The sequence below is a fragment of the Papaver somniferum genome, unplaced genomic scaffold, assembly GCF_003573695.1.
Source record: "Papaver somniferum cultivar HN1 unplaced genomic scaffold, ASM357369v1 unplaced-scaffold_125, whole genome shotgun sequence".
Lineage (NCBI taxonomy): Eukaryota > Viridiplantae > Streptophyta > Magnoliopsida > Ranunculales > Papaveraceae > Papaver > Papaver somniferum.
In genome coordinates this window covers 10548288-10620376 of record NW_020621603.1, presented here as the reverse complement: position 1 = coordinate 10620376, position 72089 = coordinate 10548288, and the positions used below count along the sequence as shown (strand labels likewise).

The 72089-nt window shown below is 39.7% G+C and overlaps 1 protein-coding gene across 1 annotated transcript; it reads left to right on the top strand.

The window, feature by feature from the left end:
- The first annotated feature begins 66266 nt into the window (after nucleotides 1–66266).
- Nucleotides 66267–71693, top strand: LOC113331162 (E3 SUMO-protein ligase SIZ1-like). The gene is made up of 14 exons (XM_026577913.1): nucleotides 66267–66521; nucleotides 66765–66888; nucleotides 67507–67573; nucleotides 67793–67955; nucleotides 68107–68241; nucleotides 68471–68523; nucleotides 68950–69037; nucleotides 69160–69235; nucleotides 69444–69517; nucleotides 69676–69783; nucleotides 70152–70313; nucleotides 70447–70551; nucleotides 70635–70715; nucleotides 70826–71693. Exons 1-14 carry the CDS (start codon nucleotides 66498–66500, stop codon nucleotides 71672–71674), a joined length of 2109 nt encoding a protein of 702 aa, XP_026433698.1. The 5' UTR covers nucleotides 66267–66497; the 3' UTR covers nucleotides 71675–71693.
- Nucleotides 71694–72089: the final 396 nt, after the last annotated feature.

Genomic DNA, 72089 nt, shown 5'->3' with positions numbered 1-72089 from the left:
GCCGTGCAACCCTTGCACTTTGGCATGTCGCGCCTACATCAAAGGCCACGATTCCTCTTATACAAAATCTCGACCGTCGAAGGTCGCCACTGAGCCGGAAAGTCTCTCAAGCTCAACTTATCAAACACCAGCGACATGCTACATGTTTTCCACGAAAACACTCGAGACATAAAAACGTATGTCACAAACTGGGGGATACTCATTAGGGTTTTGGTTTGGCGGTCTACAGCGTGCGGCATACACAAAAGCCCGTTTCAATAAAAGGTGTAATAAGAATAAAACGGTTAGTAAATGCAGGAAGTAATGGTGAAACGCTCTTTCATTATGGAACATCAATTCCATCAAATTCCATCAATACCAGGCGTTACCACCTCTTCCCATTTAACTCATATGTTTGTTTTCTTACGAGGCCAGAGTACGTTTCACTTAAACTTGTATAAATAGGTTTTACCTATTTCCACCAAAACACAAGTTTTTGGTCAGGGTGAAATATAACACTCAGAAAAGCAACTCTTGCTAGCTTTCTCAAAGCTTTCATTTTCTGATACAAGTCAATAACTACTCTTCCAGAACTGCTCTGGTCTCAACACTCTCTTCGCTTCCCTCCCTAAACCAGCACTTCTCCTCCTCTTTGTGACCGAAGCAAATCCGGAACGACCATTTCTTGGTTTAGGCCAGATTTGTATAGATTGATATCTCGAATCTAAAGTACTCCCGTGCAGTACATTTGTTTAGGGTTTAGATTTGTTTCTCACCCACTCACCGAAATTACCAAAATCAGCAGAAACGATTTTCACCTATAAACAACTACGCACTTGATTCTCTTAGCTGATCTCACCCACAACCAAGAGTTGCTGCAACCCAAAATCGCAGACTTGATAATAAACAAATATGTCACACAGAAAATTCTATCAAAGGATAAATCTGTCTCCCACAGATAAACCCTAGGTTTTGTTCCGTCTCAAGATATAAAATCAAGGTGAACATGAACCAATTGATAATCCGGTCTTATATTCCCGAAGAACAGCCTAGATTAATCAATCACCTCTCTACAATCCTTCCTGACTGCACAGGCGGTTTGTCGAGGAATCACAAACAGTGAGACGAAGATGTTTTTGACTTCTTTATCTTGCCTATCAGAGAACTCTCACGATCTCAAGCCAACCAATCGGTTGTACTCATACGATAGAAGATGCAAGATCAGATCACACAACTACGATAAAGCAGTATCGGTCTGGCTTCACAATCCCAATGAAGTCTTTAAGTCGTTAACCTGATTTTTAGAGAAGAAAATCAAAGGTTAATGGAGATCGACTCTAGCGGGCGCACTAGTAGCACACAGACGTGAGGGGATTAGTTTTGCACAATGCTAGATGTCTCCTTTATATAGCCTTCAAATCAGGGTTTTGCCTTAGGTACAAAGCAATCCTTATTCACCATTAGATGAAAACCTGATTTAGATTCAAGCTAATATTTATCAACCGTTAGATCGAAAACTTAGCTTGTCACACACACTTGGGTAAACGTTTACTGGGTTTATGAAAACCATGCCCAAACGTGTACGTGTATGTTGGTTCAACATAGTAACCAAAAAGGTTAACCATATGAGCTTTTCATATCAACCTTGTTCTTCTTCACCATAACTAGTTCAATTGACTCAAATGAACTAGTTAAAGAGTTGTTCAATTGCTATGAGATCTTATGTAACTACACAAGACACAATTGAGACAAAGATGATTCGATTCGATTGAATCGGCTCATGAACATTATAGCCACGGTTTTCATAAAGCATTCCTTAGTAATTTAATGTTTCATGTTCAGAGCACATCTTTAGATCATAACCTCTTAAGTTCACAAACAAGTTCGCGGACTTAAGTTAATCGGTTGAGTTTTCCAAACTCAACAGAAATTCTCGGAAAGAGAACTTCCGCCAGTTCGCGGACTGAGTTCGGGGACTTAGCACACAAACGAGTTTTGGAAAATCCAGCAGAAATTATCGGTCGAGAACTTCCGACAGTTCGCGGACTGAGTCTGCGGACTGGGTTCGCGAACTTGGAAATCCAATTCCACAATCCTCCCAATTTCTCTTGATCAACAAAGTTCGAAAACTTCGGTTCAAGGAATACATGGTTATGTAATCTAAACTCTTATTTCAATCATTGAGACATTCTTAGAGGACGCTATGTACCCGTTATTCACAGACTGATTCACGTCAGAGCAATTCTCAAAGTGATTAAAACTTTTCATGACTTTCGTCACTAGGTGAAGATAAACTTGATCAAAGCGAAACTCTTTATCAACACACGATTTCGAGATAAAAGATAAGCAATGAATGCTCATCTCGAAATGTCAAATGTGTATGATCTAGTCTATATAGCATACGACTTTTTTCTCATAAGAAGTATGAGATAAAATAGATATACTTTTGAGTGATAGATAAGTTCAAGTCTCCACATACCTTTTTGTTGATGAAGTTCCACGGTTCCTTGTATAGATCTTCGTCGTTGTATGATGAATCGCCATGAAGTCCTTGATCTCAACTACACTTTTCTATCCTAGTCCGAGACTTAGCTATGTAAGCTAAAAATCAAGACTTATAATTTTGATCACTAATATTGACAAACATGCTTGAGATAGCAACGCATGCGAGGTCGAACGAGCTATGCTCTAACAGTTCTTAATTGAACTTGTGCTTAATTTCCAAATCTTTGTGGGGAGTGCAGCTGTGGAATATTATAGGGGTTATCTTGTATCTTTATAAACTCCTTGATGAATGCATTTAGCTTCGGGTATATGATGGCATATAAAAAGTTGATATGTGTTTTCTTTTGGTCATGAAATGTCTCTATGGAAATTCCATTTGGATCCCACTAGTTTTCGTACCTTTGCCAATTTTATTGACAAAAAGGGGGAGAATTAATTTGTAGTTCACACTACAAGTACATATGGTTTTAGGATCATTATGTAAGGGGGAGTGGTTTTCATGTGAGATGGAGTATTGACTAAGGGGTAGTGATACATATCACCATAGTATTGTTGTCGAAGTTGTGATACAATTAAACTTGATGTTGTGTAATAATACTATGACACTGTGTAACAATGATTGAGAATTCTTGTTTTCTCATTGTTACAGCTACCGATTTTCAACAACGATGATGCTAAACTTACAACCTTTGGAATCATTGGAGTACTTGGAAGTGAAGAAGATTTCGAGTAATGTTGAAGAACCAAGGAGATCAGACATGTGGAAGAGAAGCTACAAAACTTTATTTATTTATTTTGTATTCTATATGTATTGATAGTTTTGTCACTGAAATTGACAAAGGGGGGGATTGTTAGAGCACTGCTCGGTCGAACTCGCATGCATTTTTATCTCATGCATGTTTGTCAATGTTAGTGATCAATACTATAAGTCTTGATTTCTAGTCTAATATTAGATAAGTCTCAGACTAGGATAGAAAGTGTAGTTGAGCTCAAGACTCCATGGCGATCATCCTATGTTTCATCTTTGTATGATGATTGCCATGGAGTCTTGAGCTCAACTACACTTTTTATCCTAGTCCAAGACTTAGCTAATAGTAAACTAGAAATCAAGACTTATAGTTTTGATCACTAACATTGACAAACATGCTTGAGATAGCAAAGCATGTGAGTTCAACCGAGCAGTGCTCTAATAGTTTGCTCCATAGAAAAAAAGGATCAACGAGTAATATCCATGCAAGCTTAGCCACTAGGGTCATATTTAGTTATTCCAAAGACCTCAAAACAAGACCACCTTGCTCTTTACCGACAGAAAACCAGTCCCACTTTATATAATGTGACTTCCTTCCTTTATTAAATGTCCCCACCAGAAATCCCCATTACTCTTTTCAAGTTTACGAATAATAACTTTGGGAATAAGATTTTTCGTCATATAATAGAGGGGGTCAATGCCAACATGGATTGAGTTAAGGTCGTTCTACCACCATGTGATAAAAAAATACCTTTTCCATCATATTAATTTCGTGTCAAATTTTTCCTGGAGGAAACCATAAGTATACTAATTTTTTTTCAGAATCTTGATATCGAAGTATTTTTCATTAAGCTTCATTCTTTTAATTCCAAGACGATTGACAATGTCGACTATTTGTCTCTCTTCCTGTACCATTTTGTTCAAATAAATTGAAGACTTATTGATAATAACTTGTTGACCAGACCATGAAGAGTAGTCATGAAGAATCCTGGAGATGTCAGTAATAGTCATTTTATTCATAACTCCAAACATCAATACATCATCGATAAACATAAGACGTATCACAGATGGATCCCATCTGAAAATGCGGGGGTACCAAAATACACCACCAACTTTTTCTTAGGCAAACTGTATGGACCAACTCAAATATAATTTCGAGAGTTCAACTTAATGAATCTCAATCAAGAAAGAATATTCAGAGTTATATCTCTTTCTCTCAGAATCAGAAAGTTTACAGAGGCAAGCACGTGAACATGATTTGCGGGTGGAAGTACTTGGTGATTCCAAATATAAATTTCCAAGTATCAATCAAGTCGTATCCAACAAACAAGGATGGATGTATCTACTTTGATTGATTAATGCAGAACCTGAGATATTTCAATTATAAAGATAAACATGATTAATTCATGATTATTCCGATTTTTCACCTTTTCCAATTTTGTTGACAAAAAGGGGGAGAATTATTTATTAGTATCTTACTACATACACATGGATTTTTCTAAGAATCATGTAGGGGGGGGGGGGGTTGACTAAGAGGGAGAACTTGTGGAAATTCATCGACTAAAAGGTATGTGGAGACTTGAACTTATCTATCACTCAAAAGTCTATCTACTCTATATCCTATCTTGAGACAGAAGTCGTATTGCTATATAGACTTTGATTATACACATTTGCTATTTCGAGCCGAGTTTATCTCGCTTATCTATTTCTCGAAATATGTGTTGATAAGCTTTCGCTTTGGCCAAGTTCATCTTTACTAGTGACGAAAGTCATATTAAGTTTAAATTACTTGAAAATGGCTTTGACGAAAAATGGTTGGTGAACAACAACTATATAACGTCCTCCAAGAATGTTTCAATGATTGAAAAGAGAGTTTAGAATATATAACATTGGAAGGATATAAACATTGTGCGGTAACACTTACGTGTGTAAGTCCTTATTCCTTGAACCAAAGTATACATACTTTGCTGCTCAGGTAAACTGGAACTAAAGTCCGTGTACCAGTACGCACACTGTCGGAAGTTCATATCCCAAGAATTTCTTTTGGAGTTTGTGAACTGAAAACAAACTTATTTCGGGTACTTAAGTCCGCGTACCAGTATGCGTACTTGTTTATGGGTGAAAACTATTTCTGCCGGTTTTGGTAATTTGGGGTGTGTGGATGATAAATGAATCTAAACCCTAAAAAAATGCACTGCACGGGAGTGATTTTGATTCGAGAAATCAATCTGTACACTTCTGGCCTAAACCAAGAAATGGTCGTTCCAGACTTGCTTCGGTCACAAAGTGAAGGAGATGGGGTTGATCTTAGGGAGGGAAGCGAATAAGGTGTTGAGATTCTGAAGGTGTTGGATATGTATGACTTGTATTAGAAAGCTGAAATGGCTTGCAGAATGTAAGTTATCAGTTCTGGTATTGGAATACGTTGTACCAACACTAGGTTTCTGTCTTGTATGTCCTTTGGAAATAGGGAGGAGAACCTATTTATACAAGTCATTGAGCCTAACCTACGTCTCTCATGGGAAGTGGAGGAAGTGGAGTGATGGAGTTGTGGAGTTGTGTGTTAGTGTCACACGACCAGTCTTGCCCACTTCTCCCATCATCACTAACCTTCCTTGTCTTCTTGACACGTTCTTGTGATGACGCGTTGCACGCTGCACGCTATAAACCGCCAGACCAATACCCCAGTATGTATCCCCCAGTTTGTGACATGCTTGATGTATCGAATGTGTGGATGTGGGACCCACAGAAAGTAGCATGTGATGCTAGATTAAATAACTAAGTTATTTAGGAAGTCGATATTTATGAAATATCGTGTGTATTCTATGCAGGTAATGCATCGAATATATTCATCATGTATGAAGCATCGTTGTTTTAAGGCTTAACGGAGTAAGTCACGAATTTAAGCGTCTTAAAATAGCATCACGTCCATCCATCTTCGAGTGATCGTTTGGAGGCTATACATGCAAGCCCTGATTTGGCCGATCACCCCATGTGGAAGAGTAGTGGACGGTGATCGTGGTGATGCCTCACTGGTAACCTAACTCCTGTCTTAGGCTGTCCGTTCAAGCTGGCGAAGTTGGACGGACGAGATGACTTGCGACCCACATCTGCGACCGTCAGATTAGGGTTTAGGAGGTGCGCAAGTACCTTCTTTCAGCTTGGTCGAATCCATGCATGGGAGATGTTTTTGGAAAGACCGACCGGGCATGCGTGTAGACGGCTTTACGGTGTACACGTCTGTACCTCATTGTCCCATGGATATGTGATCTAAGCCACTCGAATTGTCCGGCAAAGTTGAGTGGTCGAGATCGGTTTGCAATTGGAACCGCGCGACCATGCCTAGTTTGGGCGCACGAATCGAGGCATCTAGCCATGGTCGGCCTTGGCCGATTGGTCACGCATGTAGACGGGCCGACGATGATTGTGTTGACATGCTTGGTACCCTTTGAGTCTACATCTACACCCTCTATCTATGCCTGCGAAGATGGATGGTCGCGACTGATTTGCGACATATGTGATATGCCGCAAACCCTAATTAGGGTTTCATGTCCACACTACTTTGGCTGGATGAATTGGCAAGCTACGCTCTTCTTTTGGGGAGGCCGACCATGTGGGGACCACATTGGGCCGATGGTGAACATGACAATACCTGCCTGACGGCTATGGGTATGATCTAAGCGATCCAAACATGCTGGTGAGGTTGGATGGTCGTGATCAATTTAAGACCTTTAGTGGAATTTCCTGCGACCCTTAAAGCATCACGACGGCCGAACTTTGGGCGAGCGTTTGCTTCTCCCTGGCTAGGTCGTGAGGTGGTCGATTATGCAGGCGTGAAGGGGGTCCGCCGGTGTGTAGGACAACGCTTGTCCAACCGGCCATGGGACGATCTATGCCGTCCAACCATGCCGGCGAAGTTGGACGACCGCGCTCTGTTTGAGACCGACATTGGCAGTCTTGTGCGTACATGTTTTCCAAGATGCTCCATACCATCCCAACCATCCTACTCTAGGTTGGTGTTCGGTGGTTGTTTGGGAGGCGTGGTATGTATTCGACCGACAAGGCATAAACGGTCCCGCTGGTGGTCATTAAGATGGTAGACTGCTCCTGATGAGGAAATACAATGCTAGTCATGCATTAATTAATAATGCTGTAAATTCATAAGGTATATGGGATTGTTGCTACATGCTCCAACCTGGATGAATTTTGTGTATTTAATTCACAGAATACTGGGATTGTTGCCACATGCTCCATTCTAGGTGAATTATTAAAGTGAAGAAGTATTCATCACTTATCAATGGTTTTATCCTTTGCAGGATGTCAGCGTATAAATTTGGTTTTATAATTTTAGCCCTGAACTAAAATCCACCATCAACATTAAGTCTCATACCCAGCATATAATGGTTGCATCATTGTGGGGTAGGCATGAGATGGTGACGAATATAATCGTATAAAGACAAGATAAAGGAAGTTTACCTGGAGGGACTCTGGCCGGACATGTTGGCAATCATCCGCGTGAGTACGCCAGGCGTGACCACGGACCTTGGTGGGACCAGCTTCCTCCTTCGGGTATTTGAGCCAAGAAGGGAATCCTTCTTCTACCAGAGTTCTCCAATTACTTGTGTATAAAAGAGGACCGACCCTTTTTCTCTTTTTTTTTGTTCGAACAGCTTCTCCCGTTCGTGACTTTGGATCGCCGAGCATTGTTGCCGCTGCCACCGCTGCGGACGCCGCCGAAGCTTGCTGCCGTTGGTATTGTTCGTCCGTAGAAAACTGCATCATGTCGCATGCATGAGCGAATGTGGGCCCCACCTGTGCATGCTCCGACCAAATGTGGGATTTGTTGTGCCTGCCTTGCTCGAACATGGGACCCACCGCGTGCCTGCTTTGATTGGGGCTGGTTGTGCCTGCTTCGACCAATCTGCCCTAGCTGTGCCTGATCAACGTGGGACCCGCCGCGTGCCTGCTTTTCCTGGACCGGCTGTGCCTGCTTCGACCAATCTGGGGATGGATGTGCCTCATCAAGTGAGACCCGCCGCGTGCCTGCTTTGCTTGGGGCCGACTGTGCCTGTTTTTCCTGGGGCCGGCTGTGCCTGCTTCGACCAATCTGGGGCTGGTTGTGCCTGATCAAGTGGGACCGCCGTGTGCCTGCTTTTCCTAGGTCGGTATGCCTGATTCGACCAATCTGGGGCTTGATGTGCCTCATCAAGTGGGACCCGTCGCGAGCCTGCTTTGCTTGGGGCCGACTGTGCCTGTTTTTCCTGGGGCCGACTGTGCCTGCTTCGACCAATCTGGGGATGGTTGTGCCTAATCAAGTGGGACCCGCCACGTGCCTTCTTTGTTTGGGGCTGACTGTGCCTGCTTCGACCAGACACCAAACCCGTTTCCTCACCCAACACCAGACTTGCTCCTTGACCAACACCGGCCTTGCCTTGACGAACACCGGCCTTGCTGATTTGAAGAACCCCGACCTTGCTGACGGACATTGCTGCCTCGACCGACACCGGCCTTGTTGTCTTGTTTCGTTCGAACACCGGCCTTGTCCCGTATACCATCTTTGTTACTTCTACAAACACCGGCCTTGCTGTTGTGACCAACACCGGTCTTGCTGACTAACACCGGTCTTGCTAACTAACATCGGTCTTCCCTTTGCTCGAACGTGGGACCCATGCGTGCTTGCTTTGCCCAAACGTGAACCTTGTATGTTCGAACGTGGTGTTGGTCACGCTGTATTCATGTCCTCCTACGTCCAAGGGAGCATGATTCACTGATAATAATGTCGATGCCAAGTCAGGAGGTGTTGACAGCTTCAAAGACATGCCAAACATAAATGATGAGTTGTTCACCGTGCCCTTTCAACTATCTGAAAACATCTGTCCCACAAGATAACCATTCTCCTATCGACTTCAAGGTTTTTCATGCTCCCCTGGGCCCTTATAAAGGATGGATGAGACGCATGTTGAGAAATGAGTACATCAAAGATAACTTGACCAAAATGCAGATTAGCTTGCGTGATGGAACGGCTCGAGAGGATGTTAAAGTGGCTACTGGTGCGAACGTTGAGGTGGATCCTGGAGAGAGCGTTGAGAGCGCTGAAGCGAATTCTTCTGGAGCGAACATCGAACCGGATCCTGGAGAGAGTGTTGAAGCGACTTCTCCTGGACATGCGTTGGAGCGTCTTCCTCTGAAGAGAGCATTGAAGAGGATTCTTATTTAGTTTGATTCTCCCTCGCGAATTGCATGCTTCTTGATTGACCATCTCTCCTGTATTGAAGAAATCCCTTACTTTGTCCGTAGTGGTTGTTGTTATGATGAAGCTCGGGCACTGGTATCGACAAACGAACAACGGTTCTTAGTAGAAGTTGTGATCAGAGGAGACTGGCAGGAAGAGGCGTGATAGATTCCTTGATGTTGCCTCACGGAATGAAAAATAGGGAGACAGTCCCCTGCCCACGAGCATCCACTGAGCCTTCGACTTGATAGACGTTGTCACGCTGGGTTCATGAGGCCATCTTTTCGTCTGCGTTGCGTTTCATAGACATCCATGAATATCGCTGGTATTTGAAAATATGTTTGATCTCTTGAGTAATCCTCGTCTTTGGACATATTGGAATATAGCGTGCTTGCGTCTCTCAGCATATTTGAGATGGGTAGTGCTAAGCAGTCCCCAGTCACACTCCTTGGGAGACGAAATTCTGAACGCGTCTCTCATCGATGTGGTTGTTGTCGAGACAGATATAGAATATCTGATATTGTTTCATCATTGTGGGAGTCGTGCATGTGGTACTGGAGTTGGAGTTGGCAAACGCGCAGGATGTTGTATCTCAGTGGTTTTCCTCTTGCTGCTTCAGGAAAACTGCTTACAGAAGGCTGAAGGTTGTATCGCCTGTTGGTGAGATATATGCTCTCACGAACATTATGAGGCTCTTCATTACCGGCAGGCCTGGTTCTTTCTATCAGGGCAGATGTTGTTGTAGATGAGTGTTCAACAACTTCACGAAGTCTTCCAACATGGAACGATAGACAAGAGTGATTCGCGCAGATTCTTCCTCATGCGCGGACATCGTTATCTTCCTGAGGATGCTCCCTTAAGGTGTCGGCTCCAGTAGAAGATTTCCGTCATAGCTCATTGATACGTTACACCGGCATTCTTTAAACCAAATGGCATTACAGCATAATAAAATTTCCGAGAGGAGTTCGAAAGGCAGTCTTACTTGCATCATGCTCGTACATCCTTATCTGATTGTAGCCGTTGTATCCATCCATAAAATAGAACATGTCGTGTCTGCTGGTGGCATCCACTAATATGTCGATGTTAGGTAAAGTAAAACCATCATTGGGGCAGCATCTATTCAAATCTCTTAAATCCACGCAGCACCTGATCTGTCCATTCTTCTTCTTTACCAGCACCACATTAGCCAGCCAGGTCGGATGATGGATGGGTTTGATGAAGCCAGCAGCCGTCAACTTCTGAATCTCAGTCTTGATTTGTTCTTCTACCTCATGCCTGAATTGCCTCGGGTATTGCTTGATCGGCTCGGATCCGGGAATGACATGTAGATGGTGGGTGACCAGTTTTTCATCTAAACCATGCGTTTCTTCATATGTCCGGGAAAATATGCCCCAGTATTCCTTGAGATGTTGCACAAGTATCGTGTGTTCCTCCGCAGACAAGGTCGAACTGATGGAGATAGGCCTGGGATATTCCTCATCCCCGATGTTGACCACTTCGAGCTCATCAGTTGTGGAATTGGTATCGTCCTGCATCTGTCGTGGAGCATCTGGTACTTCCTCTCGTGGATCTTCGTTGTTGTAGCATTCCATTGGGCGGAGAGACTGGGGGAAAGTCTCCCCTGCTAATTGCTAACAGCGGTGTTGGTACACCGTTTTTCCTTTATGATCACGGCTCGCCACAAAAGTTCGCTCCCTCTTCGTGTGAACGTGGGTCGCGGCTTCACAGGATGGAGAAGAATGCTTCGTCAGCAAAGATGCATCGTGGGTTTTAGACCTCAATGATGCAAGTCGGTCTTACTCCTGAATTGACGCCCACGTGGGGAGTGGGATGCAACGAACTTTGTCTGATCCTTTCCGCGGAGCTTCCGTACGTGTTGGTTTGGTTTCCCTCAAAGTCTGTCATTGTAGTAGGCTTCTGTACGACCATGCCTGGGCAAACCTTGGATGTCCTGAGAGTCTTGAGAGTAATCACATTTGAAGACACTCCTGTGTCGATAAGGCCCTCTTGAACTCTGAATCCTTGATGCATGCGGTGACATGTAGGGCACGGTCGTGACCTTCCTCTGGTTGATTTCAGCAAAACGTCTCCGCCCGCTGATTCTTCGAGAGGTGTAAAAGTTCGCATAAACTTTCCACTAGAGAAACCGCTTCCTGATCCGCCGGCCTCTGGTTCATAGTGAAACTATTGACTTGAGGAGGATCGTTGTGAGGATCAGTCCCCATTGTGGGAGTCTCCATGACAGGACCGCTCATATCTGATGTCGCTTATTTGATCAGGTCCATGTAGGTTCGCGCCCCTGAAGTACTTTGTCCGAGTGCGTTGAATGTGTTCCTTGTTGGCTCCAGGGGATGTCGCGGCTCTTATGGCAATCGATCAGTTAATGTCTTAAGAAAAGTGAGTACCTCTTTCTGAGTTGTATCCATGTACGTTTGTTCCCTTGCGAGAACTTATTGTCTCTCCATCAAATCCACCATGGTAATAGGGGGTTGTCCTCTTCTGGATCCTCCAGATCCTCGTCCCGATGGAGGAGTGGCAATTGCTCTGGTGACGGCTGGAGGCGTTACACTTGAAGAGATGCTAGGGTTTGCGGCTGCTCTGGCTCTAGTGATATGAGGTGTCACGCCCAATGGAATATATCCTCTTGCTCCGCTGGTGCTGTTAGTATAGGAAGCAATTCCACGAGAAACATTGATGGTATTGACTGGCTGCACGGTGACACCTGGGATATCAACACCGAGAGTGTTGTCAGCGCTAGTCTCGTCAGGATTGGTTGCTGATCCAGACCTAAGATCCACCATTTTCTAAATCAATAAAATTGAATTGGTATTGAAGAAATTGACTTCACAACCGAGAGATTAATCTCCCACTGTGGTCGCCAATTGTTTATGGGTGAAACTATTTCTGCCGGTTTTGGTAATTTGGGGTGTGTGGATGAGAAATGAATCTAAACCCTAAACAAATGCACTGCACGGGAGTGCTTTTGATTCGAGAAATCAATCTGTACAATTCTGGCCTAAACCAAGAAATGGTCGTTCCAGACTTGCTTCGGTCACAAAGTGAAGGAGATGGGGTTGATCTTAGGGAGGGAAGCGAAGAAGGTGTTGAGATTGTGAAGGTGTTGTCTATGTATGACTTGTATCAGAAAGCTGAACTGGCTTGCAGAATGTAAGCTATCAGTTCTGGTGTTGGAATACGTTGTATCAACACTAGGTTTCTGTCCTTTGGAAATAGGAAGGAGAACCTATTTATACAAGTCATTGAGCCTAACCCACGTCTCTCATAGGAAGTGTAGGAAGTGGAGTGATGGAGTTGTGTGTTAGTGTCACACGACCAGTCTTGCCCACTTTTCCCATCATCACTAACCGTCCATGTCTTCCTGACACGTTCTTGTGATGGCGTGTTGCACGCTGCACGCTGTAAACCGCCAGGACAATACCCCAGTATGTATCCCCCAGTTTGTGACATGCTTGATGTCTCAAATGTGTGGATGTGGGACCCACAGAAAGTAGCATGTGATGCTAGATTAAATAACTAAGTTATTTAGGAAGTCGATATTTATGAAGTATCGTGTGTATTCTATGTAGGTAATGCATCGAATATATTCAGCATGTATGAAGCATCGCTATTTTAAGGCTTAACGGAGTAAGTCACGAATTTAAGCGTCTTAAAATAGCATCATGTCAATCCATCTTCGAGTGATCGTTTGGAGGCTATACAGGCAAGCCCTGATTTAGCCGATCACCCTATGTGGAAGAGTGGTGTACGGTGATCATGGTGATGCCTCACTGGTTGCCTAACTCCTGTCTTAGGCTGTCCGTCTAAGCTGGAGAAGTTGGACGGACGAGATGACTTGCGACCCACATCTGTGACCGTCAGATTAGGGTTCAAGAGGTGCGCAAGTACCTTCTTTCAGCTTGGTCGAATCCATGCATGGGAGATGTTTTTGGCAAGACCGGCCGAGCATGCGTGTAGACGGCTTGCCGGTGTACACGTCCGTACCTCACTGTCCCATGGAGATGTGATCTAAGCCACTCGATTTGTCCGGCAAAGTTGAGTGGTCGAGATCGGTTTGCAATTGGAACCGCGCGACCATGCTTAGTTTGGGCGCACTAATCGAGGCATATATCCATGGCCGACCTTGGCCGATTGGTCACGCATGTAGACGGGCCCACGGCGATTGTGTTGACATGCTTGGGACCCTTTGAGTCTACACCCTCCATCTATGCCTGCGAAGATGGATGGTCGCGACTAATTTGCGACACATGTGATATGTCGCAAACCCTAATTAGGGTTTCATGTCCACGCTACTTTGGCTGGACGAATTGGCAAGCTATGCTCCTCTTTGGGGAGGCCGACCATGTGGGGCCCACATTGGGCCGATGGTGAACATGCCAATACCTGCCTGACGGCTATGGGTATGATCTAAGCGATCCAAACATGCTGGTGAGGTTGGATGGTCGTGATCAATTTAAGACCTTTAGTGGAATTTCCTGCGACCCTTAAAGCATCACGACGGCCGAACTTTGGGCGAGCGTTTGCTTCTCCCTGGCTAGGTCGTGAGGTGGTCGATTATGCAGGCGTGAAGGGGGTCCGCCGGTGTGTAGGACAACGCTTGTCCAACCGGCCATGGGACGATCTATGCCGTCCAACCATGCCGGCGAAGTTGGACGACCGCGATCTGTTTGAGACCGACATTGGCAGTCTTGTGCGTACATGTTTTCCAAGATGCTCCATACCATCCCAACCATCCTATTCTAGGTTGGTGTTCGGTGGTTGTTTGGGAGGCGTGGTATGTATTCGACCGACAAGGCATAAACGGTCCCACTTGTGGTCATTAAGATGGTAGCCTGCTCTTGATGAGGATCGTCTAGGCTGGTTAAATCATGCAGCCAACTTGCGTGGTCGTGATTGTTTCTGAGACTGTCAGTCCAGATTCAAATATGCTCAATCGGGCTAGTATAACACACCGAAAGATGTATGCTCAATCAGGCTAGTATAACACACCGAGAGGGTGGGCTCAATCGGGCTAGTATAACACACCGAGATATGTGGCATGTACGGGTATTTCATGCATGCCTCACTATTAACACTTGGAGATTCGTGTTACTCTGCTGAGAGCAACACTCAGTCGTCATGTCGCACTAATAATGAGAGTTCTGCGGGAACAGCACAGGAAATACAAGGCTAGTCATGTATTAATTAATAATGTTGTAAATTCACAGGGTATATGGGATTGTTGCTACATGCTCCAACCTGGATGAATTTTGTGTATTTAATTCAAAGAATACTGGGATTGTTTCCACATGCTCCATTATAGGTGAATTATTAAAGTGAAGAAGTATTCATCACTTATCAGTGGCTTTATCCTTTGCAGGATGTCAGCGTATAAATTTGGTTTTACAATTTTAGCCCTGAACTAAAATCCACCATCAACAGTACTTAAGTTGGTTATTTTCTAAAAACGGTTATTCGTGAAATTAAACTTATATAAGCGAAGGAATGCATATTTGCAAACCGTGGCTATAAAGTACATGAATTGATTCGAGTGAATCAAATCGTTTTTGTTTCGATTGTGTCTTGTATACTTCTATAAGATCTAAGCAATTGAACAACTCTCTAACTAGTTCATTTGAGTCATTTGAGCTAGTTGTGGTAAAGAAGAATATGGTTGATATGAAAGTGCTCATATGGCTAACCATTTGGTTAACTACTGTTGAACCAACTAAGTGTACATGTTTGGGCACGGTTACACAAACCTAAATAAACGTGCATTTCATTTGTATGTAACAAACTAAGTTCGATCTAACGGTTGAACGATATTAGCTTGAATCTAATAAGGTTTTCATCTAATGGTGAATATTGAATGCTCTGTTACTAAGCTAACATTGATTGCAAACCCTGATTTGAAAGTCTATATAAAGAAGAACTCTGGCAACTGGGAAACCTAATATCCGCACCTTCTGTGTGATACTAGTTGTATTAGCTAGAGTCGATTCTTCTTTAACCTTGGGTTTCTTCTCGAGACCCTGTAGGTTAACGAATTGAAGACTTCATTGGGATTGTGAAGCCAGACCCAACTATTTTCTTTGTATTTGTGTGATTTGATCTTGTCGTTTCTATCGTGTTTGAGTACAATCTTAAGATTGGCTTGAGATTGATTTCTCCGATAGGAAAGATATAAAAGAAGTCACAAACACCTTCGTCTCATCGTTTGTGATTCCGCAATATCTTCTTTCGCTAGTCGATTAAGATTATTGTGAGGTGATTGATAATTCTAGGCTGTTCTTCGGGAATATAAGTCTGGGTTATCAATTGGTTCCTGTTCACCTTGATTTATCAAAAGACGGAATAAAACTCGTAGGTATTTCTGTGGGAGACAGATTTATCTATTACCGTAGACTTTTCTGTGTGATACATATTTGTTTATTAAAGTCTCCGACTTTGGGTCGTATCAACTCTTAGTTGTGGGTGAGATCAGCTAAGGGAATCAAGTGCGTAGTATCCTGCTGGGATCAGAGACGTAAGGAGCGCAACTGTACCTTGGATCTGTGTGAGATTGATTGGGGTTCAACTACAGTCCAGACAGAAGTTAGTTTGTAGTAGGCTAGTGTCTGTAGCGGCTTAATACAGTGTGTTTTCAATCTGGACTAGGTCCCGGGGTTTTTCTGCATTTGCGGTTTCCTCGTTAACAAAACTTTTGGTATTTGTGTTATTTCTTTTCCACATTATATTTTGTTATATAATTGAAATATCACAGGTTGTGCGTTGAATCAATCAATTGGGAAATCCAACCTTTGGTTGTTGATTGAAATTGATTGATCCTTGAACATTGGTCTTTGGCACCGTTCAAGTGATTTCTCTTGTATTCAATTAGACTCGCAGATTTCTATTTGCTTGAGTAAGTATTGAATCGAGAAAGTGAGATATAACTCTTTGATATACTTTTATTAAGATTGAGTTTGACTGACTAGTTGATTCTCTTAAAAGTATATTGGAGTTAATCCATACAGATTGCTAAGCGAAATATTGGGTGTAGTTGTTAGACCCCCGCCTTTTCACAAACTTCTTCATGCGAAGTATTTGAGAGGAGCATCTTTCTGGTCTGTAAACAAGCCTCATAATTGTTCTAGTACTTGGTCAACTTTATTGGAGAGTAGAATATTTTTTAAAAAAGGTTGTTTATGGCTTGTAGGTAATGGTTCCAATATCAAGGTTTGGATTGATCCTTGCATATCCTATATCCCAAGATTTGTCCATCCCTTGCCCCAAGATGGGAGTCTGATTGTTCACACTGTTGACGAAATCATCATCTATAAGGAGGTAAGGTGGAATACGAACCTTATTCAGCGGTTATTTGATCCCTTCGTTGTTGCACATATCACCTCTGTTCCTCTTACTACTGTTTGGGCTAAGGGTATGTTATTCTGGACTCCGACTACTCACGGTAATTTTACCTCTCAATCTTTTCAGAAACTCATATCAAAGTGTGATGGTGAGCGTCATTTTACAATGATAATACCTTTCCTTGGCGTATATTTTGGGGTGTTAAAGAACTCCCTCCAAAAGTTCACATGTTTAAACGCCTCATAATATTTTGGGCACTCTTCATGAACTTGGGAGAATTATTGATGGAGTCCCTGTTAAATGTTAGCACTGTGGTCACTACAAAGAAACCATTCATCTTCTGTTAACTTACTGCCAGTTCACTAAGGCGATATTGTTTGGCTCAATGCTTAACTTCAGAGTCCCACTGATCTTACTTTTTCTACTAAAAAAATGCCTGTTGTTCTGGTTAGATGCTCATGATGGTGGTTATTCTTTTTGCCATGGTGCTTGTCTTCTTTGGGCAATTTGGAAGGCAATGAATGAGCTTCACTTTGAAAAAAAATCATACCACATATCCCTAAAAGTTATTCATAATGCACTTCATTGTTTTATCCCATACTATTTTGCTAAGGATAACCTTGTCGCTTCTTCTCAGTCCTCTCGTGAGATTGTTGCTGTCAATTCAACAGAATAAGGCTCGTATGTGCCTCCAGATGGTACTGTGAAGATTGATGTTGAAGCTGTTGTGGGATTGAATAAATCTGCTGTTACTTCTATCGTTAGAAATCATGTAGGAGTTTCATGTACAGTTTCTACAAATAATTCTGGCCATACTCATACCCTGGTGGTGGAAGCTATGGGTTTTCTCCTTGGTTTACCGCTTTCTCAAAAACTCTAGTTGTAATGCATCATCGAAGACGATAGTCTCAGTGTCACTGATGTCATAAATGACATTTGTCCTTTCATTCCCTGGAGAATTTAGCGTCTTGTGGAAATGATTTTTCATTTAGCAAGACATTTCACCTCGATCAACTTTATGTTTGTGAAGAAATGATCTAATGAAACAGCTTACAATCTAGCCTCACATGCTTTAGAGCATAATGTTTAAGATGATTGGGTATCTTCTCAAATCCCTATTTGCAGCGGAATCAAGCATACCACTTTGAACTCTCTCACGAAAAAAGTGATAATCAATTTATATATGTTTTGTGTGACCATGGAAAATTGGGTTCACTGTAAGATAGGAAAAACCTAAGCTATTACACTGTCGAGTAGGAAGAAACTGAACAAGAACCTGAAGCTCGCGAAGTAATGATTCAACCCACATCAATTCTGCAATAGCCAAACCAAGTCCCTCGAAACCAACCCCATTACTCTTGTTTGGTTCTTTTTGTTGGTAATATTATTAGAATCGTCAATGAAACTACTCGGTCACAATTGACGTCGGTCCAATCACAAACTTTATTTAAGCCCATGTTCAATGAAGATAAATTATTTGAGGGGTATATTATTGAATATTTGAATGAAAGTAGAGCTTATTATTCTACTATAACAACAGGGTTTTTTTTTTTTGCTGTATTTAAAGGCAAAACACTATTAGTTGTTTGTTTTTTCCACTACCTCTACCAAGATAGAGGCTAAACCTCTGTCAAATAGAGGAAATTAAATAGCACCAATCAAGTGGTATCCTTGAGTCAAACCTTTATTAAATCCGGAAATATCTATTATGCCCTCAAGCAAATTTAAAATTTCTAACTTTTTGTCCCCCATTCAAAAACTTTTCTTTTCCTCTCACCTCATCTCGTTCTCTTCCGTAGCTACTAGAATTTGTTTTCTCAATTTCTCCATTAGAAAAGCAGGATGATTTGATCGATCTATCTCATGGAGGTGAGATTTTGGTTTCACCTCTTTATGTGTTGTTCTCAATTTAGATATGATACTTGTTTTATAGTTTAAGTTGTGTATTTACTTAAATAGTAGAAAGATACCGGTTATGTAATTGAGTAATATCTTGTTCGGTTGGTTTACAAGAAATTTTTGAATGTTCAGTTTTGTGTGATGATTGTTAATTAGTTGTGTTCTTTTTGTGTATTTGAATCATGTTTGTAATTCTGAATGAAATTAAGTATGGGATTTCGCTAGAGAAAGGAAGTGATTAATTTAGTTCTCCTTTTAACCCAGGATGCATATTTCTCTTTCTATTACCGGTTATTTTCTTAACCCTTGGTTACTTATTTTATTTTTAAATTTTGAATAGTATATATGCAATACTTAGATAGAATTGAGACTTAGAATTGACGTGTTCTTAATAGGTGAGGAACACAAAAAAAACTTGTTGTATTCATATAATACAAGTTACAAAACTTTCCTTGAGACACAAGGGATATAAGATATACAAGAACGTTACAAAGATATTACTTGCACAATACAAGTTTATCACAAAGGAAACTCTAAACGTCTGTATATTAGTTACGTAACTACCATAATAGTTCCAACACTCCATATCGACTGAAGACGATGATCAACAACATTAAGCTTGAATAGAAGGGAAAAAAAAGATCATAGGCCTGATCATTGGAAGAGACAAAACGAACATCAAGCTTACCATTTTAACCCTCTCAAAAACAAAATGATAGTTAATTTTAAGTGTTTTGTGCAACCATGGAAAATTGGGTTCATCGAAAGATAGGTAGCACTTAAGTTACCACACCATAGAGTAGTTCAGAAAACCCTATGCCAATTTTGCTAACAAAAAGGGAGAGAATTATTAAGTGGTAAATTATATAAGGGGGAGTGAATCATGAACTATAGGTTTTACCTATTTTATATAAGAAGTAAGTATTGACTAAGGGGAGAACATATCACCGTAGTATTGCTTCAAAGTTGTGGTGTAATTGAACTTTGAGGAAGGTAACAATAATATGTATATGTATAACAATCATTGAGTAGATTTATTTTTCATTCCAATAAAACTCTTTTGGAGTATTTCATAAGTTGTTATCGTTACGGATCTTCAACAACAAAGGTGCTGAACAAACACATGCATAACCATAAAAGAGCTTGAAGTACGAAGAATTCAAGACGATGTTGAAGAACCAAGGATATCAAGCATATGATGGATTTTGAGCTGAAAAATTATTTTATTTTGTATCCATATGTATTGAATAGGTTTTTGTCACTATAATTGACAAATGGGGCGATTGTTAGAGCACTGATAGTTCAAACTCGCAAGTTTTGCTATCTCAAGTTAGTTTTCAATGTTAGTTTCACGTGCGTTGGACAAATTGGTTGTAGGCACAGGGATACTAATGAAACTAGGTAACTAGGGTTAGTTTACTTGGTCTCAACTATACAAAGTTGGTAGTACTCTTTGTATAGTGGCTTAATTATGAGAGTATTCAAAACTATACTAGGTCCCAGAGTTTTTCTGCATTTGCGGTTACTTTGTTAACAAAATCTTGTGTTGTGTTATTTAATTTATTACTTCCCCGTTTTTAGCTTGTCTTTATAATTAAAGTAAATACACGTGTATGTTAATCAAAACACTTGAGTTGATCCCTATAGTTAGGTTCGATTTTAATAAGTATTTTATATACCAAGTGTATATCTTTTGGTTGCTATCTTATTGACAGTATCTATCTATATTAGATCACGCAAGGTATCTTTCATATAAGTTGATATCGAAGAGATTGTGGTGTACTATTCGCCACCGCATCCCTTGGGATTTTTTTTCGACGCATTGTTTATAAACTATCGACGATGAAAATTTTATGAATTGACGATTAATCAACGACGAGGAATAGTTATGAGAATAGGAGAAGAAAAAATTAGAAACTAAAAATTTCGGTCGCTACCTAGTTTGGTTTTTTTTTTCTTTTTTTTTTTTTTTTTTTTTTTTTTTTTGCTAATGATCTTCATTATGTTAGATTTATATTTGATTAGAACTAGATAGATATTAATATGATTGTGAAAACGTGAATCGCGACACGAATCATTTCCATTTTTAAGAATCGAATCGCATATTGAGAATTGTCATTTTTATTTTACACTGGAAACTAAAATAAAAATATATATGTTGGTATAGATGCAATATTTTAATGACGTAAAATGAAAATTTTAGATTTATATGAAATTTATAATCTTATAAGATAAGATAATTGAATAAATATAGTGCATTCATAATATTATTAAAGAAAGTGTCAGCGCACAACAGTTCAAAGGTCCCTTTTTTATGTAAACACGAATTATATTAATCAAGAAATATAGTACAACATGTTTAAGATCTCATTTTTATCAAAAACATTGGAAATAACACTAGATTTTAAAACCATGTGTTGAATATGGAGAACCTGTGCCGAAGATGCTTTACTCGAGCTTCTTTTGCTACGTGGTCCGCCGTAGAGTTATATTTCCAGTTTATATACTTTACCTGGTCTTGCGGAAGTTTCTTCAGTATTGAGTTCACTTCTTGTATGGTGTTATCCGCACTCCAAGGAGAGTCTTTGCAGGACTTGTTGATCATCTCCGCCAAAGTTTTGCAGTCTGTTACTATTGAGACAGTGTATAATATATTTTTACTTAACCATGAAGATGTTTTTAGCAAAGCTTTTGATTCTGAATGAAAGGCTGAGGAGGCTCACTCCGAACCATCTTCAATATACATAAATGTTTCGTTGTCCACAGAATAAAGTAAGAAGGCATATCCCATGGTCGAATCCTCTTTTTTGAAAGACGCATCAATAAATATTTTCTAATCCGAAGGTATGTCAGACCATTTCTCTTTGGGGTTATTTCTTTTTTCTATCTTCATTAAGTTTTGGATCCTTGCCTGAGTATTTTGGTTCAGAAATTTCTTGATTTGCTCCATAAGGTGAATCTGGTTCAGGTTTATTTTCTCAAAAACTACCGAACATCTGTGCTTCCAAATGAACCAGGATATAATAGCTATTTTATCCGATAGTTGAGTGAGATCTTGGTCCGTGATCCACTCTTTTATCCAATTTTCTATGGAATTCGAGGTAATTCTAGTATTCACCGTTTCTAGAGAAATACCAAACCAAATTGCTCTTGCAAAGGGGCAAGAGCGAAAAAGATGTTTTTTTGATTCTTTCTCTTGAAAATCACGCATGGACACTTTGTTTTTATGTCTGAATTATGCTCCCCGAGTATAGAGTTAGTCGGAAGAGCTTTTTGAGCTAATTTCCAGACGAATAATTTTATTCTTGGGATTATTTGGATTTTCCATATTTTTTTCAGGGAAAGGAGATTAATGAATTACTCTCATGTATTGGTTTATAAGAAAGTTATAAACATTTTTTGCCGAAAAAGTTCCTGAAGGGTGTTGTTTCCATCTGATTTTGTCTTGTTCTTGTCTCTCTGGAGTAATAGCTAGGATTTTCGCTTTTATTTCTGGATCAAAATAAGCATCAAGTTTTTCTTGGTCTCATGAGTCCTCTGGAGTGATCATCTCATTTACCCTCTGTGGAACCGGGTTTTGAATGTTAATGGGCTTCTGAATGATTTATGTGCTAGGAATCCTTTTGTCTTCCCAAATTTTTGTGGAAGATCCATTTTTTACTTGCCATATAAAATTTCCTTTAATGAGATACAAACCTTTTTTTATACTAGTCCAAATCCAAGATAATTTGGAAGATCTAGAGAATTCCAGAGGATGAGAGTTTGGGAAATATTTTGCTTTAAGAAGTTGAGCCCAAAGTTGATCTTGCTCTGAGATGAGACATCTAGATAGTTTAGTAAGGAGAGCTATGTTAAACTGGTGCGGGTTATTGATTCCAAGACCTCCTTGTGAAATAGGCTTGCAGATGATGGACCAAGCCCTAATATATCCTCCTATGCTTTTGGGCTTGTCTTTTTTACACCAGAAATCTCTTTAGATTTTGTCTATCTGACCTCGCGTTTCTTTAGGAAACGCTAGCACTTGCATTTGGTAATTTGGATAACCTTGAAGAATGGATTTTATTAGAACTGTTTTGCCATCTTGAGAGAGTAATTTAGATTTCCAACCTTGAAGAGTGGCATAATATTTTTGTAACAAAGGTTCGAAACTTTTTTTTCTATTTTTATCGAAGAAGAGAGGAGTTCCCAGATATCTATCATTTTTTGTCATTAACGGAACTTTTAGAATTCTCGCAATGATTTTCCATGTGTCGGATGAATTCTAGGACTGAAGTAGATACCGGATTTCTGTAGGTTGACCATCTGTCCCGTAATATCTCCAAATCTTGATAAGATGTCTAATAATTTTTTGCCTCACCTAGATTAGCTTTTGTGAATAAAAAGCAATCATCTGCGAAGAAAATATGGGATATGTTCGGGGTGTCTTTATTTATTTTAAGGCCCGAAATTTTCTTTTCAGAAACTTCTATTTCTAGGAGTCTAGAAAGAATCTCCATGCAAATTAAAAACAAGTATGGTGAAAGTGGGTCACCTTGTCTTAGACCTCTGGAAGTGGTAAATTTCGGACCCGGTGAACCATTTAGGAGGATAGAAAATGAGGTGGTTGAAATGCATTTCTTATTAGCTTCACCCACTTGTCGCCAAAACCTAGTGCTGATAGAGCCGATTTGATGAAGTTGCACTCCACTCTGTCAAAAGCTTTAGTGAGATCTAACTTTATGGCGAAATAATCTTTTGTGGCTTTTGAGTTTTTCATTGAATGAATAAGCTCGTGAGCGATGATAATGTTATCCGTGATTTGTATCCTTGGTAGAAAGGTTGATTGATTTGGGAAAATTATCTTGTTTAGGATTGGCTTTAGCCGGTTTGCTAGAATCTTATATATGAGCTTGTAAATTGTATTACTCAGGATGATGGGTCTGAAATCTGATGGGGTTTGTGGAGTGGATATTTTAGGTATTCGAGTTATGAAGGAATAATTCAAATCCGAATTTAGGTTTCCGGTTCAAAGGTCCTTTAAATGGACAAAAAGGAGAGGAGTTCATATCTTAAACGATATTAATGAATAGTTCAAGATATTCATAATATTATTATACACGAAGGAGAATAATTAAATTAAGTGAAATAGTAGACAACATAGGGCCCATGGAAGAAAAAAAATATTTTACTAATAGATGTTTCTTATGATTATTCCACAGGGAGATACGGATATGCAACAATCCTCATGGATGAATATGGAGATTGTCAAGATGCTAGGGCATCAACTTGCCTAACTACATGTCCCGAAGAAGCTGAATGCATTTCGCTCAGAGTATTTTTCTTTGATCGGACTATATGTGTGTTACTTGTCCCACTTTCTCCCTTCTTTGGTCGACCCCTTTTCCTCTTAGCCGGTACCTCTTCATGCTCAATTTGAGAAGGAACAATTGAATCATTTATTTTGACTTGTGCTCTACTTGACCCATTTTCTCCCGTTTTCGCTCGACCTCTTTTCTTTGGAACCAGTACCTCTTCATATTTAGCATCTTTATACTCATGTTGAGAAAGGTTTTTTTTGGTACTCATCGCCGGGTTTATTTAGGTACTCACTGCCATCTTAAACTCTTTTGTTTCTTCCTTTCTATCCATATTGGTAGGTCTACCAGTCGGTGATAGCACCGTTGGTTCTCCAATCGGTACCATATATGGGGTTAGCGGCGAGTTTCAAGTCGCACATTAAAAAATTTCATGCCAAACCATCATTCTTTGCGTATTTCTCGATTATTTCTCTTCCGATATTCGTGTGCACAAAGGATTAGGTTGGGGATTCGGTTGGGGGTGGTTTGAAAATTATTTTCTTCCAAAACGGATCAATTGTATCAAACATAATCCTTTGTTCACACCTCGGGATCATATGTCGACTCGGAAATCCCAAGGATGTCATCGTCATACATGAATATACAATACTCATTCTCCCCATCTCGTTATCCACATGATATTTGTAATCCTTCATCATATAAATGATTTTCCGGTGAGACACCCTATAATTTATACCCTAAGCAACCAATGGTAATCCTTGTAGTTGATCACGATTTTCATCCTACTCTCTTCCATACGCGCTGTTATCTTGACGATATCAGCCTTAGTGTATTCATGGATGGCTTCTTGTACCGTAACCACATTGCTTTGACTCCCTCTGAGCAAGATCTTCAAACGTCCATAAGATCCTTCCACGATATTTTTCTCCTCATTCTGGTACTTCCTATGTTGGTAGGTGTAAGCATACACAAATTTTTCCTTGTACGGATCTAACAATTCCTTAAAGTAATAAACCACACATTTCTCGTGATTCCTTTTCCAAAGCTCAATGAAACTCTCCAAATAACATTCGAACTCGGCCACTTGAGTGTACCATTAAATCCCAATGATGTTGAAAGCCTCCCATAATATCCCATTATCGTCATACTCTTTTTTGCTTTTCTTTTTATCCACCTCTCGTTGTTCCGGAATTAGTTTCTGAAGATGCTCATATTTGGCCTTCTCACGAGCAGTGCCTTTTTTTTGATTTGGCTTTTGGATGACCCCTACAATTACTTCTAATATTGCATTATATGTGCCATGTGCAAAGAAAATGCTTAGCGTCCAGGAAAACTACCCTTATGGAATTTGTTAGTGCTTGTTCCTTATCCGCTACTATGATCCTCAGAGTTTGATCACCACAGTATATCTCCTTCAAGGTCTCTTACATCCAAGTAAAACTCACATCATTCTCCCGCTACATAAATCCCCGTGCCACCGTGAAAGTTTTCTTATCGAAAGTGTGGTAAGAAATGTTTAACAACAACATGTTGTCTTATACATACAATCTGTTACTTATTTATCTTGTATGTACAACCTGTTACCAAAACTTGATAGAAGAATTAGGCCAACTTGATCATATTTGAATGCGCCAAGAAAATACAGTCACTTTGCCTTCCACTACTTGCTTCATCATTGTGTATCCGTGTTGATCGTCTAACCACTGAGACTGTTCCGTGACCGCTCTACCATCTCATGCCCTCATCCTTAAGGCTGCTCTTGTCGCGTAAATTTTCCTCATAATGGACATGTTATTCTTATCATCCTTCTTAACATCCTAATGTCACTTTGTTTACACGCTTTCATCGACTTTACCGTCTCCAATTGATCCACAAACGACAGAATGTTCAATAAGCGATTCCGGATCATCGTGATTATGACAACCATTCACCACTTTATAGAGATTGTATACATTGTTGGTCTATTAAATATAATCTTAAATGGGAATCCATACTTATTTGATTTAGTCATGTATTCCATAGTCGTCGTCTTCACATACGGTCTGTCGTTTACCACGTGACTTTCTTTCTTTCCACCTCTCTCGCAAACAAGTTCTATACGATCACGGCTTGGATGACGACATATAACTAATATACATCTGATCTCTATGCCCCTGTCCACAAACCATTGCTTTGCATCGTTTCTATTTTCCTTGGAGAATCAATGTAATAGTAGAAAGAGGTATCAGGACCCAGCAGAGATACGAGTTCGGGTTGATATTCGTCGAACACTGCAATAATCTACAACATATATATATATATATATATCAACAAGTTACGTATTCAGAATCAGTTTATGTGTAACATTCGAGAAAACCGATTGTGAGGTATCAGTTTATATATATTAGTATATCAATCGACTAAAGAATTGATGATTTCGGAGAAAATTCCCAAAACAACAATCGAACACATTGCTTAACATGTAATCCGATTTATGTACTCATTTTCCTGTAACATTTCGTCGCTACAATCGGATTACATATTGTTGATGGTGGTTTTTAGTTCAGGGTCAAAACTGTAAAATCCTGTACTTAATGCGCTATCACCCTGCAAGGGATAAATCCATTTGAAAAATGACGAGTGCAAAAACCCTCCTCGTTCATTGAGAAATTCAATATATATGAAATTCACTCAGAATGGTGCTTGTAGCAGCAATCCCAAAATATTCTGTGAATTCTTTCTTCTACTAGCATTGCCCATTAATGCATGACTCGCCTAGTATTTTCCCGTGCTATGTTCCCAGCTGAACTCTCATTATTGACATGCAATGACGATCAAATGTTCACTCTCAGCAGAATAGCATGAATCTCCCGAAATGTCAACAATGAGATCTGCATGAAAGTACCCACATAGGCCGCATCACCCTCTGACAAAGAAGATTTCGTATCGACACACTTTTGAGTTAGCTCGATCGAACACGCTTAAATTTCTTAAGGGAAATCTAGACTGTTACTATCAGTCTCAGAAACGATCACGGCCACACAATTTGGCCGCACGATTCAACAAGCATAGCCTACTCCTAGCAGAACTAGGCAATCGCCGTAGTGACCACCGGCCGGCCCACTAGTGCCCTAGTCGATCGAGTCTCATTCCCTTCAGCCACAAGTGCTTCGAACGTCGACCCCAAACATGGGTGATCCCGCTGTATAAAATAGCTCGAACGAGCTGAGACCGTTAAAAAGAGTCTAAAAATGCATCATGACCGTCCAACTTTGTCAGCCTAGTTGGACGCCTTAGATCTTCCTACAAACGATGAAGGAAGTGCCGGCATGTTCGTTGGCGGCCCAATTTTCCCCTTTGTCAATCGACTTTCCTGCGGAAAGCCTATAGGACGTTTAACCATTTGCCCAAACTCAAGCAAACACGCCGTATTCAAAACCCTAAATTGGGTCGCGGCTGTATACAACTGTCGCAAATCGATCGTGTCCGTCCAACTTGGCTATCCTAATTGGACGGCGTAAATCGCATCTCGAACGATCGAAGAAGCACCAAAGTATTCATTGGCGTCCCAACTCCTTCCTTGGTCGATCGACCTACTCACGACAATCCCTTAACGCATCAAGTCGTTCGATCGAACTAGGGAAGACGCGGCCGTTTTTAAAACCTAATTGGTGTTTGTGGCAATATGTTACCGCCGCAAATCGATCACGACCATCCATCTTCGCCAGCCAAATTGAGTGGCTTAGATCTAATTTTAAGTGGCCTAGGAGATACCAGCACGCTCACCGGTAACCCACCTTTGCACAAGGTCGATCGACCTGCTCGAACCGGCATGCAGCGCCTCGAATCGCTCGCCCAAAAAGGGGTATCCACGCGGCCCCTAAACCCTAAAAATTGGCGTCAATGTCAGTAGATAACTGCCGCAAATTGATCGAAACCATCCAACTTCGCCGGCCCAGCTGGACGGTGTAGATTTATTTTTAGCAAATTAACAAAATGACATTATGATCGCCGTTTTTCCCTCCTCCACGTGGAGTGGTCGACCAGGTGATAGTTCACCCATTAGTTCCTCAAACGATCACCCAAAGAGGGTCGGTCGTGCTGCTTTTAAGACGCTCAATATGTGACTGATTCGATCAAGCTCAAAAACAGCGATGCTTCTAACACATCGATTATTTTCAGCTGCTTATTCGAAAGTGATGTTTTACATACATAGATTATAAGAAACGGCTTACAAATATCGGTTTTGCAAATAATTCATTATTTGGCCTAAAAGCATTACGTGTTGATTTTAGCGGCAAGTCACATGACTTGACCCATTCACTCGAGACATCAAACATGTCACAACCTGAGGGGATACATACTGGGGTATTGGTCTGGCGGTTTACGGTGTGCGGCGTGCAACGCGCCCATTACAAGAAAGTGTCAGGAAAGGCGGACAATTAACGGTAACGAGAGCAGTGGGCGAACGTGTGGTCGGTCTTCCCTCATAATGAAAACACGATGATCACTACCTTCGGCACAAACCCACTTCTCCACTTCTTTACTTTCTCCGCTTCCTAAGAGACCAGGGTGCACTCAATGACTTGTATAAATAGGTATTCAATCTATTTCGAAAGAGAGAACACAAGTAGTCAGAAACCATTTTCTGATACACAAGTCATAAACAACCATACCTTCATAATTCAACATTCTGATCTAATATACCTTCATAATTAGACAATTGATTAGTTGTATTGTCCTTGTGCTACTATAATATCCTTGAAAATACGAGGGTACCCAAATATACCTCAATCTAAAACTTTTCCACCTATAAGTCATTTCTCCGAAAGTGATTGTCTATAGACTGAGTCGAGAAAATACATGGTGTCTCTCTAAAAGAGTCACAGAAATTATAACCGCAAGTGCACGGTGTCGAAAGTGGCAAATGTGCAAGTACGGGTCGATCCACAGAGACTTGGGGGAACAATTGTTGTTTTCTTTCTTTCCTAACTATCTCTAACTGCTAACAGAGCATGAATGGACTGAAATGAGAGCTGTGAGAAGTGAACAAAATCAGAACTAACAGTTATAGCAAAAGTGAAAACATGAAAATTAAAATTTGAAAACAGGACATGAAAGAAAATTAACAAGAACAGGACATGGAAGATGTGAATTGTGAATGTGGATGGGAATGAAGTGTATGGAGATGGATGAGAATTCTCTTTCACCTAGCTAGTTAGCCTATGATAAATCCTTGTCATGTGGCTAGTTAACTACCTAAAATCCTTAGATTAACCCCTAGCATTGCCTATCTGATTAAAGCATAAACAATCACAGGTCATTTAGGTTTCTAGGTTTCTAACTAATATGGTTTGTTCATCCCTTAGATTATTACTAACTCCTAGCATTAATGGTCTGTTTAAAGCACCACTAATCACAAGCCAGTGAACCCTTGGAATGTCACTAACCTAAGTGTTTTGAGCTCAACAGGGTCTAACCCAAATGGCTAACCAACATGGTTCAATGGTCTTCTCTAAGATTTAAACAGGAAATTAAACTAACTAACATGTGAGAAACAAAAATTGAAAGATGGAATTAAACACCAAAGAACAAATATGAACCGAAATTGAAGAACCCTAAATTGCTTTGAAATGGAAATTGAAATGAAATTAACCCAATTAGGGGGTATCTCGGATGACCCAAGAACACCTATTACAACACCCCAAAGCATCTATTTATACTCAATTACACTTCACAAGCAAAACCCCCAAAACAGTAAATTAGGGTTTCTGAAAATTGAAATTCAGTTTACCTAATCTTTGATAATGGCTTCTGTACGTCGACCCATTCTTCTTCTGACTCTCCTGCTCCTCTCCATGCCTTCCAATTGCTTTTCTAACTCGACCTATTCTATTGATTTCTTACCTAGGGTTTCAGAGAGAAATCAAGGAAGAAATTGAGAGAATAGATGGCTAGAAGTTTAGGGGAATGATGGGTTTCGGTGAGGGATAGCCATGATGGCTTTTGGTGGTTGATTGTGGTGGTTGAGGCAGTGGAGTTGGCGGAGTTGGTGGTGAAGGTGAGGCTGTTGCAGACGGAGGTGAGGAAGAAGGTGGAGTCGGTGGTTTTGGGAGAAGGGTGTGTTTGGTTCGATTAGGTGAAGGTGGGTTTGGTGTTGTAGTGTTAGGCGGGTGTAGCAAATGTTGATGAACAGCGAGGATAAGCGTTGGATTGTCACTTCTGAAATGGATCTAACGGCAATATTGAAGCAGGCTTGGAGCGACCGTTGGATGTATGATACATCAAAACTTACGGCTTAGATTGGAGTTAGGTACTATGATGTTTGACATGAACTTCAGAGTTTGATGCACGATGATGAGGCGACCGTAGGATGATGTGATGGATCCTATCTGACGGTTCTCATGGAAATGGGTATGGATATTGGAAATGGATTTGGGTAAGGGTTTTGGGCCTTGGGTATGCCAAGCCCATATCTTCTTTAAGAATAATTCTTCCTCTTCAATCCCACTTCTAGTTTATCCGGCTCTTGCAAACATCATTCTTTGCTGCCTTCCTGCGGGAGTCTTGACCGTTTCTTTGCTCTTTTCGCTCAACAATTCATCCAAGCTTTATTTAGTACCTAAAAATACAAAATTAATTAATAAAAATATTTATTCTTGAAAACAATGAAAATACAGAATATGGGATAAAATGTAGAATTAATGCACAAAAGATGAGTTAAATGCCAAGAAAAATATATAGAAATATGCACTTTTTAGCACTCATCAAATACCCCCAAACCTGAATTTTACTTGTCCTCAAGTAAAACAAAATTAAGAAAATCCTACCTATACCACTGTCGCTGGTCTCACGAATGCATTTAGCGTATGCACTAAGCCTTTTAAACCACTAAGTGTCCCTAGTGGACGAGTGAAGTCTCGTGAAGGTTTGCTTAGAACGTACCTACAAAGTTCTAGGTCAAAATATAAGCTCAGATTCCATCAAATGTGACATGTGCAAGTCAGTTTAAGCTCACAGCAAAATGGAGATGTCAATCTAGCTATCGAAGGCACAATCCTAGCACTGATAACAAATAAAGACATGTGATAAGAGTGTAAAGTGTATCTACACATGTGTAAAGAAAGATCGGATGTTATGACTACTAATCACCAAGAGATAGTTTCTCAGGCTAAGAACCAAGGTCGAAATCTAGCTATCTGTCCGGACTTTACGAGAATTGTGAATGAGTTGGAGGTATTTCACAATTACTCGCGTTGTACATCAATGGCATACACCCTCCATGCTTATTACAATGAAACAACAAAATGACTCTTTACATGACTCTTATTTACATTGACTACTCTCTTTTATTTTTGGAACAAGAGAGGATGGAATTGATAAATACTTGATTTTGTTTATTTTCATTTTTTTGATTTTTTTCTGAATATATACATCGTTTTTTTTTTTTTTTTTTTTTTTTTTTTTTTTTAACACTTTCTAACACTTTTGATACATAACAAAAACAAGCAAAAAAATTACATGACACTTTGCAAGAGGTAGCCCTTTTTGATGCACCCAGTTAAATTCGATGGTTGTCTTTCTTAATGTAACCTCCACCTTCTATCCCAACCAACCAAAGAACAAGCTAGTCAAGTTTCGTTCAGTATTCTAAAGTGATTGGCAACTAAAACTTCCAATAGAACACCTCAAGGATGAGGCTATACATGTATTGGTAGATCGTGCGCGTGCAAGTTTCTTATCACTATGTGAATTGTGCTAGAATCAGGGTGCCTAAATATCTAGACTAAGACTCCTAATAAAAATACATATTTGCACAAGAGTCAACATTTCAAGGTAAATGAGCTCCATTTTTATGATTTTTTAATTTTTAATTTTTTTTGGAATTTTTAAATTTTTTCAAAAAGAAGGAGTTCTGCTTTTTTTTTTTTTCAATTATGGCATATTATCAAAGTATCTACTTTTCACCCCCAAACCTAAACTAAACATTGTCCTCAATGTTTCAAAATATGAACAATATTATAATACAACATATGAAGAGGATCATGCTGAGTAGAGAAAAAGGAAAGAGAATACCCGATTTCGGCGAAAGCAAGATTAGAACTCCGTTATTCAAGGCAAGAATCCAACATATGTCAGCCGAGATCATATTGGATTAGCAAAATATATACAAAAGGAACAAAAGGGTTTTTTTTTTTTTTTTTTTAAAAAATTTATCTACTGGATTATGTACAAAAAATTCACCATACACCAATAATCTAAAGAGTTGAGGATCAACCCAAAAGACGAAGTGTAGAGGTTTCAACAGCTTCACACAAATATAACAGGAAAGAAACGCAAGTGAAACTGTGAAACAAAATGAGCTACCCCCAAACCTGGATTTTTCAACGGACAAAATTTTGGAAACAAAATCTCGCAGTTTTGGGGGTTCATCATGCACAAGGTCTAGCTCGAAATGAACTGTGCTAGGGACGGGCAAACATGCTAATTCCAACTGTGGCTCCTCAAAGATATTATACTTAGATGCAAAATAGTCCAAAAGGACTTGGGAAGCACACAGTTCCAAACCTAGATTAGGGACTCTCAGAAAAGTCGGTTTGACAATATGGGTACAAACCAAATCTAGGTTGGGTGGAAGGCCATCAGATTGTGACTTATGTAGGACGATAGGCACATCATTACTAATCACATCAACATCTCCTAAGTCTTCTACACGTGTCACAACATGCTCACAATCATCAAACAAATTGGCAAGATCACAATCAGAGTCATCAACATCATCAACAGATTTATTCTCATGCATCGGCAAATCAGGAGAAATATCACAATGTGACCTAGGTAGAGAATCAGACACATCAAATATATTTTCATGCATATTAACATTAGTGTCTACAGAAGATTCAACTATTCCTATGTCATGCTCATCTTCACAGAATAATTGTACGAATCCCATGTCAATATCAAAATCATATGAATTACAATGAGTATTAGAAAGAACAACATTCATGAAGGTCGAGGGCGAGAAGCCATATGTTTTGAACCAACAGGTTCCACAATATTTTCATGTTCTTCTAACATATCATCATATCATCATAATCATCATCATGGTAGCATGCATATTGGTCCTCATTAACAGTGGTGGTGTCATTAGTCGATTCATGTTCCTCTAAATTAGGTTCATATTCAACATCATTTACAAGAATGGGACTAGACACTTCATTAGGGACAACATACATTTCCTCATGAATTTCCTCCTTTTGTAGGTGAAGCAAAATCTGATCTAAACATGCCTGAATTCGTGATGTAGATCTATCAAAGTTTTGCTCACTGAGTCTGAAAGCTTCTGTGGTGGAGTCTAAATTCATGGGAGTACAAAATTCTTCATGTTCAAATTGTGGTGAATGGTACATGTGTGCATGGTCATTAGGGTTTACAAAATATTGATCGCAACCCTCAAAGGATTGATTATGGTCCCAATGACTACCATTCTCACAATTTATGGGCATTTCATACCTTGGATTTTCTCTAGATTGCCTAAAATTATGCAAAATATGACAATTCTCAACAGGGTGGTCTAAACTACCACATGCGGGACATGCATAGATTTCAGGTTGCCTAAGAAAATTAGATGTGACAGATTCCTCATGTGATTGCATTTCTAAAGCTGCGATTCGAGCTTCTAATTGATCGATCAGTGATGATTGTGTGAGTGAGGCACTAGCAAAATGTTCATTTTCACGTTGTGATGAATGATGCATGTGTGAATAGTTATTAGGGTTCATGGATTGAGGCTCGGGACTTTGAAAATGTCCATAATAATTCCTATAACTATTGACATCATGGTCTATGGGAGGTTCATAACGTGGAGTATGTCCATACGCAAGTTCTCTAAGGGATTTGTTGTATTCCCCAACTGTAGACCAAGATCTAGACATGATTTGGCTCAAAAGCTAAGTAACTATGTTACAAAGCCCAAAATTTGGTTTTTAATGGGTTTGGATTTTTGGGAAAATTTGGTTTTTTTAATTGGGAGCAAAAATTTTGGTTTTAGTATTGGGAGCAAGCCCACATTGGTGGGAGAAATTGCTTTGCCAAGGGAAGGTGAACAAGCCCACAATGTGTATGCAAACTGAAGCCCAATGTAGCTTTTGAGATAGCCCAATTGTTGCTTGTTTGGTCTGCGGCCCAGTTGGGCTTTTAAAAGTTCAGTTTTTCTAATTTAAAACTACAGGCCCAAATCAATCTAACACCACAAGCCCACAAGCAATTAAACAAACAAGCCCACAAGAAATTAATTACAAACCCAACAGAAAAATGGAAAAAATTATTACAAGCCCACAAATTAAAAATGGAAGCCCACAGGTTGGGTTCTCTTAATGGGTTTAGGCTTACTTGCTTAAGCACAGCCCAGCTGCTCAGTTTGGTTGCAAAAGCCCAGTTGGGCTTTGGATCATCCTAAGCTTTTGTCTTTGTTGAGGCCCAGTTGGGCTTGGCTCAACTTGTTAAGCTTGGCAGCAACTTCAGCAGGCCCAGTTGGGCTTGTGATTTTCTCCTCAGCAGCACAGTCCTGTTGGGCTTGGTCTTCAGCAGGCTCACCAGCTCAGGGCTTTGCAGCAGGAGCAGATCAACAGCAACAGGTGCAGAAGGCAGCAGCAGGCAGCAACAGGGAGAGTAACAGCCTCAGTTCCACCAGTTCACCAGCAACATCAGAGGCAGTGCAAATGGGCTAAGCAGTTCACAGCAGTGCACTAAAGCAACAGGCAAGAAGATGCTCTGATGTTGTGCAAGAACAGCAAGCCAACAACTAGATGAAGATGTAAACAGCAAGAATGCCCTGTAAACAGCAAATGATGCAAGTGCAGCTGCAAGTTAAGAGCAGCAGCAAGCAAATGAGCAAGGAAAGAAACAACATATGCGCCGCAACCGAGTCCCCGGCAGCGGCGCCAAAAACTTGGTGTCTCTCTAAAAGAGTCACATAAATTATAACCGCAAGTGCACGGTGTCGAAAGTGGCAAATGTGCAAGTACGGGTCGATCCACAGAGACTTGGGGGGAACAATTGTTGTTTTCTTTCTTTCCTAACTATCTCTAACTGCTAACAGAGCATGAATGGACTAAAATGAGAGCTGTGAGAAGTGAACAAAATCAGAACTAACAGTTATAGCAAAAGTGAAAACATGAAAATTAAAATTTGAAAACAGGACATGAAAGAAAATTAACAAGAACATGACATGGAAGATGTGAATTGTGAATGTGGATGGGAATGAAGTGTATGGAGATGGATGAGAATTCTCTTTCACCTAGCTAGTTAGCCTAGGATAAATCCTTGTCATGTGGCTAGTTAACTACCTAAAATCCTTAAATTAACCCCTAGCATTGCCTATCTGATTAAAGCATAAACAATCACAGGTCATTTAGGTTCCTAGGTTTCTAACTAATATGGTTTGTTCATCCCTTAGATTATTACTAACTCCTAGCATTAATGGTCTGTTTAAAGCACCACTAATCACAAGCCAGTGAACCCTTGGAATGTCACTAACCTAAGTGTTTTCAGCTCAACAGGGTCTAACCCAAATGGCTAACCAACATGGTTCAATGGTCTTCTCTAAGATTTAAACAGGAAATTAAACTAACTAACATGTGAGAAACAAAAATTGAAAGATGGAATTAAACAGCGAAGAACAAATATGAACCGAAATTGAAGAACCCTAAATTGCTTTGAAATGGAAATTGAAATGAAATTAACCCAATTAGGGGGTATCTCGGATGACCCAAAAACACCTATTACAACACCCCAAAGCATCTATTTATACTCAATTACACTTCACAATCAAAACCCCCAAAACAGTAAATTAGGGTTTCTGAAAATTGAAATTCAGTTTACCTAATCTTTGATAATGGCTTCTGTACGTCGACCCATTCTTCTTCTGACTCTCCTGCTCCTCTCCATGCCTTCCAATTTCTTTTCTAACTCGACCTATTCTATTGATTTCTTAACTAGGGTTTCAGAGAGAAATCAGGGAAGAAATCGAGAGAATAGATGGCTAGAAGTTTAGGGGAATGATGGGTTTCGGTGAGGGGTAGCCATGATGGCTTTTGGTGGTTGATTGTGGTGGTTGAGGCAGTGGAGTTGGCGGAGTTGGTGGTGAAGGTGAGGCTGTTGCAGACGGAGGTGAGGAAGAAGGTGGAGTCGATGGTTTTGGGAGAAGGGTGTGTTTGGTTCGATTAGGTGAAGGTGTGTTTGGTGTTGTAGTGTTAGGCGGGTGTAGCAAATGTTGATGAACAGCGAGGATAAGCGTTGGATTGTCACTTCTGAAATGGATCTAACGGCAAGATGGAAGCAGGCTTGGAGCGACCGTTGGATGTATGATACATCAAAACTGACGGCTTAGATTGGAGTTAGGTACTATGATGTTTGACAGGAACTTCAGAGTTTGATGCACGATGATGAGGCGACCATAGGATGATGTGATGGATCCTATCTGACGGTTCTCATGGAAATGGGTATGGATATTGGAAATGGATTTGGGTAAGGGTTTTGGGCCTTGGGTATGCCAAGCCCATATCTTCTTTAAGAATAATTCTTCCTCTTCAAGCCCACTTCTAGTTTATCCAGCTCTTGCAAACATCATTCTTTGCTGCCTTCCTGCGGGAGTCTTGACCGTTTCTTTGCTTTTTCGCTCAAAAATTCATCCAAGCTTTATTTAGTACCTAAAAATACAAAATTAATTAATAAAAATATTTATTCTTGAAAACAATGAAAATACATAATATGGGATAAAATGTAGAATTAATGCACAAAAGATGAGTTAAATGCCAAGAAAAATATATAGAAATATGCACTTTTTAGCACTCATCAATACAACTAATCGGTTCACACTTCGTGTGATCGTCTATGGATACGAGATCGAGACACTACGACAACAAGATAACTTATGTGATTGACTATGGATACAAGATCGAGACAATACAACAACGAAGTATGTTTACTTGTTAGTATGTTCGGACTTAACCAAACTCTAGGGATTGTCTATCAAGTAAAATATGAATTAACATTTGTGTAATTTACTTTAAATTATAATAACAACAATTATAATTGCGGAAAATAAAAGTAAATGACAGAGCAAGATTTTGTTAACGAGGAAACCGCAAATACAGAAAAACCTCGGGATCTAGTCCAGAATTGAATACTCTCAGAATTAAGCCGCTATACAAAATCAAACCAACTCCATATAGTTGAGACCAAGCAACTAAACCTATAGTTCACCTAGTTTCCTCAGTATCCCTAGGCCTCCAACTTTTTAATAAGTCACACACTTGGAACAATTCCTTTGGTTCGTATTCCAAACAGTAAAGGAACAACAAATATATTCGGTAACAACTTGTTTATGGGTGAAAACTGTTTCTGGGGTTTTTGGTAAATGTGGGTGTGTGGATGAGAAACGAATCTAAACCCTAAACAAATGCACTGCACGGGAGTGCTTTTGACTCGAGAAATCAATTTGTACAACTCTGGCCTAAACCAAGAAATGGCCGTTCCAGACTTGCTTCGGTCACAAAGTGAAGGAGATAGGGTTGATCTTAGGGAGGGAAGAGAAGAAGGTGTTGAGATTGTGAAGGTGTTGGTTGTGTATGACTTGTATCAGAAAGCTGAACTGGCTTGCAGAATGTAATCTATCAGTTCTGGTGTTTGGATACGGTTGTATCAACACTTGGTTTCTGTCTTGTCTTGGAAATAGGGAGGAGAACCTATTTATACAAGTCATTGAGCCTTACCCACGTATCTCGTGGTAAGTGGGGGAAGTGGAGTGATGGAGTAGTGGAGTCGCGTGTGTTAGTATCACACGATCAGTCTTTCCCACTTCTCCCATCATCACTAACCGTCCATGTCTTCCTGACACGTTCTTGTGATGGCGCGTTGTGCGCTGCACACTTTAAACCGCCAGACCAATACCCCAGTATGTATCCCCCAGTTTGTGACATGTTTGATGTCTCGAATGTGTGGATCGTAGGACCGACAGAAAGTAGCATGTGATGCTAGATTAAATAACTAAGTTATTTAGGAAGTCGATATTTATGAAATATCGTGTGTATTCTATGCATGTAATGCATCGAATATATTCAGCATGTATGAAGCATCGTTGTTTTTAGGCTTAACGGAGTAAGTCATGAATTAAGCGTTTTAAAATAGCATCACGTCCAGCCATCTTCGAGTGATCGTTTGGAGGATGTACAGGTAAGCCCTGATTTGGCCGATCACTCTGTATGGAAGAGTGGTGGACGGTGATCGTGGTGATGCCTGACTGGTCGCCTAACTCCTGTCTTAGGCTGTCCGTCCAAGCTGGCGAAGTTGGACGGATGAGATGACTTGCGACCCACATCTGCGACCATCGGATTAGGGTTCACGAGGTGCGCAAGTACCCCTTTTCAGCTTGGTCGAATCCAAGCATGGGAGAGGCTTTTGGAAAAACCGATCAGGCATGCGTGTAGACGGCTTGCCAGCGTTCGTGTCTGTACCTCACTGTTCCATGGAGATGTGATCTAAGCCACTCAATTTTTCCGGAGAAGTTGAGTGGTCGAGATCGTTTTGCGATTGGGACCGCACGATCATGCCTAGTTTGGGCGCACGAATCGAGGCACCTAATCATGGTCGGCCTTGGCCGATTGGTCACACATGTAGACGGGACCACGGTGATTGTGTTGGCATGCTCTGGGCCCTTTGAATCTACATCTACACCATCCATCTATGCCTGCGAAGCCACGCTCCTATTTTGGGGAGGCCGACCATGTGGGGCCCACATTGGGTCGGTGATGAACACGTCAATACCTGCCTGAAGGCTATGGGTCCGATCTAAGCTATCCAATCATGCCGGTGAAGTTGGATGGTCGTGATCAATTTGAGACCTTTAGTGGAATTTCCTGCGACCCTTTAAGCTTTCACGCCGGCCCAACTTCGGGCAACCGTACATGGTTCTGTGGCTAGGTCAGGGGAGGATCGATTATGCAGGCGTGAAGGGGTCCCTCCGGTGTGCAAGAAAAGCTTTGTCCAACCGGTCATGGGATAATCCACGTCGTCCAATCATGCTGGTGAAGTTGGACGGTCGTGATGAATTTGAGACTGCCACAGGCGGTCTTGTGCGCACAAGCTTTTCCAACCTGCTCCACACTAGCCCAACCATCCCATTCTAGGCTGGTGTTCGGTGGCCGTTTGGGAGGCGTGGTATGTATTCGACCGACCAGGGCATAAATGGGCCCGCTGGTGGTCATTAAGGTGGTAGCATGCTCCTGCTGAGGATCGTCTAGGCTGGTTAAATCATGCGGCCAACTTATGTGGTCGTGATTGTTTCTGAGACTGATATGGACAGTCCAGATTGAAATATGCTCATTCGGGCTAGTATAACACACCGAGAGATGTAGCCTGTACGGTTATTTCGTGTATGCTTCATTATTAACACTTGGAGATTCGTGTTACTCGGTTGAGAGCAACACTCAGTCGTCATGCCGCACTAATAATGAGAGTTCTGCAGGAAATACAAGGCTAAGCATGCATTAATAATGCTATAAATTCACAAGGTACATGGGATTGTTGCCACATGCTCCATTCTAGGTAAATTAGTGAAGTGAAGAAGTATTCATCATTTTATCAGTGGCTTTATCCTTTGAAGGATGTCAACGCATAAATTTGGTTTCACAATTTTAGCCCTGAACTAAAACCCACCATCAACACAACTCTTTTCAAACAACGTGATTTCAGTTTTACAAAGGCTCTTCTGTTTAACCAATAAACTCCTTTGTCGAGTCCTTAGATCAATCACTCAACAATCATCGAAGTAATTTTTAGAGTATGCAATCAATACTATTAATCACAAAAAAATGTATTGATGTCGATCTACTCAACTAATCTATCCAGTCTATCACAAAGATAAACCGATTATCGTTGGATCCCTTTCCAGCCGAAACAAGTATTGTGTACACCAAAGATTATGAACCAAAAATTCTTCTTGTCTTTAAATCTTCAATCAGCACCTGCACATAATCAACTTGAATCTCTTGTGATCAATCACACATAGAACAGAGCCTGTTAACGTTGGATTATCACAAGACATCTTTAGAACTACAAACAGTCTAAAGAGCCCCGTCGAAACTTCGATCTAGTTTGAGTGAATCTTATAACAAAAGAGAAGATTCTCAAGCATAAACAAACTAGGTGCAATCAAATTTCAACAACCGTTAGTCAATCAAATCAATCCTAAACTAATAATAAACTGCAATTATCTAGTTTCCCACCAACGGTACTAATAGAGCTTCTCAATCCCAAAGAAGTATTTAAACTGAGCGGTCGTAAGATATTTCTCCTAATTAGGTTACTTTCCTCTCTGAATAGGCGGCTCCACCAGTAACAACACAACTAGGTAGTTTTGCTGGCTCTGAGGATTATTTTGCTAGAAATGCAAACTCCAATATTTATAGACAAGGAAGTTTGGACACCAAGGAATTTCCAAAACCGAATATTCTCAAAGATATGCAATAAACACAAAATCGTTTTTCATAATCCTGGAAATGCACTGTCCAAATATTGACCGAAATCCCAATAGAAAAATCTATATTCAGTAAATGCTCATTACTAATTATTATTTTCTAAAGATATGCATTAAATTGCTGGAGATTAAATAGCATATAAAAACTAAGAAACCTTAATTAAAAGATTCTCAATTTATTTCGATCCAGGGATTCTCCTTTAGCTATTAAGGAATATCTTTGAAAAATTAATGATAAGAGTTACTGAACATGTTCAAAGTATGTTGACATCTTTTATTTGCAAGTCCTTTTTCATACTTACAATCTTGGAAACGATTTTCACACTTCCAAACAAGTTTAGAATTGGTTCGTCTGAATTCCAAGAACTATGTGATTGATTATCCTATAAATCACCAATTATGGGTTTCTGGGTTCTACCAAAACAAATTCGGTTCTACCTCCATGTGATTACTGTGCATAGTCACGCTAGTTATCAAAATTCGGTTGACTAGGTACTAGGATCGGTTCCCCAAAACTTTTGGTAACTATTTGTATTCGGTTGCACATGTCCATAGGATCGGTTCCCCCAAAATTACAAACTTGTTGCACATGTTCATAGGATCGGTTCCCCCATCTACTAAAAACGTGTTGCACCTCTTACAAGGATCGATTCCCTCTTGAAAATTTGTTGCACCTCTTACTAGGATTGGTTTCCCAATGACTAGATAAAAGTTGCTATTTACAAGGCATCGATCATACCATCTTGAGTGATTACTTAAGATCGGTTTCACTAATAAAAGTCATACCAATACATAAATCAGGCCTTGTGAATAGTTTTACCAAGATACATAAACAAGTTTATGAGCGGTTATACTAAACACACATATTGGTAATTCAAAATAGACTTGCAATGAATAACAATACCAATAAGCCTAGTGATTTCCCTTTCGATTCACAAAACAAGTTTATGAACTTACAATCTTTAAACGAATGTAAAACATTGTTTCCTAGAATGAAATCTTCACTCATACCCATACATAATCACAATAACATTCATATGATCATGTCGATGTCTTATATACAAAGTTTAATTGTTAAGCAATAAACCTCTTGTATTCCTTAATACTATGTCTAACTAGAGTTTCACACACAGCTTTGCAGTTATATTTTCAATATGCACGACTTGAAAGATATGTTAGGGAAAGAAACAGTTCAAGTCAAATATTACTAACCTCAAGAGGAAGGATGATGTTGTCGTTGTAGATCCATACTTCTTCACATTCTTCAAGTCTTCATGTAATACTTGTAAGTCTCACATCCTAACACTTTCAAGCTAACCTATATGAAGTTGACTCTAGTATATAATCAGACGACTCTTTAAATAAGTTTTGATTCACTAAAATATGACAACCAAACTTGACATACCAACGCTTGGTGGGTTCAACCGAGCTATGCTCTAACAATCTCCCCCTTTGTCAATTTTTTAGTGACAAAACTCTTACATCATATGGATAAACAAATTACAAAAATTCATTATACACATACGCTTAATTCCAAGTTCAACAACACAAAACCTGCATTAAATTCAATCCTTAAATGTTGCTGCTGAAATTATAATAACAAAGCTAATACTCCCCCTAAAGGTGAGATAGTTAGATTTTCAATCCGCTCGTCGTTGGTGTTTGCATGTAGTTCCTCATAACTACATATCATATGGTATGTGACTCCCCGGCCCTTAGTCTATACTTTCACTCTCTTCGTTAGAATAAACGTTTTAGCACAAATGTCATTTCCCTTAGTGATACCAACTCACAACAAGTCAATATCACTTGTTTACTCCATATATTTCTCCCCCTTTTTGTCACAAAATGACAAAGAAACGAAAAATAAAGGACAAACCGAAAGGATCTTACAAATCTCACAGAGAGAATTTGCAAATCTATAAGAGTTGAGCACGAGGGTTTTACACACCATTTTAGATAACCAATATCAAAATCGAAACTACAAGTGATTTGGTTTTAACATGTTATCTAGGAAACAATTTCCCGAAGCAATTTTCCCTAATAGTTTAGCATATAAAAAATCAACTAAGCACCTTAGTTTTTTCGCTAAACCGATTGTACAAGTACAATCGCTTGTTCGATAAGACCAAAATAAAGATCATAATTAACTTTATTTTTCTCATCAGGCTCTAATTATTCTCAAAAATAACTTAGACCTCTTTTGACAAGACAAGACAAGTGAAACGTCTAACTGAGTATTTCTTGTCAAGGCATTCGATTAGACTTGAATAACCGAATCCTACTACTTTGATAAGTCTAACTAAGATCCGAAAAACTTAGTTTCTATTATCCGGAAATTACTTAGACTGAACAAATGATCCCGAAACACTTTTGTTAAGCCATAAACAATTCATAAAAACCAAATAAATCAACGTGCATAATCATTTATCTTAACCGGAAGCAATTGAAACAAACATAGACATTATAGCACTGCAATTGCACCGAAATTTTGTAAGCCTAAGCAATTGATACCAAACAATAACGAAGGATAACAATAGTTTTTCTTAACCGGAAACAATTGAATCACACACACATCCATACACAAATAATGGAATCAACATCAATTGTACCGAAATTTTGTTAAGCAAAAGCAATAAGGATATGAAATAAAATAATGCTTTTCTTAAATAGGAAAACAAATAACTAACAATATTGTTACCTCAAATTCTGCATCCTCTTCTCCAATATGTTTGCATCTTCTTTCCAGGGAGAATTGATACCGAAATATCATTATATTCTCATCCTTATGCAAAACAAAAGAACGACAACAACCAACCTTTACCAGAGAAAGGTTGAAAACCGGTTTTAACTATGCAATGCAAAAGTTGAAACCTCAAAACACATATGCTTTTATGCTAAACCAAAAGACTCAACATATTGTGACTTTTTCACATATTGTTTCTACAGGAACCCCTCATGATCCTTTGATAAAGCCTACCAACATGGGCTAGAACTTAATCCCGCTAAATCAAAAAGTCACCCAAACCATAAGGGTTCACACATTATGAGATCGAATATCAAGGTAATAAAACCAAAATCAAACATCCCATAAACATACATAGCAATAAAATAAAACATTCAAGCACATGCTATGTAATCGAAAACTATCACAAGAAATATTATAAAATAATAATTTTATTCATAATAATAAGATAGTTTTATTCATAATAGACTTTACAATTATTGAAAGAAATCAAAAACTGAAGTCTATTTTTCTGGATTAAGTATTACACCATACAACTTAATCTTTAGTGATGCTCTTGTTGTTCACTGAAGTTTCTTCAGTGTTCAAACTTTTGAAGCATGTCTCAAGAGACTTGTCTGCAACCACTTCTTGTTTTCAAGCTTTTCAACTTGAACCTTCATATCATCAAGATCAGCTTTTGTCTCCTCAATTTTATCTTTGAGCCAATCTTGATTTCGAACCGTCATTATGAGATTGGTTCTCAGTTCTTCAAAATATTGAATATAGTGAATAACACTATCAGAACGAATCCACTTGGTTTCGGTTGGATTTTGAAGGTTGTATGCCAACATACAAGACTCATCTTGAGATCCGATTGAACTATCAGAATCATAATCAGACATGATTTTTGATAAGTTCTTCTTCCTCCTTTCTGCATTGATTCCTTGACAATCCTTAACCTTTTGACCTTCCTCCTTATTAGCCTTTGTAATACTGCGAGTTATTGGAGGCATGCTCGGTTATTTAAAAGGGATTACTCAGGGTTTCAAAACACAGGAAAGAGATTGTTTTCCAGTGAGACGCAAAGTTTTGGACCTGAAAAACTTGTGGAATACCAAAAATATATGCAGAATATATTTTGTTTCCATTTTCCGAATCTTCCCAAGTTGGAAGGTTTATTTAGAATTCAAAAATATCAAATAAAGCCTAATTTTTGGAAGATCATGATAAACATGAACACTTTTCAGGCAAACATGGATCCGCAACTATCCATAAATTGCACCCGATTTTTCTGATAAAATTACAGATTGATATTGTGCTATTGTTTTATGTGTTTTTCCCATCATGAGCACAAAAGAATGGGTTCACACAATCTCCATACAACTAGGTTGTATTGGAGTAAGCCTTTTCTGGCTTACATCGAGTATCAGAAACATAATTCATGTTTCTCTTTGGGAATTTCTGCCCAAAATATTTTCTCCCAGAATAATGATCTTTTCCAACTCTAGAGATATGATCATGTGGAGAAGGTATACTGATGTGAGAATTTTCAGAGATAGATAAATCTCTCTTAATTCTATCAATGAGATTTTCATAAGATTTTATCATTCTAAGAATTTCCTTATGGTGCACATCAGCATGATTATCAGAAATAATTATGGGAAATTTCTGATTGTTTCCTTGGGTAGAGATTCTCTCTTTCCCTTTCTTCTGGAATCGTTCTTCATCAATACAAGAATTGTTTCGATATGGGTGAGGAGGGACTTTCTTCCAGAAGCGATTATCAACTCTTTCCTATGATTCTTTTGAGTTGATCTTATCGGGCAGTGGCACAATCTGTCTTTCTACTAAGGAATGGTCTTTCAGTTTTTTAAGACAAGAAACTTCTTTCAATATTTTTACCACTGTATGTTGAAGAAGTATAAGTTTCCTGTCAAGTGACTTAAAGTTATATTCCTTAAGATCACTTTCACGGAATCGGTTCAAAGTTTCCTTTGCACAAGATTTCGTTTGATCATCAGTATATATAGAAGATGGTTTCTTATCCTCTTCTGACTTGATGTAGTTAGGTGTTGTTACATGAAAAATAATTTCCCTTAACTAGGCTGGGGTGCCCCAAAGAAGGGAAAGGTCAAACAAAACATGGGGACTGAGGCCCAAGTCCACCAAGGAAGTGTCCATAAGATGCAAGGGACAATGAAGGGATTAAAAAGAAAGAAGAATCCATATTAAAGAAGGGATGGCATTAATAGTAATTAAGGAGGTCTAGGACACATGGAAAGATGTCATAAAAAGAAGGGGCTTTTGGAAAGTCTATATAAGAAAGGACAAGGTACAATGGAAAGACAACTCTCCCTCATACTATTCTAAGAAAAGTGATGTCATCTTTGTGCACTAGGACGGGTAGGACCTAACGAGAATTCCGGTATTAACATTTGGCGACCACACCCGGAGGCTCGTGCCTAGTTTCTCATGATGCATCCGAGTGGTACCATCCCAAACGCGGCAGGAAACCAACCAACCAGCCGTCCCATCAACTTGGATGAAGTAAAAATAGAGGATGGGGATAGTGAAGAAGATGTGCCACTCGATGGACAGCTAGGAAGTGTCCCCCAAAATAGGGAAATAGGCATCACACGCGAGGAGAGCACACAAACATCTCGGCAATCGAAATCCGCGGCCCCGGACATGCAAGATATGTGGAGAGAATTAGAAGAGCGATCCCAAAAGAGACGAGCATTAGAAAAATGGATAGCACAGGCTGTAATAGCAGGACAAAACACCTCTGGAAAAGCAGTGGAGACAGAAAGATATCAGAACACCAAGAAGACATCAACTACATGGGAGGAGATGGTATGATACTTGGAGCAAAATTACCACATCACGAAACAAGATGATCACCGTCAAACAAACATCCCGTACCCAACAAACATCCGAGAGTATCAATATACTGAAGATTATGTCCCTCCTAAATTCAAAACGTACGATGGAAAAGGAAACGCCCGGGAGCACCTTAGCCTATTCCTTTCAATTATGAACGACAGGGCCTCTGACGAAAAGCTATGTCTGAGGGAGTACCCCAAGTCTTTGATAGGAACGACATTTACTTGGTATGATAACTTGAAGGCGGAAAGCATAGACTCTTGGATGACCATGATCGCGTTGTTCTTAAGAAAGTTCTACTATGCTAAGCGGAAGATTACGCTAATAGACTTAAGTAAAACTGGTCAGAGGATGGGCGAGGAAGTAGAAAAATATATCATGAGGTTCCGAAGGTTGGCATTAGATTGCCATGAGGATGTCAGCGAGGAAGATCTCGTAGAAATATGCGTACGAAGAATGGTGCAATCCTTCAAAGGAAGTTTGATCAATTTCAGATTTCATACTTTTGTTGAACTGGAAGAAGCAGCCGAAAGAATTGCCGACTGCATAGAAGAGTTGCCCGCACATCTCAACTGGCGCTACACGGTAAGTACCACGTCTGCAATCCCCTATAACCCGAGGCCTAACATTAATGAAAGTGGAAACCGACAACAAATGAGTGACCCTCCCCAAAAAAGAAGCAGATGGACCAGAAAATATTCAAGACCCCCTACTCCTCTGTTGCCATATGGGAGGGAACAAACAATTGGGCTCCTGAATCAATCGCCAGGGGCGAGGTCCAACTATCCCCAACAGTGGTAGATATCAACAAAATGAATAAAGATGCTGCAAGACACTGTCATTATCACAGGAGGATGGGGCTCCCAACCGTAGAGTGTCTCGCAATAAGGAGTATATTCGAACGAAAACGCGAATCCGGGGAGTTTGAAGCGACGAGGCAGATGATCGAAAGCGACCTCTTCCCGCGTCATTAAAAGAAAGGAGCAAGTAAAGCAGGTGTAACGATACAATTTTAAGCTCCGATTCAAACTTGTAAATTCTGTTTTTCGATGAGGAAGGTTCTTTTTCTTTAAAAAAAACTCTCAAAAGGTTGCGGGAACCCCAATGGCGCCCGATCGACTGACCAAAGGTTGCGGGAACGCCAATGGCACCCGATCGACTGACAAAAGGTTGCAGGAACGCCAATGGCGCCCGATCGACTGACAAAAGGTTGCGGGAACGCCAATGGCTCCCGATCGACTGACAAAAGTATGCGGGAACGCCAATGGCGCCCGGTCGACTGACCAAAGGTTGCGGAACGCCAATGGCTCCCGATCGACTGACGAAAGGTTACGGGAAAGCCAATGGCCCCCGATCGACTGACAAAAGGCTGCGGGGACGCCAATGGCACCTGATCGGCTGATAAATTTATTAAAGGTTGCGGGAACGCCAATGGCGCCCGATCGACTGACAAAAGGTTGCGGGAATGCCAATGGCGCCCGATCAGCTAACAATTCACAACAACTGCGGGAACGCTAATAGCGCCCGATTGGTTAACGTATACATCTCGCCCTCCCGATCCCCATCAAGAAAAACCAAGGGAGAGATAGGCGCGTTTAAAAAATACCCCGCTCTCCCAATTCCCATTGAGAAAAACTAAAGGGGGATAGGCGCGTTTAACATATACCCCGCCCTCCTGATTCCCATCCAGAAAAACAAGGGGGAGTAGGCACGTTTAACATATACATCTCGCCCTCCCGATTCCCATTGAGAAAAACTAAAGGGGGAAGTAGGCACGTTTAACATATACTGAGCATAATCCTAAGCACCAAGCGCAAGCATAGTACTTCGAAGAAAGTCCTTACAGCAACAAACCACAAAACGAGAATAGAAAACATGCATAAATTTAAATAACGATAAAACTTTAAAGATTAATCCAACTCCACAAGAGAGGGGGGGTATAAAGGAAGAATGAAAATTGTTCATGAAGAAAATAAAGCAAGCACAAGGTGAAAACACATCAAATGGATTGAAGAACAGACAGTTCTTGCCGCTTCTGCTCAAGGGCATCCCGAACATTCTTCTATGCGGTCTCCGTCTGGGTCATCTCATCACTCGCCACTCCTAACTTGGCAAGAAATTGGTTCACTACATCTTTCTTTTGCGCAGTTGTTGCAGAACATTTCTTTAGTTCCTCCTCGAGTTCAGTTATCCGAGTTGTGAGTTGGACGCGGGGGTCTTTACGATTCTTCACTTTCAGCAACAAGCCCTCCAACCAGCTTATAGGAAACTTCAAATTAGTGGTCGCTCGTACGGAAGCTTCCCAGCTACTGATGGTGGCTGCGTCAATAGGACCATCCCCCACCTTGGTAAGTTCGTCGGTAACCTCCAGCAGGTTCTTAGTCATATAACACAACGTCCTCATATCAAATAGACCTGCATTAACCATGTGGCCACCGGTCCGCTTGATTATAGTTTTTTGATGAAGTTGTAGTAATGAGGTTCAAACTCTCGGACTTGTGAAGATTAAATTTAAAGGTTTAATAAAATTATATACAAAATTATTAACAATGGGTGCGAGAGGTAACCAAGACACTAGATTCCACTATTATGCAAAATTGAATGATAAATATTTCAAAACTCTATTCAATTCTTAAGTCCTCTTTTATCTTTAATTCACTATCAATCATACAGATTCTCAAACATTATTTGTAAACCTTAAGCATAGATTATCAAGAGATTAAACCAAGCATAACCTATCAAACTGAATAACAAATAATTAAGACAATCATTCAAACAATTTAAAACTCTGCAAAAGCAGCGATTAGGTGAATTATATAATTAAATGAAATAGTTACCCATTTATGTTGCGTGAATAGCTTCCTCCATTGCCTTGGTTACGAGGGAGTTAGCTCATCATAGTATAAATGCTCTCAAAATAATTTATTATGGCTCAAAAATGGTTTACAAATGATGAGAAGAAGAAAAAAGGGTGTAAACAGCTAATGTGCGACCTACAGGAAGCGTCACACAAGAACGATACATATGAAATGCTGTAGTCTTTGGGAAACTACGACCCACACTCCACTGTCGATGTCACTGTTGAAGAACGACAGTCTCTTACAGTCTATTGTTCTTCGTGTTCATCTTCATGCAGCAGCAGAAACAAAGTTTTGTTAAACTCTGATTTCGTCTTCTCTAGCTCTCCCTAGCTCCCAAAACTCTCGACCCCATCTCTAGTAGACCCAAAGAGCCTATTTATACCCAACAACAGCTTCAAATCTCGCCAATAACTCCAATATAATTCTTCATTATGCGGGCAGTGAATAACAATATTTTCCGAATATTTTCTTACCAAACTTGGAATTTCTTGCGTAAACTTCCTCCCTCCACGCTCCAAATCGATTCTTCACGACCCAAAGTGATGCTCGAGCCATTCCACATCATCAGAACACGTCCATAACTCTCCATGACGCGTGATTATCATCCTCCAGTGCATGCTTGCCCTGTTTTGAACTCGAGAATAAAAACACGTATTCCAACCAAATTTGATCGAAACCACCACCCAAACTTTGTTCCTTATGCCAAATCACATCTTTCTACCAATTTTCAGCGATTGAATCGCACTCTAACCCATTCATTTTGATAATCAAAATTCTGCCAGTTGAAAACTTCATTTCCCTCCAAAAACACAAATTCAAATTGTTGAAGAAGGTGCCCCTTATCCAGAGTGCTGGGGTGCGAATATCAATTGGGGTGGAAATAGTAATTTTTCTGGGTTCCTCCGGGACATTTCTGGGACGCTTCCGGTGCATTTCTAGGGTGCCTACGGTACATTTCTCCGGGGTGTAAAACACTGCTTTTTGAGCCCATTTCGTCGCAAGGGCTTATTTCTCTAAAATTTCCTACAAGAACACAAAATAACACAATAAGTACTTAATCGAGTCTAACAATACAGAACATTGAGAACAAAATAGACACATAAATGCGTCTATCAAATACCCCCAAACTTATTATTTTCTAGTCCCGAGCAAATCAAAACTACAAAATAAAATAGTGACTGAGTTAATCTCGGGAAGGTTTACCGGAGGTTTACCGGAGGTTTACCGGAGGTTTACCGGAGGTTTACCCACAGAACCTTTACTCCAGACCCTAGCTATCTACGCAGAACCTTGGAAGGCACTAAAGAACCTCATTGGTTGGCATACTTATTGCTTATGGGAGGAAGAACCCTGATGCGAAATTCCAATTGTTGCACACGAGTTTGCACTCAAGCATACTAAAATTCATATAAGTGACAAAGCTCTACTCAGATAGTTTCACTATGGACATCATACTCGGAGTCAAATTAATCACATGAAAAGATCAAAAAGATGGAAAAAGAAAAATGTAGATGGTTGAAAAGTGAAAGGTGTTTCCCATATCTGTCTGAAGGCCTCTGCCAAGATGAGCCTAACCTAAATGACTGAGATACCGGTCTGATTAATATCAACGCACTGGCATATACAAGGGAACCAGTGGTCAATAATCCTAACTCTAGGTCAACACAACTGGCATATACAAGGGTACCAGTGGTCGACTTTATTGAATTTATTCCGTTTGGTCTAATGGTCAGGTCTCAATTTTTCTTTTTCTTTTTCTTTTTCTTTTTTTTTTTTTTTTTTGAGGTATCTCTTATCACTCTATTTCATCCTAGCAATGGTAACAACTTGAATCGTGTGCCCCACCAAATCACTTAAAAAAAGTAAAAGAAAAATAGAAAGAGAAAAGGACTCAACGAGATATGGTGAAACTATCATGTTATTTCTAACACCTGAGCTCTGTGCTTTTATGAATAGACTCTTCTAGATGTTTCCATCTAATCAGATTGGTTCCTCAACTCCTATAACCAAGATGTTCCCATCCACTTAGATTGGTTAGTGCAAACCTTAATAGGCATAAATTTCTAGGCTCTGGAGTTTAATAATTGCAACTAAAAAGTTTCTCCCATACCCCCAAACTTAAATCTAACATTGTCCTCAATGTTCTAAAGATGAAATTAAAAGCATGAACAAGGAGAAACGGTTACTATTTGAAGCAAAAGAGTTAAGGAAGGATATTACTGTGTTGCATGATATTGGGTTACCTCCCAAGAAGTGCTAAGTTTAAAGTCTTCAGCCAGACTTAGAAAAGGATTGGTCAACTCGAACCATAAAGTAACAGTCGAAATAACTGTGGGTCTTCAAAACCAAAAAAAGCTGACCATAGGAAACTGCAGTGAACCAAGAAAATGGACAAGAAAAGCATGCCCTTACCTAGTTTCCTGAAAACTATCGCTAATTGCGGTTCAGGTTCAGGTTCTATGAAAGGGTCTAAATAGAATATTTTCATTGGCTGCGTTTCTTCATAGATGGGATCCGAATCACTAGGTATTAGAGTCTGTAAAAACTCAAATACGAACTTAGAATCACGAAGTAATAACCTAAATAATTGCGGATCCTCTAAGTCAATCAGATATGACTTACATAGTTGACCACAGTGAAAGAGGTGGTCTTCCTTAAGAAAATGTGTCGACCCTAATATCCTAAAGTGATTAGGTTTAGTCTCAAAACTTAATAACCGACACATCTTAAAATCAAAAGTTCCCACAATTGGTGGGAAAACAAAGTCAATCTTGGTATCATAGCCTGGGTTAACCACATCAACCAGAGGATGGGTTTCTAACAACTGAGCTTCTTTCTGGACATCATTAGGTTCGGGAAAACGTGTATGAAGATAATCTTGTAAGATGGTTGAGGCACAAATGTCAAGTCCTACAGGAGGGTACTTTCTAAGAGTTAAAGCACACGGAGAATGATAATCACCCCCAAACTTAGAGTTTTCTATGTCTCTAGAAAGACTAGTCACAACTTCCCTAATTTCTAGGTCATCAGATTCCTGGAAATGGTCAATAGATTCTTCTAAGTTGGGTTCATCCTCACTCATTTCTACGAGTTTATCATCTTCTAAGACTAGTGTTTCTAAATCACTAGATTCTAAAACAGTATTCTCAGGGTAAACTCTTTCCTCTAAACCATCATCACAATCATATAAAGGATTATCAGAGAAAGGCTCATAAACTAAGGTTTTAATCATAGTTACCTCCTCCGATTCACTGATAGGCACATCAAATAATGGATTATCCAACATACTGCAGGCTAAAGGATCATGAACTACATCGTCTAAAACGGTGGTATCTCTAGTCAAATCCACATCCTTTTGAATAGGTGAATAATTATTAAAATTATTTGGATTTGTATTAGAAACAACACTATCATTATAAATCTCAATCGGAGTAACAAATTCCTGATCACTATGCCTACATATTTCATGTTCTTCATCAATACTATCCTCATCATAATCATCACTATAATAACATGAAAATGATCGAACCTTATCAAAACAAGTAGTGTTACCAATTCTAACCTCGTCCTCTAAATTAGGAAAATATTCACTATTGATATCAAGGGTAGAATTAGAAACCCTATTTTGGAAATTTAGATTATTTCGAGCAGCATTAGCCAACTGTTCATTTTCTGCCTCTAGACGTGCCTGAATTTCACTGAGCATAACACTTATACGTTCACCTCTCTCGTTTATCATCTCAGAATATCGTGTACACTCTTCTTTTGAACTATTCATTGCTACTAAATATTTATACGTCCTTTCAATCCGTTGTTGGGTCTCTTCTAGAAATTGAACAGGTTCAGAAATATCATAATCAGGACTAGTTTCCAAAAACGAGTAACCAGTACTACAGTGTTCCTGATTTTCTTGCTCGTAAGACCAATTCGCGTGTGGATAGTAATTGGGCTCACCATGGTATGAACCATAACCTTGAAAAGGTTGGCGTTCCAAACTACTATTCCCACCATGGTCATAAAACTGATGATGTCCATATTCAAATTCAAGTCGATACTCATTGTATTGGCTTCTATCATACCAGTTCGACATTCTTAATTGCAAGGGAATTCTACACAACCACAAACAAGGCCGACTCGACTCTACCAAAATAAACCTAAAGATTTCTATCAAACAAAAAGCATGATGGCTTCACTTAGATTGTTTTCTAGACCAGCTTTTATTCCTTCGAAAAGGAATTTGTTACAATTTGAGCACACCCCTCTGGAATCAATCTGAGCTAATTTAAGTTGAATCGAGGCGAGGGAAGCTTAGTAGAGCTTTGATACCCAAGGCCTCACCGCATTAGAAGGCGGCGCAGTCACGCATTCAACTCACAGAAACCATCATGAACTTTGAAGTGTGCTTAAAGAGCAACCAATATTTTTCGAACGAGTTTCCTATTAAGCTCGTTACCCTATCGGTATCGTTCTATTCCAAATTTTAAAGCTTGGGTTCGCGTTAGGTTTCGTTTACCTAAGGCGGGCAAGAAGGGAGCGGTGATGAAATCCGAACCCTTATCTTGTATTGGCCAGGCCTTTCCCTTTACTAGGAATTTAAAAACAGTCCAAATTCGTCCTCAATTAAGGAACACAGTAAACCCGCTGGCAGGAGATTCGCGAGTGTTTCGATGGACTTACCTCCCGTACCAGACGGGGGATGAACCGTTGAAGTCGACTCGGGCCACGACTCCTATGTCATGTACGAACCCGAGGGGCCGAGACGATATAGTAATCTTCGTCCTTCCCTGCACACAGTTTATATAAAAAAAATTTTTTAATAATAATACCCTTCCGTAGGGTTAAAAAAAAAGTCCAATTGTCCAGAATAAAGTCCAAATAAAAAGTCCAAAAATTATAAAAATTATAAAAAACAAAGCCTATTTACAAATCCTAAAAAAAAATTATATCTTTTTTTTCTTCTCTTTTAGCTTTTAGATTTAAGCTTTTTGTTCCAAAGTCCTTAGTATTCCACTTCGAACCTTTAAATCAAAGACACAAAAACAAACGTAAAAAGGAACAAATAATAGTAAAAAAAATAATAAAAACCTAAAAATTCTACCTAAGCACAAATCCACGTTGGCGGCGCCAAAATGATTATAGTTTTTTGATGAAGTTGTAGTAATGAGGTTCAAACTCTCAGACTTGTGAAGATTAAATTTAAAGGTTTAATAAAATTATATACAAAATTATTAACAATGGGTGCGAGAGGTAACCAAGACACTAGATTCCACTATTATGCAAAATTGAATGATAAATATTTCAAAACTCTATTCAATTCTTAAGTCCTCTTTTATCTTTAATTCACTATCAATCATACAGATTCTCAAACATTATTTGTAAACCTTAAGCATAGATTATCAAGAGATTAAACCAAGCCTAACCTATCAAACTGAATAACAAATAATCAAGACAATCATTCAAACAATTTAAAACTCTGCAAAAGAAGCGATTAGGTGAATTATATAACTAAATGAAATAGTTACCCATTTATGTTGCGTGAATAGCTTCCTTCATTGCCTTGGTTACGAGGGAGTTAGCTCATCATAGTATAAATGCTCTCAAAATAATTTATTATGGATCAAAAATGGTTTACAAATGATGAGAAGAAGAAAAAAGGGTGTAAACAGCTAATGTGCGACCTACAGGAAGCGTCACACAAGAAGGTGCCAGTTTTCAGCGATTGAATCGCACTCTAACCCATTCATTTTGACAATCAAAATTCTGCCAGTTGAAAACTTCATTTCCCGCCAAAAACACAAATTCAAATTGTTGAAGAAGGTGCCCCTTATCCAGAGTGCTGGGGTGCGAATATCAATTGGGGTGGAAATAGTAATTTTTCTGGGTTCCTCCGGGACATTTCTGGGACGCTTACGGTGCATTTCTGGGGTGCCTACGGTACATTTCTCCGGGGTGTAAAACACTGCTTTTGAGCCCATTTCGCCGCAAGGGCTTATTTCTCTAAAATTTCCTACAAGAACACAAAATAACACAATAAGTACTTAATCGAGTCTAACAATACAGAACATTGAGAACAAAATAGACACATAAATGCGTCTATCACCGCTCCACAATGTCCTTGTAAGCGTCAGCAAAAAATGAAGGAACCCAAAAACCCATAAACTAAAGTATGGGTGGCGGGGTCGACCCCAGCCGCGACAACATCCACCACCACAGGAAATTGGAGTTGCGCGGCCGACGCCACGAGGGGAATTTCTGTTTGGGTATCAGGGGGCACGCCCGTCTGAGATTCACCGTGGTCCTTACGAACGCGCTTGGAACCACTATTACCACCAACACCTATGCGTCGCCTGGCGTCCACACCAGGGGTCTCGGGTTTGCTCCTTGCCTTACGATTACTACCCATGATCTAATAGCAAAATCAAGCTTTAGTCAAGGACGCGGGTTTCAAGAAATGATGGGATACGAACATGTACATATTAAGTTTCTATACCAACCTCGGATGCGGCTTGATGTGGCATAGGATCAATATCCTTTTCGTGGGATAAAGAGGAACCAGAAGACGATCTTGGATCACTAGCAGCACCTGGAAATTCAAAAGTGAGTAACATGGCGAACAAATGTGCAAATTTATATAAAAAAAATAGGAGAGAGAGACATTGATGAATTCAGACAGAATATTAGTCACCTTGAAAACCACCTGTGGGGACTACCACGTGGGATGAGGACCCACCAAACACTGACCGATTAGACCCAGATGGGCTCATCAATTCCAAGACAGCATTGGGAGATACAGTAACCTCACCCCTAGCACGAACATTCTAAGCCCGAGGAGGGTGGACGGATAACACATTAAGATGCGGCGAGACCCATCCGCCACCCTCGGACAAACTAATTCCGAGATTGTTCAGCTGATCAGCAAAAGAGGGATTGAGATCCTTGAGGGCACCTTGATAAGGTTGCGATACCCCCCTTTGACGAGACTGTCCAAATTGCAAGAGAGACACGTTAGCGGAGGAACAAGGGCACAAAGGATGATCTAAAAATTTTGCTGCTTCACGCCCTAGCTTTTTTAGCAAGGATCTTCTCGGACCAGTCACGCTCAGGCATGTTCAAATATTCATATATACAGTAAGACGGGGGGTTTCCATCCCATGTAACTGGAAGGGGGAGCATCCCGAGAACACAATTGATCCAGGCGCCTTTCAGCGTCCAGATTGGTTTCAAAAAAAAAAGGAGTATGAAGGGGACCAGATACTAAGAATAATAAACTATTAATAATACCTGAGCTGCCAAAGAACTCGGAGACGACTTGGATACGTTCAAACGAGGGGGTTTGCGATTGAAAAACTTCGTCTCTTTTTTCGGCCGAATGGGATCACAACCTTCAGGAGGGTCCCAAGAAGTCACGATAAGCTCCAAAGGGCGGCCCTTGGTGCCCGGAGGAAGATGATGCGCCATTTCTATGGAATCATCAATATTAATCCTCCCCGATGCGTGGAGTGCTTTAAGGTCTTGGTAAGACAAGTCTTTAGAGGGAATTCGCTCCCGCAAAGGGAAATTCAAAGCGCGACATCGCATCAAAAGTTGATAATTTTGGGCACCTTCAGTAACTGTCGAGGTCGGTCCGGAAGAGGATGCTTGGACGAGAAATTAATCCCCCGATCGGCCAAGCGCACCGATCCTTTGAAGACATAGCGGTTGAAACTAGCAATGATGTCTGAGGTGTCCGTGCTCTCCGGAGGGGGGAATCTAAGAGGGACTCCTTGGTCAAATCCGACTTGACGAGCCACACGGTCGAGGTTGTAAGACACGGATATAAATTTACTAGCATGAAAACCAGGAAGATAGCCAGGTAACACCGCCATCACCGAGTCAAAGTCTGATTCCGATAATAACTGCGTCGAATTCAAATCCTTGTCAAAGGGTGCAGTAAAGTCGTAGTGGGCCGGACCGGATCGATCGTCATGATAGGGGAATGGCTCAAAATCTTTAGTCGTGTCTAAGAACCGCGTTATATCGCCCTTCGGTACTTTCCCCTTCTTTCGCCAGAGTGCCATGCGGAGATAACTGTAATCAACTGGAAACTTTTTCACCGAGCCATTGTCTTGGTCGACATCCTCTTCGCGGCGGATTTCCAATTCATGGGGATCAGGGGCATATGGAGTAATGTGTTCCCAAGACCAAGCAAGCATGAAGGAGGCAGGAATATAGGTCTCGACCTTGTGGGCCGACCCCACCGATTGAAGATCCTGGAAAAACAAATCCAAGTGTCGGTATAGGCCGCCCAAAAACATAGGAGCGAGAGGAAAGGAAACACCGTGGGACAATAGAACCACCATTAGAACCAGCTCATTCTTTATCGTGTCCTGAGGATTGTACTCGAATACGTCGCGACAGAGCCAAAGAAGAATAAAATCACCCAGCTCAGCACGTGGATCAGGCTCCTTGCTCTCCGGGGGAAGAACCTTTCCCTCTACCAATCGCGGGGACCAAAATCGGATCCAAAGAGGAAAAGACGCGCGCTTGATATCCTTGGAAACCCATTCAGAGTCAGGTGCAACGGACAAAGCTTTAGGACCGTGAATTGATTCATATGCACGGAATGAGCTACTAAGTAGACGCTCCCCCGAGGGAGGGATCTGAGCGTTCTTCCTTTTCTTACTTTCAACAAGCGCGACTTTCCCTTTGACAACAGCCGAGGACCCCGCTTTGTTCGCGCCCACAGTTTTTCCCTCTGTGACGACGACTTTCTTCGTTTCGCATTTTTGGGTCAATGCCTTGTCTTTTCGTACCAGTTCAACCCGGGAAGAATCCTTGCAGTCTAGTAAATAACCCCACAGAACCCGGTCAGCCGGGGTAAGCGCTTCATAGACGGCTGGCTCATCGTAAGAATGGGTCCCGTGAAGAGGTAAGCCAGTGAGTGCGACGACATCCTTTAAAACGACAGTGGCTTCTCCCCATGCCGTAAGGAGGGTATGAACGGGAGATACCCAGCGGCAGAAAAGTCGCGTCATGTCGCGTTTGCATCTCTCTACTTCTCGTTGAAGATAAGAATCTATAGCCTCATTGATCCCAGCCATGCGAAGTATGGCCGCGTGGTCAGGATTATCACGAATATAAGATACCCAATGTGTCCATATCGGGGGAGTTTTCAATGTAGATCGGGTGTCAATGTCTGGGATCTCATAATCACCATGATGGATATCCATGCGGGGTACCCTTTTAAACGGAAAAGTAACCATATCCGCCGGCTCTGGGCACATAAGCCACCCAGGGGTGGTTGGGTAAGGCAGCACCGGGGGATTCAAAAGACGAGGAATGAGATTATCATCTAGAGGCATCGCGCGTCTGTCCCCGCGGAACTCTTTCAATTTCAGCGTGCGCTTTAATATAGGGGTTCCGGTGAACTTCGCGAGTGTATAGGATTTTCCATCAACGGGGGGAGGTAAATGAACCTCCTGCTCTTCTGAGTAACCGCTCTCTTCCAAGTCCTCGCTCTTTACTTCCTCTGATTCGCCGGACTCGTCGGAGGAGCTACCATTAGAAGAACTACTGGACATGGAGCGTGTATGGGTATGATATGTGAGAAGGTGAATGGTAAAAGAAATGAAAGAAACAAGTAAATTGGAGGGCTCATATATATAGGGAATCTGCAGGCATAAAGGCGGCAGTTGCACAAACAGACACGATAATTAATAAGGAACTGAAGAGATCGTGCTAGGAGGAGTTTAAACTTCGCCCACGAACGCCAAGAGGGAAGATGTCCAGATAATGACTATAAGGTTATATTACGATTAACCTCATAGTAAGGGGACTAATGTTGATACATGAAAAATAATTTTCCTTAACTAGGATGGGGTTCCCCAAAGAAGGGAAAGGTCACACAAAACATGGGGACTTGGGGACTGAGGCCCAAGTCCAACAAAGAAGTGTTCATACGATGGAAGGGACAATGAAGGGATTAACAAGAAATAAGAAGGCCATATTAGAGAAGGGATGGCATTAATAGTAATTAACGAGGTCTAGGACACATGGCAAGATGTCATAAAAATAAGGGGATTTTGGAAAGTCTATATAAGAAAGGACAAGGTACAATGGAAAGACAACTCTCCCTCATACTATTCTAAGAAAAGTGAGGTCATCTTGGTGCACTAGGACGGATAAGACCTAACGAGAATTCCGGTATCAACACGACCACACCCGGAGGCTCGTGCCAACCAACCAACCAGTCGTCCCATCAACTTGGATGAAGCAAAAATAGAGTATGGGGATAGTGAAGAAGATGTGCCACTCGATGGACAGCTAGGAAGCGTCCCCCAAAATAGGGAAATAGGCATCACACGCGAGGAGAGCACACAAACAGCTCGGCAATCGAAATCTGCGGCCCCGGACATGCAAGATATGTGGAGAGAATTAGAAGAGTGATCACAAAAGAGACGGGCATTAGAAGAATGGATATGAAAAGCTGTAATATCAGGACAAAACACCTCTGGAAAAGCAGTGGAGACAGAAAGACATCAGAACACTAAGAAGACAGCAACTACACGGGAGGAGATGGTATGACACTTGGAGCAAAATTACCACATCATGAAACAAGATTATCACCATCAAACAAACATCCCGTACCCAATAAACATCTGAGAGTATCAATATACTGAAGATTATGTCCCTCCTAAATTCAAAATGTACGATGGAGAATGAAACGCGCGGGAGCACCTTAGTCAATTCCTTTCAGTTATGAACGACAGGGCCTCTGACGAAAAGCTATGTGTAAGGGAGTTCCCTAAGTCTTTTACATGAACGACATTTACTTGGTATGATAACTTGAAGGCGGAAAGCATAGACTCTTGGATAACCATGATCTCGTTGTTCTTATGAAAGTTCTACTCCACTAAGCGGAAGATTACGCTAATAGACTTGAGTAAAAATGGTCATAGGATGGGCGAGTAAGTAGAAAAATATATCATGCCCGAAGGTTGACATTGGATTGCCATGAGGATGTCAGTGAGAAAGAGCTCGTAGAAATATGCGTACGAGGAATGGTGCAATCCTTCAAAGGAAGTTTGATCAATTTCAGATTCCAGACTTTTGTTGAACTGGAAGAAGTAGCTGAAAGAATTGCCGACTGCATAGAAGAGTTGCCTGCACATCTCAACTGGCGCTACACGGTAAGTACCACGTCTGTAATCCCCTATAACCCGATGCCTAATATTAATGAAAGTGGAAACCGACAACAAATGAGTGACCCTCCCCAAAAAAGAAGCAGCTGGACCAGAAAAGATTCAAGACCCCCTCCTCCTCCGTTGTCATATGGGAGGGAACAAACAATTGTGATCCTGAATCAATGGGTCGCCAGGGGAGAGGTCCAACTACCCCCAACAGTGATAGATATCAACAAAATGAATAAAGATGCTGCAAGATACTGTCATTATCACAGGAGGATGGGGCACCCAACCGTAGAGTGTCTCGCAATAAGGAGTATATTTGAACGAAAACGCGAATCCGGGGAGTTTTAAGCGACAAGGTAGATGATCGAATGTTTTTATCTCTGATCTCGTTCTTAAGAAGATTTGACTCTGTCTTTAATATTCTCTCTTTGGCTAGAATATTCAGTTGAATGTTTTTATCTCTGATCTCATTCTTAAGAAGATTTGACTCTGTCTTTAATATTAACACTTTAGTATACAGAGATTTTATAGGCTTTAGGAGTTTTACCAACTCTTTATCAACATCTTCTTTACCATCAGAGGACGACACAGATGTTTCCGCAACTCCTGGATCATGAGTTAACGAAGTGGTAACATCTTCAACTTTTGAGTATTCATACTCTTGCATAACGTTAACTGATTCAGTCATGGGTTCAATTTCTTATAGGTTGGATCGCACCAAACACAGATTGTTAGATCTTTTCGTGTTTGCCTGCTCTGATACCAATTGAGAAGACGAGGGTACCCAAATATACCTCAATCTAAAACTTTTCCACCTATAAGTCCTTTCTCCGAAAGTGATTGTTTATAGACTGAGTCGAGACAATACAACTAATCGTCTCACACTTTGTGTGATCGTCTATGGATACGAGATCGAGACAGTACGACAACAAGATAACTTGTGTGATTGACTATGGATACAAGATCGAGACAATAAAACAACGAAGTATGTTTACTTGATAATAGGTTCAGACTTAACCAAACTCTAGAGATTGTCTATCAAGTAAAATAGGAATTAACGTTTGTGTAATTTACTTTAAATTATAATAACAACAATTATAATTGCGGAAAATAAAAGTAAATGACACGTCAAGATTTTGTTAACGAGGAAACCGCAAATTCAGAAAAACCCTGGGACCTCCAGAATTGAATACTCTCAGAATTAAGCCGATATACAAAATCAAACCAACTCCGTATAGTTGAGACCAAGCAACTAAACCTATAGTTCACCTAGTTTCCTCAGTATCCCCGCGCCTCCAACTTATTAATAAGTCACGCACTTGGAACAATTCCTTTGGTTCGTATTCCAAATTGTAAAAGAACAACAAATCTGTTCGGTAACAACTCTTTTCAAACAACGTGATTTGAGTTTTACAAAGGCTCTTCCATTTAACCAATAAACTCCTTTGTCGGGTCCTCAGATCAATCTCTCAACAATCACCGAAGTAACTGTTAGACTATGCAATCAATACAATTAATCACAAAGAAGTGTATTGATGTCGATCTACTCAACTAATCAATCCAATATCTATCACAAAGATAAACCGGTAATAGTTGGATCCCTTTCCAGCCGAAACAAGTATTGTGTACACCAAAGTTTATGAACCCAAAAAGTCTTCTTGTCTTCAATTCTTCTTTAATATTCAATCAGTACCTGCACACAATCAACTTGAATCTCTTGTGATCAATCACACACAAAACGGAGTCTGTTAACGTTTGATTATCACAAGACGTCTTTAGAACTACAAACAGTCTAAAGATCCCCGTCGAAACTTCGACCTAGTTTGAGTAAATCTTATATCAGAAGAGAATATTCTCAAGCATAAACAAACTAGGTGCAATCAAAGTTCAACAATCGTTAGTCAATCAAATCAATCGAAAACTAATAATAAACTGCAATTATCTAGTTTCCCACCAACGGTACTAATAGAGCTTCTCAATCCCAAAGAAGTCTTTAAACTGAGCGGCCGTAACAGATTACGCATAATTAGGTTACTTTCCTCTCCGAATAGGCGGATCCACCAGTAACAACACAACTAGGTAGTTTTGCTGGCTATGAGGATTAATTTGCTAGAAATGTAAACTTCAATATTTATAGACAAGCAAGTTTGGACACCAAGGAATTTCCAAAACCGAATATTCTCAAAGATATGCAATAAACACAAAATCGGTTTTCATAATTCCTGAAAATGCACTGTCCAAATATTGACCGAAATCCCAATAGAAAAATCTATAATCAGTAAATGCACATTACTAATTATTATTTTCTAAAGATATGCATTTAATTGCTGGAGATTAAATAGCATATAAAAACTAAGAAACCTTAATTAAAAGATTCTCAATTTATTTCGATCCTGTGATTCTCCTTTAGCTATTAAGGAATATCTTTGAACAATTAATGATAAGAGTTATTGCACATGTTCAAATTATGTCGACATCTTTACTTTGCAAGTCCTTTTTCATACTTACAATCTTGGAAATGATTTGCTACACTTCCAAACAAGTTTAGAATTGGTTCGTTTGAATTCCAAGAACTATGTGATTGATTATCCTATCAAATCACCAATTATAGGTTTATCGGTTCTACCAAAACAAGTTAGGTTCTACCTCCATGTAAGTATTGTGCATAGTCACGCTAGTTACCAAAATTCGGTTGACTAGGTACTAGGATCGGTTCCCTACAACTTATGGTAACTACCTGTATTCGGTTGCACATATCCATAGGATCGTTTCCCCCAAAATTACAAACTTGTTGCACATGTTCATAGGATCGGTTCCCCCGTCTACTAAAAATGTGTTGCACCTCTTACAAGGATCGATTCCCTCTTGCAAATTTGTTGCACCTATTACTAGGATCGGTTCCCCAATGACTAGATAAAAGTTGTTATCTACAAGGCATCGATCATACCATCTTGAGTGATTACTTAAGATCGGTTTCACTAATAAAAGTCATACCAATACATAAGTCAGGCCTTGTGAATAGTTTTACCAAGATACATAAACAAGTTTATGAGCGGTTATACCAAACATATATTGGTAATTCAAAATAGATTTGCAATGAATAATAATACCAATAAGCCTAGTGATTTCCCTTTCGATTCACAAAACAAGTTTATGAACTTACTTCCTTTAAACGAATGTAAAAAAGATTATTTCCTAGGATGAAATCTTCACTCATACCCATACATAATCACAATATCATTCATATGATCATGTCGACGTCTTATATACAAAGTTTAATGGTTAAGCAATAAACCTCGTATTGTATTCCTTAATACTATGTCTAATTAGAGTTTCATACACATCTTCGCAGTTATGTTTTCATTATGCACGACTTGAAAGATACGCTAGGGAAAGAAACAGTTCAAGTCAAATATTACTAACCTCAAGAGGAAGGATGATGTTGTCGTTGTAGCTCCATACTTCTTCACATTCTTCAAGTCTTCATATAATACTTGTAAGTCTCATATCCTAACATTTTCAAGCTAACCTATACGAAGTTGACTCTAGTATGTAATCAAGCGACTCTTTAAATGAGTTTTGATTCACTAAAATACGACAACCAAACTTGACATACCAACACTTGGTGGGTCAACCAAGCTATGCTCTAACAATCCTTAAGCATGCTTTGGTTGATATGGTCTTATTCATTCAACAAATAATACAAATCGGTAGGATCAAAATCATGATAATCTGATGCACCCACTTCTTAATCATCACTACTAGAGTCAGGGACGGTATTGGGGGTGGCTTAGGGGTGCTCAAGCCACCCCCAAATCTTAAAAAAAACACCCAAAAATCAATTTTTCATGTGTATTTTTTGGAAAAAAAAAATATAATAGGCCCCATAGGAATTTAATGTTTAGCCCATAGAGTAATTTAGCCCATCCGGTCTTTCAATCTTGCTTCCGTCGCTGACTAGAGTCTTCATTGTCAGTATAGACTTTCATTTTTATTAACAAAATCACCGGCGGATATTAGTCTGTTTGGTGGCTTGGCAATACAATATCGACATGTAGGAAATACCATTTGGTCCTAATAATAATATATTAGAGAGAGTCTAGTCCTTTTGACTCAGTCAACTGTCTGTTTGGTCCTTTTTGAAAAAATATATTATAGTTTGATCTTAAAAATTATGGTTTGGTCCTGGGGTGAACAATACCCAAGCGGGATGATGTCATGGATGATGTAATTTTCTTTTTAAAGTGGCAGAAATAACCTTTTGGTGTACCATATATATACTCAATTAATAAGAGAAAGGAAATCATTTTCTTTTCTCTCTCTTGTTTCTAGATCTACCTTTTCTCTCTGTTTTTCAACTTCTTTTGTTTTGATGAAGATCTTTATGATGAAGAACGACGATGATGATGATGATGAAGACGCTGGTGAAGACGTTGATGAAGATTTATTTACAGATCTATAAAGCTTGATTTTGACGATTACGAGATTGATTTTGCAGTTTTTAAAGATGATGAAGATTTGTGTATTTTTCTTCTCTGCTGCTGTTGAAGATGGTTGAGACGATGAAGATGATGAAGACGACGATGATGGAGACGATAAAAACGATGAAGATGAAGATAATGGAGACGATGAACACAATGAAGATGAATATAATACGATGATGATTTCTTGTAGATCTATGTTTTTTTTTCATCATTTTTTTTTTGTTTTTCGATCTGATTATTTGAGTTCATTTCTGGAATGAACTCTATTTTTTTAGGTTTTTATATGGAGTTAGGGCTGCACATGGGTCGGTTTGGGTCGGTTTTGGCCTCACCCACCACCCAACCCACTGATGGTGGGTAACAGAAGTTTTCATCCACAACCAACCCAACATTACAATGGGTCGGTTTTCACCCGACCCATATTACGGTGGGTTGGGTCGGGTGGATGGTGGGTTACCCACCATAAAATACAATGAACATTACATTACAGTTACAGACTTATAATCTTACTGTTGAACTTACCTGTATACAAATAACGAAGACTCTTACAAATTCGATGTAATAGATTTTATTAAAAAGCTAACCCCAAGTCGAGTGTAGACAATTAAAATCCAGAGAAGTAAGAAGTTGGTGCAAAGTTGCAAACTGCATGCAAAGTGGTAAAGCTAGGATGTTAACTTCAATGAAGAGAAGTTAGCGATGATTAGGTTTAGGCATTATATATCATTACTTCAACGGTTGTGGTTCATCTAGGATAGGTAATCTAAGGGTTAGCATTAACTTAGAAATATTTAGGTGGGTGGGTGGACTGGGTCGAGTGAGGGAAGCTTTCACCCACAGTCGACCCACCATACGATGGGTTTTTATGCTGTGACCCATAGTCGAGCCACTCCTAGGTGGTTTGGCTCGGGTCCGGGTAATTTCAGGCGGGTGTGGGTTGGGTTGGTGGGTTGAGTCGGTTTTGTGCAGCCCTATATGGAGTTCATTTCTGGAATGAACTCTGTCTTTTTAGGTTTTTATATGGAGTTCATTTCTGGAATGAACTCTGGTTTTTTTAGGTTTTTATATGGAGTTCATTTCTGGAATGAACTCTGTTTTTTTAGGTTTTTATATGGAGTTCATTTCTGAAATGAACTCTGTTTTTTTAGGTTTTTATATGGAGTTCATTTCTGGAATGAACACTGGTTTTTTTAGGTTTTTATATGGAGATCATTTTTGGAATGAACTCTGATTTATATGTTTTCTGAAAAAATAAATAGAAATTAACCGGAGTTCATTTTCACGAATGAACTGCTATAAGAAAATAAGTAGAAATTAACAGGAGTTCATTTTCACGAATGAACTGATACAAGAAAATAAGTAAAAGTTAACACGGAAGGATAATTCGGTCTATTTTATATTTTTGAATTATTATGAACCAAACAGTAAATGCGTTTTCCCAAAGAACTAAACAGACATGAGATCACCTAAAAAAAGACCATACCGCGGAGCACGGTCCCATGAAGCAAAAGGATCTTAGATGTCCCCACCAAACTTTAGTGACTGTGCACACACTGCATTATCAAACCCGGACGTGATCAGACGGATTAAACTAGATGATCTGATAAAAACCAGTTACGTCCGGAAATTTCATCGTGATTTTTGGGGAGAGTATGTTTCTCAAGTATCAGACTTAAAATCTATCTCTCTTTTCTTGGCTTTCTAAACCTTCGTTAACAAACGGTTCTGTTTCTTCCCAATCATTCTATTTGATATTAGGGTTTTTGAGATTGTTGATTTTTCCAACTGAGAGTTTCAGCTGGATTTTGATCTCCAGAACTCTGATTCTGCTGCTCTGGAAACTTCAAACAATGGATTTGGTATTAAGTTGTAAGGTATATTTGCTGTGTATGCTGTTCACATTTGGTAGTAGCTGTGACACTTTTTTTTTTGATCGGTCAGTAGTAGCTGTGACACTTAAAACTTTAAATTCCTAGGCTTTGATAAAATTAATTAACTGAACCAGTGATTTGTATTGATAGATACATTGGGCAAAGCAACAAACCAAATTACATGGAAAATGCTATTAGTTGTTTTGACAAGTAGGTGTTTGATTGTTAAGCTGTGTTTTGTTGCAGGAAAAGTTGGGGTGTTTTCGGGTTAAAGAGCTCAAGGATGTTCTAACCCATCTAGGTCTTGGAAACCAAGGAAGAAAGCAGGAATTATTGGAGAGAATTTTAGCTGCCATTACAGATGAGCAAGGTGATTAGTTTTTCTCAGTTGTTTTTTGATTAGTAGTTGTTAGACAGATGCATCGTTTTACATATTGCGTCGTCTTCTTTTCTTTTAAAACACATTGTTTTGGCGTGTAGCTACACCTCCAGATTGCTAATGTTACGTACTTACCTTTTTAAACAAATGTTTGCTTTCATGAATACTCTTTGGAAAACTTTAAACCACTTAGGATGGTGCTCTACAAGGGTATTGGTGTCAGCATTAGCTCTGAGTTGGGAGCTTCGCACACCCAACTATTTATTCTTTTAAGTTTCTTTATATCCTTTTTATGTTGACCTTGTCTATTTTCCTGAGTGAGTTGGACGGAGAAGATGCAAATGATTCGAAAAGGATGAAGTTATGTTGGTGTTGGCCAGATTTGTAAAGAAATAATGAGAATCCAGTATATTACTATGTATATTATTTAGAATGGTCTTTGTCCTTGCCGGTCATTTTAAGAGATAAAGCCATCGGATTTAACCTAACATCTACTCCGTTTGTTGATGGTGTTAGGGCTGGTCTTCCACTACATTCTCTAGCAGTTTCTGGACGGTCTGTACAGTGGATTAAGAGTCTATGCTAATTATATTTGCTCATGTTATGCAGTTACCAAGTCTAAGAAGAACTCAATTGGGAGAGAAGGGATTGCCAAAATAATTGAGGCCACTTACAGGTGATCCTCTCTCCGAATAACTTTCTATGATGGTAACAAGATAAGAAAGTGGAACTTGTTGAGTTTTTATTTGTATCGGAAATGTATGTGTCTGTATATAGAAAATTGCAGTTATTTATTAACTAGGTTACCAATTTTCCTAACACAATGTTCCATGTTCTCTTATGCTCATTGGGATACATTTTAATGCGAACTTAATTATCTTTCTCCTCCTTGCAGGAAAATGCAGGCTTCCAGGGCTACTGATTTAGCCTCTAAAGGACAGAGTGATTTATCATTTGACGCTGCTAAGTTCAAAGATCAAGTGGTTGACTCTCGTAAAATAGATATAAAGGTTCAGTGTCCTTGTGGAAGCTCGTTGCAAACGGAGTCAATGATTCAGGTAATTCAGTTAATGATTTTTTTTTCTAGTATCCATATTGGATGCTCCATCTATGTATATATTGTGTTATATCTAGATCGTATCCAAGTAACCTCACGTGTTAGAGCTATATTAATTGCTTTTACCTTCAATCTTCTTCTGCTTATTACAGTGCGAGGATCCACGATGTCAAGTATGGCAACATATTGGTTGTGTTATTCTTCCAGATAAACCCATGGAGCGTGTACCACCAATTCCACCACAATTTTTTTGTGAAATATGTCGTATTGATCGTGCTGACCCGTATGTTACCAATGACTTCCGTTTTGTCAGCTTTTTTGCTCTAGCCTAATTTATACTGTGTTTCTAGTATGTAATCTGCCTGTGGCAAACATCCCATTTGGTTGCTGGTAGGGCTAGTTTGTTACACAGTTCTGATGATCCAAGCGTGGTAGTGTTCCTTAGTTCTTCACTTTGATGGTAGTTAATTTTCTGAATGTGCTAAGTTTTCTCAATAAACAGGTTTTGACTGACAGACATATCCACTACCTCCTATAAAGTTGACTGCTTTGAGTATTCCAACTGATGAGTGAGTGGATTTACTTTGATCTTTGTTATACTACGCATTGATGTCTGAACTGGAATTTTTATGGAGATGGGGTTGCCATATTCTTGTTACATATTATCTTGTGGTCATTACTCGTCATATATTCTATACTTGATCCTATTGGTTTTGAGAACTCCAAGTCAAGGTAAAACCTATAGAATTGGTAGCCATTCCAAACTAGAGATCCCTAATGATAAGTAAATTGGGCAATGTGTTGTTTGCTCTTTTCTAAATAAGATCCATATGGGGAGAGACTATCTTCATTAAGACACACACACACACTTGTGTGCATAAACATGACTGTTATCCATGTTATTGTCTTCGTTTTTGCATACACCTTTTTTCTTGTGAAATCACTACTGGGCATGCAGATTTATGATTTAATAAAGAATCTGCAATGTGTTGCAGGACAAATCCAATGCAGAATGTAGAAAAGACATTTCAACTGACACGAGCAGACAGAGATATGGTACAGAAACCTGAATATGATGTGCAGGTTGGTTTCTATTATTTTCTTTTGGTATTGGTATTCCACTATACTTGAGAAACTATGGTTTGCCATTGAAAATTTCTGCAATGGGCTGCAAATTCATGTACGATGTTACCCTTTTACTTCAGGCCTGGTGTATGCTTCTCAATGATAAAGTTATATTTAGGATGCATTGGCCCCAAATTTTAGATCTGCGGGTTAACGGTATGTGCTCTCTTTTTGATGCTGTTATTGTCAACATATTTACTGATTAATTCGAACAATTCTGTAAAAATTTAGCACAACTGTGTTATTCACTCTGGACATTGGTTTTGCATCAGCCTTCTGTGGCTCAGAAACCCTGGTGGTTGCATTACGCCTGCTGTATGTTCTTCACTCAGTAGCGATACTTCATATTACATTGCATTCACAGGTGTGCCAGTTCGGAGTATCAATAGACTGAGCTCTCAGTTGTTAGGAGCTAATGGCCGTGATGATGGTCATGCAGTAAGTCCCTTTCTTGAGTTTCTGTAGCTTCTTATGTTTCCTTGCTTTGGTGATAGTTCTCTCGTATCTTCCTTTTATCCGCTGGCTAGCAATGTCAGTGTTGCAAGTTGTTAGTTTCTTCATTAGGGTTATCCTGACAGCATATTCTTTCTTGTTAGATTACGACATGTACGAGGGAGGGGATGAATAAGATCTCTTTGACAGGATGTGATGCTCGCATTTTCTGCTTGGGGATCAGAATTGCAAAGCGCCGAACAGTTCAGCAGGTATGGCTTTTGTTTTGGGTATGCTCCTAAGTGATACTCCCTCTATATCAATTTAAATGATACTTTTGCCTGTTGCATACAGATTAAGAAATGGTGAAATAATTCTAATTTTCTACCCTTTTATATCCATGTTAACAATTTCCTAGAAGTATAATATTTGATATAAGGGCACCTGATAGAACCTTTGGTAGAAATGTGAAGTATCATCTAAATACGTAAACATAACATGCCCCCCTGCCTCTAAAGTATCACTTAATAAATTGATATGGGGTTGTACTTTGCTAGATTAAATGGTTAATTGGTTGCAAGCTTCAAAAAGGTTTCCATCTTGAGTCGAGTGGTTAATTAACCATTATACGTTTCACTAGGTTCTCAACTTAATACCAAAAGAGCTGGATGGTGAGCGTTTTGAACATGCACATGCCCGTGTTTGTCGTTGCATAGGGGGTGGTATTGATGCGGAAAATGCAGATAGTGATAGTGATCTGGAAGTTGTTGCAGATTCAGTTACTGTCAATTTGCGTTGTCCTGTAAGTAACACTAGTAAATTCGTAAATTTTGCTTCTTTAATTGACATTGCTAAATTACATAGCATATTGTTATAGACTATATTCAAGCGGACATATACAATTACGTAACTGCTTATGTGTTTGGAGATGGCAGATGAGTGGTTCAAGAACCAAGACTGCGGGAAGGTTCAAACCTTGTATTCACATGGGATGTTTTGACCTTGAAACTTTTGTAGAACTTAACCAACGGTCTAGGAAGGTAAGCAATATGATAGGTTGCTTTTTTCCCGTCTCTGTGCTTGTCTTGTTGTTAAAAGCTGAATAAGCCTACTTTATTTCCAGTGGCAGTGCCCCATTTGCCTCAAAAACTACGCCTTGGAGCATATGATCATTGACCCATATTTCAATCGCATCACAGCCATGGTACTGCTTACTCTTGATCTCCTGTTTTTTCGTTGCAGATTTTATCCAGGCCACTTGTGTGTCTTTAGTTTGACATAATATATTTCAACTGACATTTCATGGTTTGTCAGATGAGTCGTTGTGGAGAAGATGTTACAGAGATAGACGTCAAGCCAGATGGTTCTTGGCGTGCGAAGAATGACAGAGAGCATTTGGATCTTGCACAGTGGCACTTCCCTGATGGTTCTCTTTGCGTTGAGACTGGCAAAAACATTAAACCTGACTTGGAGAACTCAAAGCAGATCAAACATGGACCTTTGGAAGGACAAAGCCCTTTTAAATTAAGAATCAAGAAGAATTCAAACGGGACATGGGAAGTTAAGAAACCTCAATTGCTAACTCTCTCCCCTGAAAGTCAGCTAAAAGAGAAATACGATATTCATAGCGGAGGAGGCATTCTTAGGAGCAGCAGTGGAACTGGAAGTGCTAGAGACGTTGATGATCGAAATGCTAATCGAGACGTTGGTGGGCATGATTTCCTGGCCAACGATGGCAGTGAGCTTGATTCTGTTTCTCCTAACTTTGACTCGGCCTATGAAGTTCCATCTGCTCCTGTAGGAAATGCAGATATCATCATTCTCAGTGACTCGGATGAAGAGATGGAAAATCTTATTTCCCATGGAGCTGTCTTTGAAACAGGTCAGACTAATGCCTGTGGCACTTCTTTCTCTGCTCCTTCTCTTGGAGGTCCAGTCTCGTATCCTGAAGATCCAGGTCCTATTACTGACAGTGCTTTGGATCTTCTAAATAGTAATGGTACTTCTACAAGTAATGTTGTCCAGGATTGTATAGTTAAGCTCAAGAGAACTGCCAACTCTTGTGCAGATACCTTAGCTAAGTATGCAAGAACAAAATGGTCTTCACCTACAACAATTCTAGCTGATGACTTTGAGAAAGACCATACCTTTGTTATATTTTAATTCTACAGAAATTTGAAACAGTCTTATATGGAAATAATTTTTTAAATGTTTTTTGAAACATTTAAAAAAATAGATAAAAATTTAACAAAAAAAGAAAAAAATATTGTAAAGTGATAGGTCCTACGAAAGCCATGTGTAAAGCTGGACTGTAAACTTTGGTCCACCAAGTAAAATCACCGGGTGATCGAAATGTTGCTTGCTAGCTGCAACAGAAGGTGGTGAACTTAGCTAGATGATGTGTAACTTTGAACGGAAGGGAATACATTAATAAGGAACACATAATGAAACCCTTGATTCATGGTTGTTTGGTATTGGATTCTTTCCAACAACCAAAATAAAGGCATCAATTCTTGGACGCACAAGCTAGAGTAAAAGCATTATTAAGTAACTTCCTTTAAAGAGCAACATCCAAGTT

Coding starts and splice junctions, on each gene's coding strand:
- LOC113331162 (XM_026577913.1), top strand. CDS start 66,498: ATGGATTTGGTATTAAGTTGTAAG. Junction 69,518..69,675: donor GCCGTGATGATGGTCATGCA/GTAAGTCCCTTT, acceptor CTTTCTTGTTAG/ATTACGACATGTACGAGGGA. Junction 70,716..70,825: donor TCAATCGCATCACAGCCATG/GTACTGCTTACT, acceptor ATGGTTTGTCAG/ATGAGTCGTTGTGGAGAAGA.